The sequence below is a fragment of the Triticum aestivum genome, chromosome 7D, assembly GCF_018294505.1.
Source record: "Triticum aestivum cultivar Chinese Spring chromosome 7D, IWGSC CS RefSeq v2.1, whole genome shotgun sequence".
Taxonomy (NCBI): Eukaryota; Viridiplantae; Streptophyta; class Magnoliopsida; order Poales; family Poaceae; genus Triticum; species Triticum aestivum.
In genome coordinates, this window is record NC_057814.1 from 439,756,800 (window position 1) to 439,828,888 (window position 72,089).

Sequence of the window (72,089 nt, forward strand, 5' to 3'; positions counted from 1 at the left end):
AAAACCTTGACGGAGAGCAAGCCGTTCTCCATCAATTTGAACTAGAGAACGAGCCCCTCCGTCACGATGTGGACACAAGCGAAGGTCTTCCATCCGCGACAGAGATACATGATGTGGGGAGCGGGGAAGTCGACGATGACCCGCGTGTCGCCGTTCCCGCAGCCCCTCATGTGCAGCTTCAGGGTTTGCGGCGGGTCGAGCTCCATCTCCCGAGCAAATGGAGTGGGAAGACGAAGACGGCGACGCACCGGCCGGTGCAGCCTGATGAAGAATTCGCGAGGCTGGTCCCCAACGTGGCCCTCCATCGGGGGAAGGACTGCTGGTGGAGGCGAGGCCGATGCGCCGCCCCGTCCTCCTCTTCCCTGAGCGCCATGATGGCCTCGCCCTCGCCCCCTCCCCCTTCCTCTCATGGCCGGCTCCGCCGCCACAAGCTCTTGAGGAGGAGGGGCGCGCTGTCGAGCAGAAACCCTCGACGCCATCGTCGAAATGCCGCCGCGCCCTCCCGCCATGACAGAAGAAGGGAAGGAGCCAAGATGAAGAGAGATGGGCAATGAGAGATTGAGGAACGCCGCCCTCCCCCTCCCCTCCTTATAAAGGGGCGAGGTCAGAGCTCGGCCGCCCCGCTCAACCAATCCAGCCATGGGGAGGGGCGCACGAAATCAGGACCGACCCGCGGTCCCAATCAGCGGCGCCCGGCCCCCCACCCCAGCACAGAAACCCGCGCCTTCTACGTCCGCCGCCTGCCTTCCCCGATGCTTGGAGAACACGTGGCGAGCGGGCCAGAGCCCGGATGGCAAGTGGAACATCCATCCCACACCCCGTGATCAGGGGAGGACGTGGGAATCGTAATGGCCACGTTCCCAGTCCACTTAGTAAATGAGCCACGCCTCTGCAACTCCCTCATTTTTTAAAGAGGGAAACGCACACCACCTCTTTACTATTAGACCCGTGAGATAATGCAAGCAGGCCACGATCGCCCTACGCACGACCCCCATGTCACGCATTCAATGCGGGTGGTGGGGAAGCGTAGCGGACGAAACAGTTACTACGGTAAAAATCCGCCCCGCCTGCCCGTGCACCGTCTGGGCCTAGCCCAACAACACGTCGCGCTTATGTGTGGCCCAGGCCCGGGGGCTCCTGTCGGTGTACAAAAGTAGGGGCTCTCCTTTTGACCCCTTTACTTGTGCACGGGCAGTCAGAGCCGCGCGCCACGGCCACGCTTAGCAGGGCAGAGGAGGGAAGCCGGAGAGAAGCCGAAGCACAAGGCCAACAAAACGACGCCAAGAACAGCGACACAAAGAGCAGAGGGCCGAAGCAGGTTTCCCCCGACAAGGCCCTTGCCGGGGCGGCCTCAGCGGCCCCGGCAAGAGCCTTGCCGGGGCAGCTCGCCTAACACCAGCGGAGCGCACCACCCATGAGCCCACGGCTTCCAACGTAGTCAGCCACGTTAGGACAAGGGCTCGGGAGGCACCTCCTTGGTGGCATGCAGATCTTTGTCAAGATCATAAATACACAAGATCAGATGAGGACCAGAAGACGACGACCCTCGGCGAGACCCTTGCCGAGGAAAGCCACAAGACCCCCGGCAAGATCCTTGCCGGGGGCGACTACGGCGCCACGGCAAGGCCCTTGCCGGGACCCCGGCAAGACCCTCGCCGAGGACATAGATGGGGCCGCAGCCAGGCCCATACCTGCCAAGACTCCACTACCGTTTCCATGCAGCTGCCAGCCCAGCCAGCTGGGCAAGCGCCTTCGTGGCGACGAGCGGCTTCCGAGCCAAGTCAACAAGCACCTACGTGGTGGCATGCAGATCTTCGTGAAGACTCTACCACTGCGCCACCTCAGCTGCCTGCCTGCCTACATGGTGCCACATGCATCGCTGGCCTGGGCGTGTGTCGAAGCAAGGCGAAGCGGAGACGGACGGGACGGGTCTCGTTCCCGTCCCCGATAAAGCTAAGGGACACCTAAGCGATGCATTAAATGCGTCTTGTCCTGTAATACGGGCGATAAGCTCGCAGCACTGTAGACCTTTCCACCTCCTGTGTGCCACTGTGGCAGCCTCTTTTGACTATAAAAGGAGGCCCATGGCATACTGGAGAGGGATTCGGCTCTTTTGGACTACGCAGCCAACATAGCTAGTTTGAGAGCTCAAGAACTCTCTCAAATACACACCAAAGCAGGACAAGGGTATTACGCATCCTCGCGGCCTGAACCTGGGTATACGAATCGTGTTCTGACTCCTAAACCCGCTCTTCTCAAGACCCCGCGCCCCGCCAACCGTAGTAGGGATTCTTGTGATCCCATAGGTGTCGTTTCCCCGACAGGACCCGAAACCCCACGCGCCCGGGAGGAACCCCGTCTGGACGCGCGGCGGCTATGGGCTGCCCTAGGTCGGTTCGCCCGCCCTAGAGCCTCGAGGATCTCTGCCCTTCAACACGAAGAACGAACGAAGAACGAGAGAGAAAGAACCAGAGAGAGATGTAAAACTAGGGTAAAAAGTAGATGAGTTTTGCGATTGTGTGTCGTTGTTCAATCAGCCGTTACCCCTTAGGTATATAAGAGGCGGCTGGACTTCCCGTGCAAGGAAAAGGCTTGGATTCACGTCCAAAACCCTAGTCAAATTCGGATTGGTTTTGTCCGAACTTTCCAAAACTGTTCGGTTTAAACTGGCTGGACCTTGCGGGTAATCTTTGAGGTGGTAAACGACCTCAGATGGAAACGAGCCAAAAAGCAATCTTGACAGTTTCGACGAGGCGAACAACTTTCATGTTGAACATTTTGTGTTGAGGGTCAAATCGCTCGCACAAAATAGGCTATTATTCGTGCTACCCATCAGACGGGATGTCTGGTGGGGCGCGCCACTTTTGGCTCGTGATAGGGCTGTATTCGGATGGCTGTAACTTTTGCATAAGGACTTGGATTGGGATGATTTTTATACCAAAATCAACCGTTTCGACGAGGCGAAGAACTTTGCAGTTGTAACTGTTCCCATCCGATATCATCTTGATAGGGTTTTGTGCCATGGCAAAATCTGGTGTCAACACATGCCCCCCTGTTTTTCGGCAAAGCTTGCGTGCCGAAAAATAACCTGCAATACGTTGGTCTAAGGACGATGTCAACACTCCATCGTCCATTTATATGCGCTTAGGACGATAATTTCTATATCGTCCATGTTTATGCTTAGGGCGATAATTTTATATCGGCCATTAATTTTAACTTCTTGTTCACACCATACCTTGTAACCGATTACCACCAATCGGCTTTAAAGAGATGGGAATGAACCCGTTCCTTGTAGCACTAAGTAAATCAAACTCCGAGAGGTCACGCCCTGTTAAGCAAGTAACATCGGGATAATTCCAATCCACCGATGCTGTGACCCCTGGATAGTTAAGCTACAGTGAACCTCCGCTAATGATGCCACGTCACCTCGGTTACTGTTGATAAACTCGCGTTAGTTCGAAACCCAGTTCAAATTTTAAAATAAAAACAAACAACAAAATTTTTCAAACAATAAAACAAAAATGTTCGGATGGTGGCAAATATACCATACTAAATATTGGTGAAGAAACCACACTTCTGTAAAGTATTTAAGTGCACTGCATTAATTAAAACAGTAGCAAAATGATTATTTAAATACCTTTTATAATTAATAAAATATCAAACTAAGTTATTTGGGGACTAGACTTTTTGTTACTATGGACTTAGTTGAGATACTAATTTAGATGCTAAGTGTATATTTTTCTAAAACTAAAATAAAATGTAACTAAAATAAAACAGGAAATAATAAATAAAAAGAGAAAAACAAACAAATAGAAAAGGGGAAACCAACCCCCCTCGCTGGGCCATTCTGGCCCAACTGGGCCAACACAAGGCCCAGCCGGCCGACCCCCGCTCCCCTTAACCTCCTGGTCCTGTAACCCTAACCCCATCCACCCCCACTCTCCCCACATCGCCTCTCCCTCTCCCCCACCACCTCTCGATCCCATCTGGATCGGGGTGGGGTTCAACCGCGACACTGCCGCCCGCTGATAACCCACAAGTATAGGGGATCAATTGTAGCCTCTTTCGATAAGTAGGAGTGTCAAACCCAACTAGGAGCTAATGGTAGAACAAATATTCCCTCAAGTTCTATCGACCACCGGTACAACTCTACGCACGCTTAACGTTCGCTTTACCGGAAACAAGTATGAAACTAGAAGTACTTTGTAGGTGTTGTTGGATAGGTTTGCAAGATAATAAAGAGGCGTAAATAAAAACTAGGGGCTGTTTAAGATAAAGAAGCAACAAAGTAAATATAGCGAGTGTGGAAAAGTGGTGGTAGGAGTTGCGAAATTGTCCCTAAGCAATTGACTACTTTACTAGACCGATAGCAAGTATTATGTGGGAGAGGCCACTGCTAGCATGTCATCCCTTACTTGGAATTCTATGCACTTATGATTGGAACTATTAGCAAGCATCCGCAACTACTAACGTTCATTAAGGTAAAACCCAACCATAGCATTAAGATATATTGGTCTCCCTTCAGTCCCGTATGCATCAATTTCTATGCTAGGCTGAAGCTTCTGTCACCCTTGCCCTCCAATACATAGTCCTATCTACATACAACTAACCCTATGGTGTGATCCACGCGCGCGCTCATATGATGGGCACCAAAGGACAGCAACATAACCACAAGTAAATTAAATCAATCATAGCAATTCACCAACCACCGATAGGACAGCGAAAATCTACTCAGACATCATAGGATGGCAACACACCATTGGATAATAATATGAAGCATAAAGCACCATGTTCAAGTAGAGGGTACAGCGGGTTGCGGGAGAGTGGACCGCTGTAGATAGAGGGGGGAAGGTGATGGAGATGTTGGTGAAGATGGAGGAAGTGTTGGTGAAGATTGCGGTGATGATGATGGCCCCCGGCGGCGTTCCGGCGCCACCGGAAGCGAGGGGGAGAGAGCCCCCTCCTTCTTCTTCTTCCTTGACCTCCTCCCTAGATGGGAGAAGGGTTTCCCCTCTAGTCCATGGTCTCCATGGCGTGGGAGGGGCGAGAGCCCCTCCGAGACTGGATCTGTCTCTCTGTCTCTCTCTATTTCTGCATTCCCCCTCTGCTGCCCTTTCACCGTTTCGTATATATATGGAGATCCGTAACTCTGATTGGACTGAAACCTTCGCCGTGATTTTTTTCCAAAAGTTAGCTTTCTTGCGGCCGAAGAAGGGCATCAACCGCCTTATGGGTGGCCCACGAGGGTCAGGGGCGCGCCCAGGGGGGCAGGCGCGCCCCCTGCCTCGTGGCCACCTCGGGCACCGTCTCGCGTGGATTTTTCTTCCGGAATTCTCCAAATATTCCAAAAATATTCTCCGTCCGTTTTTATCCCGTTTGGATTCCGTTTGATATGGATATTCTGTGAAACAAAAACATGCAACAAACAGGAACTGGCACTGGGCACTGGATCAATATGTTAGTCCCAAAAATAGTATAAAAAGTTGCCAAAAAGTATATGAAGTTGTATAATATTGGCATGGAACAATAAAAAATTATAGATACGACGGAGACGTATCAGCGTCCCCAAGCTTAATTCCTACTCGTCCTCGAGTAGGTAAATGATAAAAAAGATAATTTTTGATGTGGCATGAATATTAAGACACGAGTGATTCAAGGCAATAGTCTATCATTTGACATAAAAACAATAATACTTCAAGCATACCAACCAAGCAATTATGTCTTATCGAAATAACATAGCCAAAGAAAGCTCATCCCTACAAAATCATATAGTCTGGCTATGCTCCATCTTCACCACACAAAGCATTCAAATCATGCACAACCCCGATGACAAGCCGAGCAATTAGTTCATACTTTTTAACGCGCTTCAGCCTTTTCAACCCTCACGCAATACATGAGCGCAAGCCATGGATATAGCACTATAGGTGGAATAGCATATGATGATGGGGATTATGTGGAGAAGACAAAAAAGGAGAAAGTCTCACATCGACGCGGCTAATCAATGGGCTATGGAGATGCCCATCAATTGATGTCAATGTGAGGAGTAGGGATTGCCATGCAACGGATGCACTAAGAGCTATAAGTGTATGAAAGCTCAAACTGGAAACTAAGTGGGTGTGCATCCAACTTGCTTGCTCATGAAGACCTAGGGCATTTGAGGAAGCCCATCGTCGGAATATACAAGCCAAGTTCTATAATGAAAATTCCCACTAGTATATGGAAGTGATAACTCAAGAGACTCTCTATATGAAGAACATGGTGCTACTCTGAAGCACAAGTGTGGTAAAAGGATAGTAACATTGCCCCTTCTCTCTTTTTCTCTCATTTTTTCTTCTTTTTTTATTTTTTTGGTGGGCTTCTTTGGCCTCTTTTTTTTATTTGGGCTTCTTTGGCCTCTTTTATTTTTCATAAAGTCCGGAGTCTCATCCCGACTTGTGGGGGAATCATAGTCTCCATCATCCTTTCCTCACTGGGGCAATGCTCTAATAATGATGATCATCACACTTTTATTTACTTACAACTCAGTATTACAACTCGATGTCTAGAACAAAGATATGACTCTATATGAATACCTCTGGCGGTGTACCGGGATGTGCAATGATCTAGCGTAGCAATGATATCAAAAAAGGACAAGCCATGAAAACATCATGCTAGCTATCTTACGATCATGCAAAGCAGTATGACAATAAATGCTCAAGTCATGTATATGAAGATGATGGAAGTTGCATGGCAATATATCTCGGAATGGCTATGGAAATGCCATGATAGGTAGGTATGGTGGCTGTTTTGAGGAAGAAATAATGAGGCTTATGTGTGACAGAGCGTATCATATCACGGGGTTTGGATGCACCGGCGAAGTTTGCACCAACTCTCAAGGTGAGAAAGGGCAATGCACGGTACCGAAGAGGCTAGCAATGATGGAAGGGTGAGAGTGCGTATAATCCATGGACTCACATTAGTCATAAAGAACTCATATACTTATTGCAAAAGTTTATTAGCCCTCGAAGCAAAGTACTACTACGCATGCCCCTAGGGGGATAGATTGGTAGGAAAATACCATCGCTCGTCCCCGACCACCACTCATAAGGAAAGCAATGAAAGAACACCTCATGCTCCGACTTCGTTACATAACGGTTCACCATACGTGCATGCTACGAGACATGAAAACCTCAACACAAGTATTCCTCAATTTCACAATTACTCAACTAGCACGACTCTAATATCACCACCTTTATATCGCAAAACTATTGCAAGGAATCAAACATATCATATTCAGTGATCTAGAAGTTTTATGTAGGATTTTATGACTAACCATGTGAATGACCAGTTCCTGTCATCTCTCTAAATAGCTATAAGTGAAGCAAGAGAGTTTAACTCTTTCTACAAAATATATGACCACACTCTAACAAATATAAGTGAAGCAAAAGAGCATTCTACAAATGGTGGTTTTCTATGTGAAGAGAAACAGGCAATCCAAACATCAAATGATATAAGTGAAGCACATGAAGCATTCTATAAAGCCATACTCAAAAGATATAAGTGAAGTGCAAAGAGCATTCTATAAATCAACCAAGGACTATCTCATACCAGCATGGTGCATAAAATAAAAATGAAAACTAAATGCAAAAGACGCTCCAAGATTTACACATATCGCATGAACGAAACGAATCCGAAAACATACCGATACTTGTTGAAGAAAGAGGGGATGCCTTCCGGGGCATCCCCAAGCTTAGACGCTTGAGTCTCCTTGAATATTTACTTGGGGTGCCTTGGGCATCCCCAAGCTTGAGCTCTTGCCTCTCTTCCTTCTTCTCGATCATCGAACACTTCATCCACACAAAACTTCAACAGAAAACTCGGTAAGATCCGTTAGTATAATAAAGCAAATCACTACTCTAAGTACTGTTCCAAACCAATTCATATTTTTTTTGCATTGTGTATACTGTAATATAACTTTTTCATGGCTTAATCCACTGATATAAATCGATAGTTTCATCAAAACAAGCAAACTATGCATCAAAAACAGAATCTGTCTAAAACAGAACAGTCTGTAATAATCTGAACATTCACCATACTTCTGATACTTGAAAAATTCTGCCAAAATTCGAAAAAATAAAAAATGTGTATAGAAAGACAGTGCAAAAATAATCAGAACTGTTTGACGTTCCAGTGAAAAATTAAAAATCTCGCACTACAGCCAAAGTTTCTGTCCTGCACCGCACAAACCAACAAGCATTGTAAACATCCTAAAGGCAAACCTTGGCACATTATTTTTATTTCTAAACTTTATAAAAGCACACAACAGAAATAAATGACTCTCTAAAACTTCTGGGTTGTCTCCCTGGCAGCGCTTTTCTTTAAAGCCATTAAGCTAGGCATATAGTGCTCAAGTAATGAATCCACCCGGATCCCAAGGTATATCAAAGCCAATTTTAATTAGCAATGATTTGGCATTTAGTAGTGAGCACATGGCAACATATATTATGCAACAACGAAGTCTAACTCTCTTCCTATGCATCGGCATGTCATAAAAGAACAATTCATGCACACCTAGTAAAGACCAATGCATAGTATAAACAATTTCTTGCAATTTTATCATGTTGGAAACATAGAGAGGTGGAGATATAGTTCCTCTCTCATAATAATTGTAAGTAGGAGCAGAAAGCACATGCATATTATATCTATCAAAATCATCATGTGTAATAGTAAAACGCAACCCATCAATATAATCCTTAATAAGGGTAAACTTCTCCGATATAGTGTAGTTGGGAGAATTCAAAAAGATAATAGGACTATCATACATGGGTGCAATAGCAAAAATTTCATGTTTAACATAAGGTACTATAGCAAGTTCATCTCCATAAGCATAATTCATATTGGCATCTTGGCCACAAGCATAGCAAGCATCATCAAAAAGGGATATTTCAAGAGAATCCATGGGATCATAATAGTCATCATAGCAATCATCCTTCGGTAAGCACGAAGGGAAATTAAACAATGTATGAGTTGAATAGTTACTCTCATTAGAAGGTGGGCACGGGTAGCTAATCCGCTCTTCCTCCTTTTGTTCTTCGCTCTCCTCATCATCTTTTTCATCAAATGAGCTCACAGTTTCATTAATTTCTTCTTCCATAGACTCCTGCAAAATATTAGTCTCTTCTTGGACAGCGGAGACTTTCTCAATAAATGCATCAATATAGGAATTGTATTCATAATTCTCATAGCAATATTTCAATATAGCAAAATTTGCAGGCCTATAAACATCATCATCAAAAGCTTCATACCTTTCAAACAAAGATTCAATTTCATAAGCACCCTTAAAAGCAACAAGTTCTTGTATTTGTTCCACATCATAGTAATCATATATACCATTAGCATAAGAAGCTAAGGTTTCATTATCATTAAATTTGCATGAGAAGGGGAGGTGTGGAGCCTTCATCCTAGAGCAACAAGTATAATCATAACTCAAGCATAGTTGCCTAGCATACCACTTCAATATATGAATTTGATCCCATAATAGTTTCCCTTTTTGAGTCAAGCGATAATCCCTAAAGTATTCACGTTGATCCAACGTTACACCCATTACATAGTTGATGGGGTTTTCTCAGGATTATTAAAGTAGTACATAATATCTTTCACATAACCAGCATCGAGGGTTTTAGGAGGTTCCCATCTCCATGAGTAGCAAGTACACCTAATTTTTTTGGTATTTCGTGTTCCATATCCATAACTAAAGATAAAGAACAACTAAGAACAGCAAATAAAAATTACTTAGTGATAAAGCAAACAAGCACACACGAGAATATTCACCCCACGCTATTGCTCCCCGGCAACGGCGCCAGAAAAAGGTCTTGATAACCCACAAGTATAGGGGATCAATTGTAGCCTCTTTCGATAAGTAGGAGTGTCGAACCCAACAAGGAGCTAAAGGTAGGACAAATATTCCCTCAAGTTCTATCGACCACCGATACAACTCTACGCACGCTTAACGTTCGCTTTACCGGAAACAAGTATGAAACTAGAAGTACTTTGTAGGTGTTGTTTGATAGGTTTGCAAGATAATAAAGAGCGCGTAAATAAAAAACTAGGGGCTGTTAAGATAAAGAAGCAACAAAGTAAATATAGCGAGTGTGGAAAAGTGGTGGTAGGAGTTGCGAAATTGTCCCTAAGCAATTGACTACTTTACTAGACCGATAGCAAGTATTATGTGGGAGAGGCCACTGCTAGCATGTCATCCCTTACTTGGAATTCTGTGCACTTATGATTGGAACTATTAGCAAGCATCCTCAACTACTAACGTTCATTAAGGTAAAACCCAACCATAGCATTAAGATATATTGGTCCCCCTTCAATCCCGTATGCATTAATTTCTATGCTAGGCTGAAGCTTCTGTCACCCTTGCCCTCCAATACATAGTCCTATCAACATACAGCTAACCCTATAGTGTGATCCACGCGCACACTCATAGGATGGGCACCAAAGGACAGCAACATAACCACAAGCAAATTAAATCAATCATAGCAATTCATCAACCACCGATAGGACAACGAAAATCTACTCAGACATCATAGGATGGCAACACATCATTGGATAATAATATGAAGCATAAAGCACCATGTTCAAGTAGAGGGTACAGCGGGTTGCAGGAGACTGGACCGCTGTAGATAGAGGGGGGAAGGTGATCGAGATGTTGGTGAAGATGGTGGAGGTGTTGGTGAAGATCGCGGTGATGATGATGGCCCCAGGCGGCGTTCCGGCGCCACCGGAAGCGAGGGGGAGAGAGCCCCCCTCCTTCTTCTTCTTCCTTGACCTCCTCCCTAGATGGGAGAAGGGTTTCCCCTCTGGTCCATGGCTCCATGGCGTGGGAGGGGCGAGAGCCCCTCCGAGATTGGATCTGTCTCTCTGTCTCTCTCTGTTTCTGCGTTCCCCCTCTGCTGCCCTTTCACCGTTTCGTATATATATGGAGATCCGTAACTCCGATTGGACTGAAACCTTCGCCGTGATTTTTTCTCTCCAAAAATTAGCTTTCTTGCGGCCGAAGAAGGGCATCAACCGCCTTACGGGTGGCCCACGAGGGTCAGGGGCGCGCCCAGGGTGGGGCAGGCGCACCCCCTGCCTCGTGGCCACCTCGGGCACCATCTCGCTTGGATTTTTCTTCCGGAATTCTCCAAATATTCCAAAAATATTTTCCGTCCGTTTTTATCCCGTTTGGATTCCGTTTGATATGGATATTCTGCGAAACAAAAACATGCAACAAACAGGAACTGGCACTGGGCACTGGATCAATGTGTTAGTCCCAAAAATAGTATAAAAAGTTGCGAAAAAGTATATGAAGTTGTATAATATTGGCAAGGAACAATAAAAAATTATACATACGACGGAGACGTATCACCCGCCGCCGCCCATGCCGTCGTCGCTCCGTCCTCGACTCCTCCTCGCTGGCTCCACCATCCCTCACCACCCCCTCCCCTGATCCAATCTGGATCGGGGCCCGATTCGGCCCCCGCCGCTCGACGCTGTCGCTGGAGGCCACCTCGCCGAACCACCTCCCCGCCGGATTGCCTCCCCTGCGCGCGTCGTCCCTGTCCCCCACCTCAAGCCCCGCTGCCATTGCCCTACATCTACCTCGTGAGGCCCCTTCTTCTTTCCCCCCTGTCTCGACGAGTTCGCACGTGCCCATCGTCACGCGCTCACCCCACCATGGTCGCGCCTCGACCGTGCCCGCCCCATGCGCTCCCCTGCACCCGTGTGCCCGCTGCGCGCGCGCCCGCGTGGCCGGCCGCCCGTAGTCACCGGTCGGCCTCCCTTGCTCGCCGCGCATTGCTGCTACCCCGCTCGCTGCCGCGCGCACCCGCCCTCACCTACGCAGCCCACGGCTCGCGCGCGCGCCCTTCACCATGGCCCACCGCTCCTGCGCTGAGCCCCCGCCGTCCCACTCCGGCCCCGACGCCCTCCCCCTCCTTCTCCGGCGACCGCCCGCACACTCGCTGCCTCGCCTCTGCTCTGCCCGCGCGGCTCCCTTCGCCTCCGCGCCACTCTGGCCGTCTGCCGGTGCCGTGGCCGCCGGCGCCCCGCGGTGCTGGGCGGCGCCCGTTGCGGCTGCGCCCACCCCTCGCCTGTGTGCCCGCAGCCGCCGCCCGACGCCCGTGACCCACCGCCCGTTAGCGCCCGTGGCCCTATGACATGTGGGGCCCCAACCCCCCAGAACGATTTTATAAAAAAAAGATAAAATAATAATAATAATAAATTTAATTAATTATTTAACTAAATTAATCATGTTTAGTTAACTTAATTAACTATTGTTAATTAATTAAACAGTAATTAGATTAGTTAAATCCTAATTAGAATAAACAAAGTATGACATGCGAGACCCACACGTCAGATTGACCTAGTCAATGCCCTGTTGACTGCTGACGTCATGCTGATGTCACGTCAGCATACACTATTCTGGATAATGTTAGAATTAAATAGATAAATAAATTCAGAAAATGATTAAAACTTTAGAAAAACATAGAAAATAAACCGTAGCTCAGATGAAAATGTTTTCTACATGAAAGTTGCTCAGAACGACGAGACGAATCCAGATACGCAGCCCGTTCGTCCGCCACACATCCCTAGCATAGCAAACACACAACTTTCCCCCTCCGGTTCATCTGTCCGAAAACGCGAAACACCGGGAATACTTTCCCGGATGTTTCCCCCCTTCGCCGGTATCACCTACTACCGCGTTAGGGCACACCTAGCACCGTTCATTGTCATGTCATGCATCGTCATGCATATGTTTGCTTTTATATTTATTGTTTCTTCCCCCTCTTCTCTCTCTAGACACCGAGACCGACGCCGCTGCTGCCCAGTACGACTACGGTGTTGACGACCCCTCCTTCTCGGCTGAGCTTCCAGGCAAGCCCCCCCTTTGATCACCAGATATCGCCTATTCCTTCTCTCTACTGCTTGCATTAGAGTAGTGTAGCATGTTATTGCTTTCAGTTAATCCTATTCTGCTGCATAGCCTGTCTTTGCTACTACTGTTGTTACCTTTACCTGCAATCCTAAATGCTTAGTATAGGATGCTAGTATTCCACCAGTGGCCCTACATTCTTGTCCGTCTGCTATGCTATACTATCGGGCTGTGATCACTCGGGAGGTGATCACGGGTATATACTATATACTTTATACATGATACATGTGGTGACTAAAGTCGGGTCGGCTCGTAGAGTACCCGCAAGTGATTCACGGATTGGGGGCTGAAAGGACATTTGTCCCGACGGCCCTCTGTGTGGATCTTTGTGGCGGAGCGACAGGGCGGGTTGAGACCACCTAGGTGAGAGGTGGGCCTGGCCCTGGTTGGCGTCCGTGGTTACTTCATAATAACACGCTTAACGAGATCTTGGTATTTGATCTGAGTTGGGTCGTTGACCTTATATGCACTAACCGCCACGTGGGACAAGATATGGGCAACCGGTGTCGTGGTATCAGCCGAAGCCTTCGTGACGTCAGCGACTGAGCAGCGCGCGCCGGATTGAACTGGAACGCCTGCTCTTGTATTAGGGAGGCTAGGTCTGTTTCCGGCGGCCCACGCAACGTGCAGGTGTGCAATGGGCGATGGGCCCAGACCCCTACGCGCATAGGATTTAGACCGGCGTGCTGACCTCTCTGTTGAGCCTAGGTAGGGCTGCGACGTGTTGATCTCCCGAGGCCGGACATGACCCAGGAAAGTGTGCCCGGCCAGAGGGATCGAGCGTGTCGGGTAATGTGGTGCACCCCTGCACGGAAGTTGATCTATTTGAATAGCCGTTTCGACGGTAACATGTGACCCGGAGTTGTACCTTGACCTTATGACAACTAGAACCAGATACTTAATAAAACACACCCTTCCAAGTGCCAGATATAACCCGGTGATCGCTCTCACACAGGGCGACGAGGGGAGGATCGCCGGGTAGGATTATGCTATGCGATGATACTTGGTGAACTTACCATCTACTCTCTTCTACATGCTGCAAGATGGAGGCTGCCAGAAGCGTAGTCTTCGACATGACTAGCTATCCCCCTCTTATTCTGGCATTCTGCAGTTCAGTCCACCGATATGGCCCCTTTACACATATACCCATGCATATGTAGTGTAGATCCTTGCTTGCGAGTACTTCGGATGAGTACTCACGGTTGCTTTGCTCCCCCTTTTCCTTTCTTCCTGGTTGTCGCAACCAGATGCTGGAGCCCAGGAGCCAGACGCCACCATCGACGATGACTCCTACTACACCGGAGGTGCCTACTACTACGTGCAGGCCACTGACGACGACCAGGAGTAGTTTAGCAGGATCCCAGGCAGGAGGCCTGCGCCTCTTTCGATCTGTATCCTAGTTTGTGTTAGCCATCTTATGGCAACTTGTTTAACTTATGTCTATACTCAGATATTGTTGCTTCCGCTGACTCGTCTATGATCGAGCACTTGTATTCGAGCCCTCGAGCCCCCTGGCTTGTATTATGATGCTTGTATGACTTATTCTATTTTTAGAGTTGTGTTGTGATATCTTCCCGTGAGTCCCTGATCTTGATCGTACACGTTTGCGTGTATGATTAGTGTACGATTGAATCGGGGGCGTCACAAGTTGGTATCAGAGCCGACTCCCTGTAGGAATCCCCCTTCCACACTGTAACATCCCCAGCATCACACTACAGTAATCTCCCCCTAATGAAGGTCATGTCATCATGATCATCATGCCAAAATGCCACTTGTCCAAAATCTACTTCAAATTCAAATTCAAATTGCATGTCAAATAATTGCTTCTTCTTTCATGCAAATAAAATAGTTCATCCTATGGCAATAATCCCTAGATATTTGTCATGTTGAAGCTTTGGAATTCCCAAATTGCCCCTGGGAATTTATTATCTGGTCCAGCAGTATTTAAGTTGTCCTTATCATTTTCTAAAATGCTTGGTCAACTCCTGATGGCCCCAAACTTCTTCTAGCAGTGCCCAATAATTGTTTAAAATTGTTTTGACCAGTGGCATATTTTTTTGCAAAGTCAATTGTGGCTAAAAGAAAATGCAAAAGCTACTAAAAAAGAAAAGAAAAGGCAAAACAACAACAAATGGAAACGTTCCCCCTCCCTGCTGGGCCTTGACCCAGATGGCCAACCGGCCCAACTGGCCAAGAGGCCACCAGGCCGGCCCACCCCCAGCTTACACCTAACCCCTCCCCCCCTGTGACCTAACTGCTGCACCCCACACCCCCCCCCCCACGATCCCCACTCTCCCTCGTTCCCTCCCTGCGCCGTCACCCATGACACACAGAGGAGGGGCGCCCCCTGTTTGGTCCCCGCCCCCCGCGCCCGAAGACCGCCATCGCTCCGCTGGGGCTGCAGCCAACCGGCGTCGAGCGCCGCCTCTCCCGACGCCCGTCCGCGCGTCGCCGTCGATCTAGAACTGGGACTCGGCCCCGAGGCCACCGCCGGTCGGAGTCCCCCTCGCCGGAGCCATGATGCTGCCGGACCGCGTCCTCGTCCCCTCCTCGCGCAGCTTCATCGAGCCACGCCGCCCCCGTTCATCTACAACGATGGTGAGGCCGTCGGCCTCGTCCTTCCCTTACCCCCTGCCGCACGCACGCGCTTGTGCTGGCCGCTACTGTTGCGCCAGCCCCGCACGGCACACGTCGCGCCCGCCCCGCCAGCCCGTGTCGCGCCTCCCGCTCACCCCCCCCCATCGCGCGCTGCTCGCTGCGCCCCTTGCGCACACACGCCGCCCTCCCGCGACCGGCCTATGCCTCGGCTCGCCGCTACAGGGCGCAGCTCCAGCCGACCGGCCTCTCCACGGCCGCGTCCGGGCTCGGCCTCTGACCGGGCAATCCCATGCCCGCGCCCGCTAAGCACCCCGCCCACTTTGGCCTTTGGCCCACTGACCAGTGGGGCCCGGCCCCCTGGTTATTTTAAAAATAAATAAATAGATTAATTAATTAACGAATTAATTAACCTAAGAAATATTGCTTAATTAGCTAATTAACTTGTAATTAACTTAATGTGTCAATGATAGCAGGGCCCCACCACTAATTGGGCTGATTTAAGCATTCTGTTAGAAAAATGACCCAATGACACCTGGGCCCCATAGCCCAGTTTTAACCAGTCAACCCAGTCAATGTTGACTGTTGACCCTGCTGACTCAGCACCGTACTGGTACCACTGTCATAAACACGGGCTAGAATAGCAGTAGGTGGCAAAAGTATATTCTGCTTTTAATTTGAATAATTGGAATTCTAGAAAATCAATTAAAACTTTAATAATTCTTAGAAAATAAACCGTAACTCGGATGAAAAAGTTTTATACATGAAAGTTGCTCAGAGCGACGAGACGAATCTGAATATGCAGTCCGTTCGCCCGCCACGCGTCCTTATCATAGCAAACGTCGAACCTTTCCCCTCTGGTTCATTTGTCTGACAGACGTCCGGAACCGGGAATACTTTCCCGGATGTTTCCCCCTTCGTCATTATCGCCTAGTGCCGCGTTAGAACACCTCTAGCACCGCTTATTGTCTTGTTATGCATATGTTTGCGTGTGTTTACTGTTTCTTCCCCCTCTTCTCTCCGGTAGGCCCCGAGACCGCTGTTGATGCCCTTGTGATCGGCTACGTCATCGACGACACTTCTACCCCCCCTTTTAACGGAGCTCCCTAGCAAGCCCCCCTTTGATCATCCCGATATCGCCCATTCCATTCTCTCATGCTTGCATTAGATTTTGCTACTGTATTTGATTGCTCCTATTCTGATGCATAGCCTGCTTTTGTACGTGCTATTGTTACCTACCTGCTTCTCCTAAACTGCTTAGTATATGTTGGTTAGTGATCCATCAGTGACCCCCACTTGTCCTTGTTGCCCTGCTTCATCATCGACGACTCGATCTACGTCATCGAAGACCAGGCCCAGACACCACACATCACTTTCCCCTTTGTTGCTCGACACTACTGGACTACTATCGAGTGCCGGGGGTGAGACCTCATTAGCACTTCTGATGTTACCCTATAGTGTAGCTATTCGGTCGTGGTCATCGTGGGTGATTCCGCCTTAACCACTTCCGATACGACTCTGTCGTGCAACCCCTCAAGTGTGAACTTCGAGGGTTGTTCCTCTTACGTTCACCTTGATGATTACATCGAGTGGAATTCACAGGGGGTGATTCCTCAGGTTTTCCTCTTGATGTTTGGACACACAGTTACTATGGTTACCGTGACTTAACAGTGAACCATGTTACTAAAGACGGGTCGGCCCTAAGGGGTACCCGCGCGAGCTTAATTGCGAGTGATGTGGAGATGGGTTGACCTAGAGGGTGCCCGCGAGATAATTACGAGGCATGGCCGGGCATTCCTAGCCCTTGCCGCAAGTCCTCGAGACGGGGCAACGGGGTCACATCTTTCGTGAGTCTCTGCTGGTTACCGCCGCGTTCCTAATCCACTACGATTTGGATATTTGATCCGAGGGGCCTCTGGCCTGATAGCACTAACCATCACGTGGGCATAGTATGGGCGTTCTGCGTCGTATGCATCAGCCGAAGCTTAATAGATGTCAGTGACTGAGCGACGTGCGCCGGGTTGGACTGCATAAGCACCTGCCTTGTTGAAGGAGGTAGCTAGGTCTGCTCACCGGCCGCGTACGCAATGTGCAGGAGTTCCCGGGGAGATGGCCCATGACCCCTGGGGGCATTGGTTTAGTCCGGCGTGCTGACCTCTCTATTAAGCCTAGGTCGGGTTACGGCGTATTGTTTGGCTGAGGCCGGGCATGACTCAGGAAAGTGTGTCCGGCCGGAGTTAATCGAGCGTGGTGGGTAAGTTGGTGCACCCCTGCAGGGAAGAAAACATCTATCGATAGCCTGTCCTATGGTAACGGACACTTGGAGTTGTATCCCGATCGATACAACTAGAACTGGATACTTGTGATGAGAACTGGATGGTGATGAGAATTGGATTGTGATGATAACTGGATAGTATGGCTGTGGGATTGCTTTCTCGCAGGGAGTCGAGAAAGGACCTCTGGCCGAGGTTGATAACACTTCTACTACTTTACTTTATGCCACTCTACTCCCTCCTGTTGCTGCAAGATGGTGGTTTCCAGAAGATGTTAGTCTTGGATAGGACTAGGTTCTCCCCCCTTATTCTGGCATTTCTGTAGCCCAGTCCACATATACAACCTTCCTTTGATAATGTTGCATAAGTAGTGTAGATCCTTGCTTGCGAGTACTTTGGATGAGTACTCACGGTTGCTTTGCTCCCCCTTTTCCCCCTTTCTTCTTCTTTCCGGTTGATGCAACCAGATGTCGGAGCCCAGGAGCCAGATGCCACCGTCGATGCCTACTACTACGTGGAGACCGCCAACGACCAGGAGTAGTTAGGAGGCTCCCAGGCAGGAGGCCTTGCCTTTTCGATCGATGTTGCTTTTGTGCTAGCCTTCTTAAGGCAAACTTGTCTAACTCATGTATGTACTCAGATATTGTTGCTTCTGCTGACTCTTGTGTATTCGAGCTTATGTATTCGAGCCCTCGAGGCCCCTGGCTTGTAATATAAAGCTTGTATTATTTTAATTTGTGTCTAGAGTTGTGTTGTGATATCTTCCCGTGAGTCCTTGATCTTGATCATACACATTTGCGTGTATGATTAGTGTACGATTGAATCGAGGGCGTTACAAGTTGGTATCAGAGCCGACTGCCTGTAGGTAGGCCCCCTTCCTACTCCTTGGCCGAAGTTGAGTCTAGAAAGCGAAAATCATTTTAGTAACTTGGTTGTGTGGCTTACGGGCCCACGTCGCCAATTGGGTGGTATTAGGATATTTTATTCCTCGTCTATACTCTGGGACTCTGATCTCTCTTCCATTCGGGTTAAAATATTTTGCTAACTCTAACATTAGGATCTCGTAACTACATCCTCCCGGAGAGCCCCTTATTACAGATGATCGCCTACTGCACCAGAAGATCCCGAAGATACCCTACGATGTTCTCTTGAGACTTTGTGTCCGTCGCTTTTGCAATTCCCTGGCACCGATATATCCTTATGGATAACTACGTACGCTTGCCATTCTTCAGTCATTCCCTATTGATATTGTTATTACAAGATGACCCGAAATACTCTCCGTTGCCCCGAGAATCCTTTGAGCTTACTGCCTTGCAGTTCTTTACCACATGAATACCCCTACGGATAATTCCTCGCACTTATCGAGTATTCGCTCATCCCTAGTTGTTCTTGTGTTTCACAAAATTCTTCGAAATACTATTCGATCTTCTAAAAATCCTTAGTAGCCAATTGCTCTTGTTCTTCCTTACCTGCTAGCATTTTGGTTAATTCCATATGTCTAGCAATATTCATTAAAATCCTTTGCGATTGTCATCCTTACCCTATCGATTCAACATGTGTGTGAATGCACGTAATCATCAGTTGATCCTTCTAAATTATCTTTCCGGCTCAGCGTCATTTTGAACATGAGCTGGTTCTCGACCAATCTATTTGTCATTGATTGTGCCCTAGGTCTATTCTACTTATCCATCCTTGATCAGAGCGTCTGCTTCTGATCCTTCATTTTGGAAATCATAATTCCTTTGTTATCTAAGCATCGAATTATTCAGATGTTCTAAAATCCGATGCCTCTGCATTATTTCTTCTTCTGATTGAATATCGATACTCACATCAGCTCCGTTGTGGATCACCAGATCCATTATTGGATTATCATCCGACAGTGTCCTTCATATTCAAAGAACCTCGTGAAGTTCTTTCCCAGATACATAATGCCTTTGGTAATTGTATCCTCTCCTTTTTTCAACCATGCTCTGCTTTCGAGCTTGTGTTGTTTACTTCTGAAGTTTGTGGAATAGGTTCCTAAGATACCCCTATGGGTTGAACCTATGGTTCCCATAATCCGTTTGAACCCGAGAGTTTTAACGAGTCTTACTCTTCTGGTGTTTAGCCAGATAACATTTCAACACTACAACTTCATCGAAAGTGAGAAGTAAATGAAATGATATGCATTGACGAAGTGGGAGTCGACCTTGAACTTTGTGTTCATGCCCATGGACCCGATGTATATTTTATCATGGAAGCTTCTCTTAAAATTAATTATCCCCATGGTATAGGATCATCTTATATCTGGAATTTGATCCTTTGCAACCGTGCTTCTGACCATGAGTGTTCCCCTTTGATCCCATTTCTCGAACAAGTTAAAGTACTTGCCTTCTGCAGATCAATACATCTCCGCAACCTCTATTTTGATCTTCCTTCAATTATTACCCTCCAGTATCTCGAGAATAACAAAGAACTGTGTTGCTTCCTATGAGTCTTCATCTGGCATTGCTCCTCAGCGATTCAGATTGCCCCGGGTTCCAAGTTATTAGTCACTCGAGAACATCGATAAGTGAATCGATTCCGCACTCTGATTCTATAACTCTAAGTAATTTTCATTGCTTACGAGTTTAATAATCCTTCAAGTCATTCCTAGCACGGTCAGCTATATCATTATCGTGCCCAAATTTTAACTGTGCTACCTGGTTCTTCTTCCCGAAGCACAATTTTTGACGATGAGCTAAGCTTACGTTGATCTTCCTTGTCATATCATTTTGCCTTGAATGACAAGCTTGATTTCAAGTTTGTGTCATACCAATGGTTCCAATAACCTTTCGCTTCATCATTCCTTTGACTTGACGTCATCGCCGATCGATTACATCTTCATGAAATCTCTTAACAAATGTGTCGTGGTCATCATCAACATTCTGATGCTCCTCCAGGATATCAATCGAATTCATGATGAGAAATACCATCCGTGCCCCTCGATGATTTGGGCTATCACCGACAACATTTTTTGCCTTCCCCCCAACACAATTTTGTTCATATCATTTTGGCATTACATCCTTTTGACCTGTCGATGGATTGCTGCTGAACCCATCGGCCACATCCTCATCTTTCAATGATGAAATTGTACGAACTATTCTAGCAGTTCCCGCGGGATCCTTTGTGAATTCAAAAGTCTGACTTTTACCTGATGACCATGTCAATGATATCCCGAAGCATGTTTGTGGTACTCCGATCGTCAACAAGAACATTGGCAGCGCACTGCGAAATGTTTCTTGATCGATTATCCATACCCTATTGTGTGGGTAATATCATGATTCTTCCCTCGCCCCCTTTATCTAAATGCTTTTGAACTTGCTGTCATATCATGTATATCCTGCTCCACTTCCCCTTGGGAAGGATATACTCCCAATTCTGGGGTGTAAACACATTTTCCTTTCCATTGGTCTGATTAATCCGATAATTTCATTTTCCTTTCCATTGGTTTGTTTAACCTTCTTGTGATCTATATGATATAAGCAGAAATAATTCCCTGCTTATAAAACACCCCCGATGTACAACCTTGTCAGTGGGACCCTGTTACTATTGTTGATGACATTCCAGTAACCACCGATGGACGTGAACCTTGCCGATTGGTCCGCCTCGTTCAACGAGCAGGAATATGGTTCTCTTCGTCCCTCACCCTTGGTACCAACGTGGTTGCCAACATAACTGACAAACTATCCTCTGACAAAGCTTGCTATCATAACCGCGTAAAATGTCACCGCTCTTTCTACTTTTAGCCCACATGGTTGGCCCATAACCCACGGTTCCACAGGATCGGAGCCTGACTCTCCTGTACAACCTTGATGCCGAAATATCTTATGCTCTTTGCTTTGTGTGTTATCACGAGCCACCCTCCGAGAGATGATCTATTCCCGATGCTCTGAACCCCTTCTCACAATCTGTTCAGGTATCGATCATTTGTCCATTCCCTTGAAACTTCTTATTGTACCTTCATATTTTGCTCTCAACGTTTTCTTAAATTTCAACTCGAGAGATACTTCTGTCACATTCCCTACGTTGTTCAACAGACAATTAACCCTATAAGGGACAGTTCACCCGAAGTTACTCTTTACTTCCCCACTTAAATCTCGGGACGAGATTTCTTGTAGTGGAGGAGATTTGTAACATCCCCAGCATCACACTACAGTAATCTCCCCCTAATGAAGGTCATGTCATCATGATCATCATGCCAAAATGCCACTTGTCCAAAATCTACTTCAAATTCAAATTCAAATTGCATGTCAAATAATTGCTTCTTCTTTCATGCAAATAAAATAGTTCATCCTATGGCAATAATCCCTAGATATTTGTCATGTTGAAGCCAACATTTTTGGAATTCCCAAATTGCCCCTGGGAATTTATTATCTGGTCCAGCAGTATTTAAGATGTCCTTATCATTTTCTAAAATGCTTGGACAACTCCTGATGGCCCCAAACTTCTTCTAGCAGTGCCCAATAATTGTTTAAAATTGTTTTGACCAGTGGCATATTTTTTTGCAAAGTCATTTGTGGCTAAAAGAAAATGCAAAAGCTACTAAAAAAGAAAAGAAAAGGCAAAACAAATATAAAAGGAAACGTTCCCCCTCCTTGCTGGGCCTTGACCCAGATGGCCAACCGGCCCAACTGGCCAAGAGGCCACCAGGCCGGCCCACCCCCGGCTTACACCTAACCCCTCCCCCCGTGACCTAACTGCTGCACCCCACACACCCCCCATGATCCCCACTCTCCCTCATTCCCTCCCTGCGCCGTCACCCACAACACACAAAGGAGGGGCGCCCCCTGTTCGATCCCCTCCACCCGGCACCCCCGCCCGAAGACTGCCATCGCTCCGTTGGGGCTACAGCCAACCGGCGTCGAGCGCCGCCTCTCCCGACGCCCGTCCGCGCGTCGCCGTCGATCTGGAACTGGGACTCGGCCCCGAGGCCACCACCGCTCGGAGTCCCCCCCGCCGGAGCCACGACGCTCCCGGACCGCGTCCTCGTCCCCTCCTCGCGCAGCTTCATCGAGCCACGCTGCCCTCGTTCATCTACAACGATGGTGAGGCCGTCGGCCTCGTCCTTCCCTTACCCCCTGTTGCACGCACGCGCCTGTGCTGCCCGCTACTGCTGCGCCAGCCCCGCACAACACTCGTCCGCCCGCCCCGCCGGCCCGTGTCGCGCCTCCCGCTCAAACCCACCATCGCGCGCTGCTCGCTGTGCCCCTTGCGCACACGTGCCGCCCTCCCGCGACCGGCCTCTGCCTCGGCTCGCCGCTGCAGGGCGCAGCTCCGGCCGGCCGGCCTCTCCATGGCCGCGCCCGTGCTCGGCCTCTGACCGGGCAACCCCATGCCCGCGCCCGCTAAGCACCCCGCCCAGTTTGGCCTTTGGCCCACTGACCAGTGGGGCCCGGCCCCTGGTTATTTAAAAATAAATAAATAAATTAATTAATTAATTAATTAACGAATTAATCAACCTAACAAATATTGCTTAATTAGCTAATTAACTTGTAATTAACTTAATGTGTCAATGATAGCAGGGCCCCACCACTAATTGGGCTGATTTAAGCAATCTGTTAGAAAAATGACCTAATGACACCCGGGCCCCACAGCCCAGTTTTGACCAGTCAACCCAGTCAATCTTGACTGTTGACCCTGCTGGCTCAGCACCGTACTGGTCCCACTGTCATACACACGGGCTAGAATAGTAGTAGGTGGCAAAAGTATATTCTGCTTTTAATTTGAATTATTGGAATTCTAGAAAATCAATTAAAGCTTTAATAATTCTTAGAAAATAAACCGTAACTCGGATGAAAAAGTTTTATACATGAAATTTTCTTAGAGCGACGAGACGAATATGAATACGCGGTGCGTTCACCCGCCACGCGTCCTTATCATAGAAAACGTCGAACCTTTCCCCTCCGGTTCATCTGTCTGGCAGACGTCCGGAACCGGGAATACTTTCCCAGATGTTTCCCCCTTCGTCATTATCGCCTAGTGCCGCGTTAGAACACCTCTAGCACCGCTTATTATCTTGTTATGCATATGTTTGCGTGTATTTACTGTTTCTTCCCCCTCTTCTCTCCGGTAGACCCCGAGACCGCTGCTGATGCCCCTGTGATCGGCTACGTCATCGACGACACTTCTACCCCCCTTTTCAAGGGAGATCCCAGGCAAGCCCCCCTTTGATCATCCCGATATCGCCCATTCCATTCTCTCATGCTTGCATTAGATTTTGCTACTGTATTTGATTACTCCTATTCTGATGCATAGCCTGCTTTTGTACCTGCTATTGTTACCTACCTGCTTCTCCTAAACTGCTTAGTATATGTTGGTTAGTGATCCATCAGTGACCCCCACTTGTCCTTGTTGCCCCTGCTTCATCATCGACAACTCGATCTATGTGATCGAAGAACAGGCCCCGACACCGCACATCACTTTCCCCTTAGTTGCTCGACACTACTGGACTACTATCGAGTGCCGGGGGTGAGACCTCATTAGCACTTCGGATGTTACCCTGTAGTAGCTCTCAGTCGTGGTCATCGTGGGTGATTCTGCCTTAACCACTTCCGATACGACTCTGTCGTGCAACCCCTCAAGTGTGAACTTTGAGGGTGGTTCCTCTTACGTTCACCTTGATGATTACATCGAGTGGAATTCATCGGGGGTGATTCCTCGGGTTTTCCCCTTCATGTTTGGACACACAGTTACTATGGTTACTATGACTTTACATTGAACCATGTTACTAAAGACGGGTCGGCCCTGAGGGGTACCTGCGCGAGCTTAATTGCGAGTGATGTGGAGACGGGTTGACCTGGAGGGTGCCCGCGAGATAATTACGAGGGGTGGCCGGGCATTCCTAGCCCTTGCCGCAAGTCCTCAAGACGGGGCAACGGGGTCACATCTTTTGTGAGTCTCTGCTTGTTACCGCGCGTTCCTAATCCACTACAATTTGGATATTTGATCCGAGGGGCCTCTGGCCTGATAGCACTAACCATCACGTGGGCATAGTATGGGCGTTCTGCGTCGTATGCATCAGCCGAAGCTTAATAGATGTCAGCGACTGAGCGGCGCGCGCCGGGTTGGACTGCGTAAGCACCTGCCTTGTTGAAGGAGGTAGCAAGGTCTGCTCACCGGCTGCGTACGCAACGTGCAGGAGTTCCCGGGGAGATGGCCCATGACCCCTGGGGGCATAGGTTTAGTCTGGTGTGCTGACCTCTCTATTAAGCCTAGGTCGGGTTGCGGCGTATTGTTTGGCCGAGGCCGGGCATGACCCAGGAAAGTGTGTCCGGCCGGAGTTAATCGAGCGTGGTGGGTAAGTTGGTGCACCCCTGCAGGGAAGAAAACATCTAGCGATAGCCTGTCCTACGATAACGGACACTTGGAGTTGTATCCCGATTGATACAACTAGAACTGGATACTTGTGATGAGAACTGGATGGTGATGAGAATTGGATTGTGATGATAACTGGATAGTATGGCTTTGGGATTGCTTTCTCGCAGGGAGTCGAGCCCTCGAGGCCCCTGGCTTGTAATATAAAGCTTGTATTATTTTAATTTGTGTCTAGAGTTGTGTTGTGATATCTTCCCGTGAGTCCTTGATCTTGATCGTACGCGCGTGTATGATTAGTGTACGATTGAATCGAGGGCGTCACACACACTCCTTGGCCAAAGTCGAGTCTAGACATTGCAAAACTTTTACTAACATGGATGTGCGGCTTACGGCCCCACGTCGCCATTGGGTGGTAGTAGGATATTTTACTCCTCGTCTATACTCTGGGATTCTGATCTCCCTTCTATTCGGGTTAAATGATTTTCTAAAATCTAACTTTAGGTTCTCGAAAATACTTCCTCCCGGAGAGCCCCTTCAGGCCAGATGATCGCCTGCTGCACCAGCAGATTCTGAAGACACTCTCTGATGCTTTCCCAAGACCCTTGTCCCCATCGCCATTGCGATCCCTACCAACGATAAATCTTTATGGATAACTACCTACTTTTGTTGTTCATACCTTCATCCCCAGTTGCCCTTGTTATTACAAGATGCCCTCAAATACTCTCCGATGTTCCAAGCATCCTTTATGCTTACTACCCCGCAGTTCCTTGCCGCATGAATACCCCTACGAATAATTCTTCACCCTTATCGAGGAACTGTTCATTACTAGTTGATCATATGATCCAAAAGGTACATTGATATACTATCTAGTCTTCCGGTAATTCTCTGCCAGCTGTTGTTGTGCAAATACTTGTCTGCTTGCGTTATGGTTGTGTTCCATATGTCTAGCAATATTCATTAGTATCCCTTGTCATCGTCATTTTCAGCCTGTGATTTGATATGTGGTGAATGCTCGCAATCCTCAGTCGAAATCCTAGAATTCATCCTTCCGAATCAGACGTCATGTTAAACATGAACTGGTTCTCGACCAACCGAATTTCCGTCGGTTGTACCCCTAAGTCTACTCAACTTATCCATCCTTAATCAAAGCGTTTGCTTCTGATCCCTTGATTTGGAAATCGCAATTCCTTTGCATTTGAGATTTGAATTAGTTAGTTATTCCCATAATCTGATGCCTTTGCATTCTTTCTTCCTCTGATTGAGTACCGATACTCACGTCAGCTCCGTTATGGACCGCCAAACCCATTGCTGGGTTGTTATCCGATGGTATCATTCATATTCAAATCTTATGAGTTCTTTCCCTGATACATAATGCCTTTGGTAAATTGTATCCTCTGCTTTGACAACCATGCTCTACTTTCGAGCTTGTGTTAATTACTCCCAAAAGTTTGTGGTATATGTTCCTAAGATGCCCCAATGGGTTGAACCAATGCCTTACCTAATCTATGTGAGCCCGAAAGATTTCACGGGCCATACTCGTCTGGTATTTCACCAGGTAAAACTTTGAACACTAATGCCATTATCGAAACGAGAAGTAAATGTAAGGTTATGCATTGAAGAAGTGGGAGTCGACCTTGAACTTTGTGTTCATGCCCATGGACATGATGTAGATCCTATCATGGAAACTTCTTGTAATAATAACTATTTCCTTGATAAATCTCATCTGGTATCTATGAATTGATCCTTTGCAACTGTGGTTCCGACCATGATTGTTCTCCTTTGATCTATTTCTCGGACAAGTTAAAGTACTTGCCTTCTACAGATCAGTACGCCTTCCCAACCTCTATTTTGTTCTACCTTCGAGTATTACCCCCTGGTATCTCGAGGATATCAACCCATTGCACTTCATCTTATGAATTTCTGATGAAGTAGTAGTACCTTTCCCCGTCATAGTCACTCCACGGGTTCTGGGTTGTCGTCAACCGAGAACACCGATTTGTGAATCGAATCAATACTGAGATTCAGTACTCCCAGTACTTTATTGTTGAGAAGTTTAATACTCCATCACGTCACTCCTAGCCTGATCGGCTATATCAGTATCGTGCTGATTTTAACGGTGTTACCTGGTCCTTAATCCCCGGAGCACCACTTTCGGCAATGAGCTAAGCTTACATCGATCTTCCTCGGCATATCATTTCGCCTTGGACAGCAAGCTTGATTTCAAGTTTGTACTGTACTAGTGGTTTCAATAACCTTTCGCTCCATCATTCATTTGATTTGATGTCATCGCCGATCGTTTACATCTTCATGAAATCTCGCGACAAATGTGTTGTGAACATCATCAACATTTTGAGCTCTTCCAAGATATCTATCGAATTCTTGATGATAAATACCACCCTTTGCTCTCGGTGATTTGTGTTATCATCGACCACTTTATTGCCTTCTTTCCAACACAAACTTGTTTGTGTTGTGGTTGTACCTTGAGTTCCTGGCTATCCAGCTTGTCTTATGTCCTACCTTGAAGTAATACCATCTTATATATCAAGAATGTTGTGATAATTTCACCACCTTTTAAGAATTCTTGGTACAAGTGATACATCCCGCCATCTACATTCATTTCTTGGTCCCCGTGTTGTTTCTACCCGGAATACCGACAATTGAACTATGATGTGTGAATTCGAAACCTCTAGCAGCCCCATTTGCTTTATAGTGAATGGTCTATAGTTTCATTCTTTGTGTATTGGTTATCAAATCACCATACTAACATTGATCATGCTACCTAAAGCCCATATTTCGGGTGCACCTTCCAACCAGTGTTTGCTCGTGGATGTTCTCCTCGAGCATACATCATTACATCATTTGATATGACAAATGTTATCTCCTTGTTCACATAATTGGGAAACTCCATCTTCTTGGAAATTTCGAGGAATTGTCGCTGAGTCCATCAGCCACCTCCTCACCTCTCCTTGATTTAATGATGAACTCTTGTTTCGGAACTCACTTCCATAGTTCAATTCCCGAGAATATTACAATGTCATCTTGACAATTTGTGTTGCACCTTTCTTCTCAGGCATCCTGAGTCTGAGTTATCCTAACACCAACCAGATCTGAACCTCGGTCAGATATGATGGTTGGAACATATTTTCAAGAGTTATATCATTGGTCGTTATACGACCCGGTAAGGTGGTGTCATGCCTAGTACACCTGGCCGGAGGACCTATTGTTATAGTTTCCTTGTTAGCAAGGCTATCCATTCTTCCATGAGGAAATTGCAAGACTTATTCTACAAGTTATTCCTGATGAATCCATTGAGTATCCAAAGTCCGACCTTTGCTTGAAGACCATGTCAATGCTATCTTGAAGCATGTCTGTGGTACTCCGATTTTCGACAAGAACATTTGAAGCCCAATGCTAAATGTTTTCTTGCTCAATTATCCAAACACCGTTGTATGGGTAATATCATGAAATTTCTCTCCCCTTACCTAAAGAGTTTTCTACATTATATCCTGTCATGGATATCATGCTCTGCTTGTCCTTGGGAAGGATATACCCTTGAAATATGTGTTTAAACACATTTTCCTTTCCATTGTTCTGCTTAAACCTGATAATCATATTTTCCTTTCCATTGTTTGGTTTAACCTTTCTTGTGATCTATATGATCTAAGCAGTAATATTCTCCTGCTTTTGTAAACACCTCGGTGTACAATTATATCAGAAAGACCCTGTTACTTTTGTTGATGACATTCCGGTAACCACCGATGGACGAGAACTTTGCCTACTGGTCCGCCTCGTTCAACGAGCAGGAAAATGGTTCTCTTCGTCCCTCGCCCTTGGTACCGATGTTGTTGCGGACATAACCGACAAACTATCTTCTGACATGCCTTGCTTACATGATCGTGCAAGGTGTCACCGCCCTTCCTAATTTTAACCCACATGGTGGGCCCATAACCCACAGTTCCATAGGATCGAAAACTGACTCTCCTGTACATCTTGTTGACAAAGTTATCCCTTGCTCTGGGTTTCGTAGGTAATTCGCGAGCCACCTTCCTAGTGATCTATTCTGGTATCAGACGCAATACTTATTCTTGTTGCTCTGAACCCCTTTTCACACTCCGTTTCAGGCAACGAGCGATTGCATGCTCGCTCGGAACTTCTCATGCGACCTTCATACTTTGCTCTCGATATATTATTAAGTTTCAATTTGAGAGTTACTTTCCGCCACCTCCCTCAATGTTATCTACCAAATAGACAACCTTGCAGAGGTCCGTTCTCCCAGAGACCCCCCTTATTCTTTTGTAAGTACGATGGAGTTCTCGAAGAAAGGACGACAACTTCATCATGATGCATTGATGTATAGGAATGAAGAAATCAATGCTATGGATCGACCTCTTCGAGAAGGGCAACCAAGACCGAGAAGATTCGTTAGAATTTCGTGACCACATCTTTCCCCCTTACTCCATCTCTTAAAATCTCGGGACGAGATTTCTTGTAGTGGAGGAGAATTGTGACGCCCGGATAGTTAAGCTACAGTGAACCTCCGCTAATGATGCCACGTCACCTCGGTTACTGTTGATAAACTCGCGTCAGTTCGAAACCCAGTTCAAATTTTAAAATAAAAACAAACAACAAAAGTTTTCAAACCATAAAACAAAAATGTTCGGATTGTGGCAAATATTCCATACTAAATATTGGTGAAGAAACCACACTTCTGTAAAGTATTTATTGCACTACATTAATTAAAATAGTAGCAAAAACGATTATTTAAATACCTTTTATAATTAATAAAATGTCAAACTAAGTTATTTGGGGACTAGACTTTTTGTTACTATGGACTTAGTTGAGATACTAATTTAGATGCTAAGTGTATATTTTACTAAAACTAAAATAAAATGTAACTAAAATAAAACAGGAAAGAATAAATAAAAAGAGAAAAACAAACAAACAAACAAATAGAAAAGGGGAAACCAACCCCCCTCGCTGGGCCATTCTGGCCCAACTGGGCCAACACAAGGCCCAGTCGGCCGACCCCAACTCCCCTTAACCTCCTGGTCCCATAACCCTAACCCCATCCACCCCCCACTCTCCCCACATCGCCTCTCCCTCTTCCCCACCTCTCGATCCCATCTGGATCGGGGTGCGGTTCAACCACGACGCCGCCGCCCGTCGCCGCCCATCCTGTCGTCGCTCCATCCTGGACTCCTCCTCGCTGGCTCGACCATCCCTCACCACCCCCTCCCCGACCCAATCTGGATCGGGGCCCGACTCGGCCCCCGCCGCTCGACACTGTCGCCGGAGGCCACCTCGCCGAACCGCCTCCCCGCCGGACTGCTTTCCCTGCATGCGTCATCCCCATCACCCACCTCAAGCCCCGCTGCCATTGCCCTACATCTACCTCGTGAGGCCCCCTTCTTTCCCCCTGTCTCGACGAGTTCGCATGCGCCCATCGTCACGCGCTCACCCCACCATGGTCGCGCCTCGACCTTGCCCGCCCCATGCGCTCCCCTGCACCCGTGTGCCCGCTGCGCGCGCGCCCGCGTGGCCGGGCCCCCGTAGTCACCGGTCGGCCTCCCCTGCTCGCCGCGCATTGCTGCTACCCCGCCCGCTCCCGCACGCACCCGCGGTCACCTACACAGCCCACAGCTCGCGCGCGCCCTTCACCGCGGCCCTCCGCTCCTGCCCTAAGCCCCCGCCGTCCCACTCCGGCCCCGACGCCCCCCGTCCTTCTCCGGCGACTGCCCGCACACCTGCGGCCTCGCCTCTACTCTGCCCGCGCGGCTCCCTTCGCCTTCGCGCCGCTCCGGCCGCCTGCCAGTGCCGTGGCCGCCGGCGCCCCGCGGTGCTGGGCGGCGCCTGTTGCGGGTGGGCCCACGACGCCCGCCCCTCGCCTGTGTGCCCGCAACCGCCGCCTGACGCCCGTGACCCACCGCCCGTTAGCGCCCGTGGCCCTATGACATGTGGGGCCCCAACCCCCCAGAACGATTTTATAAAAAAAATTATAATAATAATAATAATAAATTTAATTAATTAATTAACTATATTAATTAACTTAGTTAATCCTGTTTAGTTAACCTAATTAACTATTGTTAATTAATTAAATAGTAATTAGATTAGTTAAATCCTAATTAGAATAAACAGAGTATGACATGCGAGACCCACACGTCAGATTGACCCAGTCAACGCCATGTTGACTGCACACGTCATGCTGACGTCAGCATACACTATTCTGGATAATGTTAGAATTAAATAGATAAATAAATTCGAAAAATGATTAAAACTTTAGAAAAACATAGAAAATAAACCGTAGCTCAGATGAAAATGTTTTCTACATGAAAGTTGCTCAGAACGACGAGACGAATCCGGTTACGTAGCTCGTTCGTCCGCCACACATCCCTAGCATAGAAAACACGCAACTTTCCCCCTCCGGTTCATCTGTCCGAAAACGCGAAACACCGGGAATACTTTCCCGGATGTTTCCCCCTTCGCCGGTATCACCTACTGCCGCGTTAGGGCACACCTAGCACCGTTCATTGTCATGTCATGCATCGTCATGCATATGTTTGCTTTTATATTTATTGTTTCTTCCCCCTCTTCTCTCGCTAGACACCGAGACTGACGCCGCTGCTACCTAGTACGACTACGGTGTTGACGACCCCTCCTTCTCGGCTGAGCTTCCAGGCAAGCCCCCCTTTGATCACCAGATATCGCCTATTCCTTCTCTCTACTGCTTGCATTAGAGTAGTGTAGCATGTTACTGCTTTCAGTTAATCCTATTCTGCTGCATAGCCTGTCTTTGCTACTACTGTTGTTACCTTTACCTGCAATCCTAAATGCTTAGTATAGGATGCTAGTATTCCACCAGTGGCCCTACATTCTTGTCCGTCTGCTATGTTATACTATCGGGCTGTGATCACTCGGGAGGTGATCACGGGTATATACTATATACTTTATACATGATACATGTGGTGACTAAACTCGGGTCGGCTCGTAGAGTACCCGTGAGTGATTCACGGATTGGGGGCTGAAAGGACATTTGTCCCGACGGCCCTCTGTGTGAATCTTTGTGGCGGAGCGACTTGGCATGTTGAGACCACCTAGGTGAGAGGTGGGCCTGGCCCTGGTCGGCGTCCGTGGTTACTTCATAATAACACGCTTAACGAGATCTTGGTATTTGATCCGACTTGGGTCGTTGACCTTATACGCACTAACCGCCATGTGGGACAAGATATGGGCAACCGGCGTCGTGGTATCAGCCGAAGCCTTCGTGATGTCAGCGACTGAGCGGCACGCGCCAGATTGAACTCGAACGCCTGCTCTTGTATTAGGGAGGCTGGGTCTGCTTCCGGCCGCCCACGCAACATGCAGGTGTGCAATGGGCGATGGGCCCAGACCCCTGCGCGCATAGGATTTAGACCGGCGTGCTGATCTCTCTGTTGAGCCTAGGTAGGGCTACGACGTGTTGATCTCCCGAGGCCGGACATGACCCAGGAAAGTGTGCCCGAACAGAGGGATCGAGCGTGTCGGGTAATGTGGTGCACCCCTTCAGGGAAGTTGATCTATTCGAATAGCCGTGTCCACGGTAACAGGCGACCCGGAGTTGTACCTTGACCTTATGACAACTAGAACCGGATACTTAATAAAACACACCCTTCCAAGTGCCAGATATAACCCGGTGATCGCTCTCACACAGGGCGACGAGGGGAGGATCGCCGGGTAGGATTATGCTATGCGATGATACTTGGTGAACTTACCATCTACTCTCTTCTACATGCTGCAAGATGGAGGCTGCCAGAAGCGTAGTCTTCGACAGGACTAGCTATCCCCCTCTTATTCTGGCATTCTGCAGTTCAGTCCTCCGGTATGGCCCCTTTACACATATACCCATGCATATGTAGTGTAGATCCTTGCTTGCGAGTACTTCAGATGAGTACTCACGGTTGCTTTGCTCCCCCTTCTCCTTTCTTCCTGGTTGTCGCACCTCAGGCGGCCTGTCGTCTCGTGCTTGTAATACTCCTCCTCATAGTGATTGCGCTTTCGTGCGTCCGTGGTTTTCTCCCGCAAGGGTTTCCACGTAAAAGTCCGTGTCTCTCTGTCTCGTTTATTTCTCGTTATTATCTACCAAGAATGATCTTTGAGGTACAACGGCTTCAAGTGTTTCACCAGTTCTTTTGGCTTCTCGAAGATAGCATTCTTAGGACCAAAGTCTAGCTGGGCTACCTCCCCTTCTTCACCTGTAGCATGAAACTCGGCAGGTAAGTAATATACCATATTAATATCCATACCTTCCTGAACCGACGTAGATTCATAATCCACCATCTCATCTTCATCTCCCAATGTGTATATTGGGCTTAAAGTTTCCTCAACTGAAGGGGATGTTTCAGGTGGTGTGGACGATGTAATAGGGGTCACATCATCCTTTTTCGGTGGTGAAGGTATTGTTGCAGCTAATGTAGAAGCATATGTGTTTTGTTTTTGTTTAGACCTCCACACTTGTTTTGTGAGTACCATGGGCCGAATTTCACTGAACAATTCGTCCCTTTGCCTCTCCTCTTTATGCTATACGTTCTCGTGGTTCCTCATGTGTTGTAATCTCCTTTTCATGGTCTTAGTTAAGCCGGGAGGACACCACGTAGGTTGAGTATATTTGGGATCCCTTGGTTTGGCCTTGCTTGTGCTTGCCTCATGATCATTAATCATGGAACCCTGCTGAACAATAACAATATCACCATTAGAAGTAGCCAGATTACCAACAACCGGCTTTTCGATCTCATTTTGCTTGTCACATTCTACAATTTCCGCATTAGGTGACTTAACACGCCACACTTTTTTGTTGGCCTTGCTTGGAGAAATTTTTGTTGGCCGATTACACCATAACTCAAATGGCCTTGTGTGGGATAATAAAGCCTCTCGCGAGCAGGCCTTCTAGGTGCTGCCCGCCCCATATGAAAAGCATAAGGAGCCACTGGAGGCTGACCCCATCCTCCACTGAAGCCTCTCATGTAATATGGCACATAGGAGGGTTGTGACATCCATGGTGTTGGTGCCCATGACCCATATGGCCTTGCATAGCGTCGAAACTCTTGCTCCGGAGGCAATCCTGAACGCTTTGAATGTGATGGCCGATTAGAGGTAGAACCGGCTGCTTGACTTGCATATTTGGATAGCAACATATCAAAAGTTGGCCTGATTCGCTTGCGCTTAGCTTCACTCTTTTCCCACTTGCCAAGTTCTGAATTCTTGGGCTTGATAAATTTAACATGAGTATCTTCTTGTACTTGTGGTTGCCCCTCGAGTGCAGGAATTTTTATGGTGATCTTCAATACTTCCTTGCCATCGGGTTGCTTTTCAAGCACAACCTCTCATCCCAAGACTTTGTCGCCCTCCTTGCATTTCCTGGGTTCACCAATAACAACATTATCTGTTTTAGCAGATTCGGCTATGCTAGGCTGTCAGTGTGGAACGACACCTATGGGATCACAAGAATCCCTACTACGGTTACCGGGGCGCAGGGTTGCTAGAAGAGTAGGATTAGTAATCAGCACAAGGATCGTTTACCCAGGTTTGGGCCGCGGGGATGCGTAAAACCCTAGTCCTGCTTTGGTGGGTGTATTTTAGAGAGTTCTTGAGCTCTCAAACTAGCTATGGTGAATGCGTGGTTCGAAAGAGCTGAATCCTTCTCTAGTATGCCATGGGCCTCCTTTTATAGTCGAAAGGGGCTGCCACAGTGGCATACAGGATGTGGAAAGGCATACAGTATTGCGAGCTTATCGCTCGTATTACAGGACAAGATGCATTTAATGCGCGACTGAGGTGTCCCCTAGCTTTATCGGGGACAGGGGCGAGGCCCGTCCCGTCCGTCGCCGCTCCTCCTTGCTTCGACACGCGCCCCGGCCAGTGATGCATGCGGCGCCATGTAGGCAGGCAGGCAGCTGAGGTGGCGCGGCGGTGGAGCCTCCCCGAAGATCTGTATGCCGCCACGCAGGCGCTTGATGAGTTGGCCTGGGAGCTGCATGTTGCCACGCAGGTGCCCGCTCAGCTGGTTGAGCTGGCAGCTGCATGCGAACGGCGGTAGAGACTTGGTTGGTGCGGGCCTGGAAGTGGCCCTGCTGGCATCCTCGGCGAGGGCCTTGCCGGGTGGTTCGGCAAGGGTCTTGCCGTGGCGCGCTGTCGTCCCCGACAAGGATCTTCCTGGGGGTCTGGTGGCCTTCCTCGGCAAGGATCTTGCCGAGGATCGTCATCTTCTAATCCTCATCTGATCTTGAGTGTTCGTTGTCTTCACAAAGATATGCATGCCACCATGGAGGTGCCTCCCGAGCCCTGGCCCAACGTGGTTGATGGTGTTGGAAACTGTGGGCTCGAGGGTGGTGCGCTCCGCTGGTGTTGGACGGGCTGCCCCGGCAAGGGTCCTGCCGGGGCCGCTGAGGCTGCCCCGACAAGGGTCCTGCCGGGGGAACCCGCTTCGTCCCTCTGCTCTTTGTGGTCTTGGCCTTGGCGTTGCTCTGGCTGCCTCGGGCTTCGGTTTTACCTCGGTTCACCTCCCCTGCCTCGTCAAGTGCGGCCGTGGTGCGTGGCTCTGATTTCCCGTGCACAAGTAAAGGGGTCAAAAGGAGAGCCCCTACTTTTGTACACTGACAGGAGCCCCCGGGCCTGGGCCACACATAAGCGCGACACGTTGTTGGGCCAGGCCCAAAACGGTGCGCGGGCAGGCGGGGTGGTTTTTATCGTGGTAAAACTTTTCACGCGCCACGCTTCCCACGACCCGCATTGGATGCGTGACATGGAGGGGTGCATGTGACGTGGGCGGCATGTGTGGGGAGGTTTCCGCATGCATGCGTCACATCATGGTAAAGAGGCGGCTCGCGCCTTCCCCATAAAAAGAGGGAGGCTTGGAGGCGCGGCTCATTTACTGCGCGGGGCCAGGTCGCGGTCTTCAAGGCGTCCACACCCCATGATCACAGGGTGGGGAGAGGTCGCTTCACCCGTCCCCTTGATTCTGCATGTTCGCCACGCGTCCTCCATGCGCTTGGGGTGGCAAGCGGTGGATGCGGGAAACCGGACCGTCGCTGGTTGGGGCAGCGGGTCGGTCTCGATTCCTCGTGCCTCTGGTGATTGGATTGGCCGAGCGGGGCGGCCGAGCCCTGACCCCGCCCCTTTACAAGGAGGGGGAAGAGGGGATGGCATTCCGCACTCTTCTGTCATCCATCTCCTCCTGCTTCTGCTTCTTCCTTTCACTCGTCATGGAGAAAGGGAATCACGGTCCCTCAACGGTGGCGGCTAGGGTCGCCGCTCGACAGCGCGTCCCTCCTCCTCCTGAGCCCGCGGTGGTGGAGCCGGCCACGAGGGGAAGAGGGAGGGGGCGAGGCCGTGGGCGAGGTCGGGGCAGAGGTCGTGGTGCTCGAGGAAGAGGAGGACGGAGCAGCGCGCCGGCTTCGCCCCCGCAAGTGATGCCTTTTCCGATGGAAGGCCATGTTGGAGACCAGCCCCGCGAGTTCTTCATCAGGCTGCGCCGGCCTCCGCGTCGCTGTCTTCGTCTTCCCGCCCCGTTTGCTCGGGAGATGGAGCATGACCCGCCCCAATCCCTCAGATTGCACATGAGAGGCTGTGGGAATGGGGGCACGCGGGTCGACGTCGACTTCCCGGCTCCTCGGGTCATGTACCTCTGTCGTGGATGGAAGACGTTCGCTCGCATCCACAGCCTGACGGCGGGGCTCGTCCTCTACTTCAAATTAATGGAGGACGGCCTGCTCTCCGTCAAGGTCTTCGGAGACTTCGGGACTCGCCTGAAGTGCTGCGTGGAGAGCTCCTCCGACGAAGATTCCGACGATGGAAGATCTTCCTCGAGCGAAAGTGATGAGGAGGACAGCGGGGCAGATGACGAGGATGATTCCGACGAGGCGTCGGACGCCCCCCGCGCCTGGGCGGGTGCGGCAGCAGTAGTATCTGCACCTGGTCGCTCCTCCGGCAGAGTTTTGCCGGGGGAGGGGCCAGCTCCTTGAACTTCTCGGGGCTGTCTCCTTGGGTGGCTGGCGTCGGGAGGCTGTGGAAGAGGAAGAGGGCGGGCGGCAAGGCCGTCAACTCGGAGTACGCGGGCACCGACGCCTTCGTCGCGTATTGCCGGTCCTGCCGCCTCGTCTTCCAGCTCCTTTCCCGGCACCGTCATCACCGGCCCATCCATGGGCGGCCACCGAGGTGTTCTCTTGGTGCTTTCTGCTGCTCGTAGCTCTCCTAGGCGCCTCTTTTGCCCTTTTGACTCCTTGAACTGCCTCCTGAGGAGAGGGACAAGAAAGGGATTACGGGCATCTCCTCTCTTTCTTAATCTGTAAGCCTTCGGGCCTTGTTAAATTTAAAGCTTGTAATCCCCCTTGTTCATGTTTTTCATTTCGTATGAACTGTACCTATACGGGATGTTTTTAATGAAAAAGGGGTGTTTGCCGGGGGTTTTCGTTCGTGGATGGAACCCACGACAAGGAGTGAGTCCTTGTTACTATTTAAGATAAACATTTTCCGCCCGGCAATAGGCCTTGCCATCCCCTCACTTCGCTCGACCATTCTCATGCCCTTGGCAGAGGTAGGGATGAAGCGGGCTTAGGCTCCTCGTTCTATTTCCTTGCAGCCGCGACTACAACCAAATCCGGGCCCAGGAGATAATCCTTGGGTATAGAAAAGGGGAGCACGGTGGCCTAGAAATAGAACGAGGTTTCACATATCCCAGTTTCATAACGAAATGCATGACGGAGGATAAAAGACTTATCTGGATCTGCAGCCCCCGGCAACCTCATCTCGCCGCGGTTGGCTCCTTGTACTTGCAGCCCCGGGCAACTTTGGTTTGCCGGGGTTGGGACGCCGGTCCGTGCCCTTTCTTCCAAGTAGCTCAGCATAAGTGCTCATGTGCCCTACGAACCAAAAGAGGACAGAAAGGAAACAGAGAGACGCGCACTCGACCTCTAGGCTAGGGGTTAGTCGCCGCTAAGCACTATCAACCCTAACCAAGGAAGAGACTCGACCTAGCATGCATGCTATAACTTACGGCGCCAGCGCTTCATTTATTTATGCTCAGGGTCTGCGCCTGGCTTTGTACAAAGGGTTACATGCCTTGCCCACAAAGCTTGTACAAAAGGTGGCTTGCCAGGAGGCCCGGCAAGCCGCGCCTTATGGGTAAAACTTGCGAAGATGCTCGATGTTCCAGGAGTTGCTCACTGGGACAGCATCTTCGATCTCCAGGAGGACTGCGCCGGGCCTGGTGACTCGTATTACCTAATAAGGGCCTTCCCACTTTGGTGTCAACTTGTTGGAATTCTTGGCCGACTGAACGCGCCGAAGAACAAGGTCGCCTTCCCCAAAGCTTCGGGCATGAACCTTGCGGCTATGGTAGCGGCGCAAGGCTTGCTGGTAGCGTGCTGCTCTCACAGCCGCCCGAAGACGATCTTCCTCAAGGAGCATTGCGTCATCTTGCCGCAGTTGCTCTTGCTCAAGCTCATCATAAGCGAGCACTCGAGGTGACCCGTATATGAGTTCCGTGGGGAGAACTGCCTCCGGCCCATATACTAGGGCAAAGGGTGTCTGACCGGTGGCTCGATTTGGCGTCGTCCTGATCGACCAAAGAACTACCGGCAACTCATCAATCCAGCGCCTTCCACTCTTGTGCAGTTTGTCAAAGGTCTTCGATCTCAGGCCTCGCAACACTTCAGCATTTGCCCTCTCCGCTTGGCCGTTGCTCCGTGGGTGTGCCACGGAAGCAAAACAGACCTTGCTACCAAGGTCTTGAATGTACTACATGAAGGTGTGGCTCATGAACTGCGTGCCGTTGTCGGTGATAATCCTGCTTGGCACACCAAAACGGCAGTCCAGTCCCTTGAAAAACTTGACAGCTGACTGAGCAGTCACCTTTCTCACTGCTTCCAGTTTCGGCCACTTTATGAACTTGTCGATTGCAACATACAAGTACTCAAAGCCCCCGACAGCGCGGGGGAAAGGGCCCAGTATATCGAGCCCCCAGACCAAGAATGGCCAGGAGAGAGGGATTGTTTGAAGGCCTTGCGCTGGTTGATGAAGCTTCTTTGAATGGAACTGACATTCTTCACACTTGGTTACTAGTGCCGTTGCATCCTGGAGGGCGGTGGGCCAGAAGAAACCTTATCGGAATGCCTTGCCAGCGAGGGCCCTCGACCCTATGTGGGAGCCACATATGCCTCCATGTATCTCCGCCAACAGCTCCAGTCCTTCCTCCCGGGGATGCACTTCAATTTCACACCGTTCGGTCTCCTCCTGTACAGGATGTCATCGACGAACTGGTACAGGGCAGACCGACAGGCTACTTTTTCCGCTTCTTCCTGCTCCTCAGGAAGCTCCCCTGTTTGGAGGAATCAGACGGTATGCTGCGCCCACGCTGGAGCCTGGGGCTCGACGGCAAGGACCAAAGGCATTTCCTCTGTCATGGGGGCGGCTGTCTCTACGGCGTGGGCCTGACGCCCTGCCGGAGCCAGCTGCTCCTTGGCAGGCTCAGGGTCCACGGCAACATCCTTGCCGGCAGCCCCAGGGGGCTCGGCGGGAGAGTACTTGCCGGGGCCTGATTTCCTCCGCTTGTTCTGCTCTGTTGATGGTTCGACGGATGGCTGAGTTAACCGGAGCAAAAAGGTACCTGGTTCCACAGGTAGCTTGAATGCAGCACGCTTTGACAGGTAATCGGCGATGTCGTTCTCCACTCGGGGGACGTGCTCCGCTTGGAAACCGTCAAAGCGCTCCTCCAGCTTCCTCACCTCATGTACGTAAGCCTCCATCAATGGGCTCTGGTAATCCTTGTTGACCTGTCTAACAACAAGCTACGAGTCACCCCTGACGATGAGCCTTTTAACCCCGAGGTCTGCCATGATCCTGAGACCGGCAAGCAACCCGTCGTACTCAGCAGTGTTGTTGCTGGACATCTCCCTGGGAAAGTGCATCTGGACCACGTACTTGAGGTGCTCTCCGGTGGGTGCGACGAGCAGCACGCCAGCACCGGCGCCTTGCAGCGAGAAAGCCCCATCAAAGTACATGATCCAGTCGCGGTCTGCTTCCTTGCCGGGGAGAGCGGTCTCCTGGATTTCTTCGTCGGGCGTTGAGGTCCATTCTGCAATGAACTCCGCCAAGACTCTGCTCTGGACTGTCGAGGTACTTTCAAACTTCAAACCAAAACTTGACAACTCCAGGGCCCATTCCACAATCCTTCCGGTTGCATCTGGGTTATGTAGTATCCGTTGCAATGGGAGGCGGGTGACGATAGTGATTTCGTGGGCTTGGAAGTAATGACGCAGCTTCCTCGAGGCCATAAGGAGGCTGAAGAGAAATTTCTGCACACCGGAGTACCTCGACCTAGCCCCCTGCAAGAGAGAGCTGACAAAGTAAACCGGGTGCTGCATCATCTTCTTCTTCCGCACCACCTCACCTGACTGCGCAGGCACTGCCTTGGTGGCATCAGACTCTGTTGGGGGCCTTGCCTTGCCGGCATCAGGCCCTGCCAGGGGAATCTTTGGCTTGCCATCCGCAGGTTCTGCCATCGCCACTGCCTCCTCGTCGACCTCCCTCTGTGCCACTAGTGCGGCGCTGACCACTTGATTCGTCGCCACTAGATACAGCAACAACAACTCTTGTGGTTTAGGCGCAACCAGTATTGGCGTGGAGGAAAGGTATTTCTTCAGATCCCGCAACGCCGCCTCGGCTTCTGGGGTCCACTCCATTGGGCATGCCTTCTTCAAGATTTTGAAAAAGGGAAGGGCACACTCAGCGGACTTGGAGATGAATCGGCTCATGCCGGCGACGCAGCCGGTGAGCCGACGCACATCTTTGATCCGCTTGGGCGCCTCAATCTACTCAATGGCTTTGATTTTGTCTGGGTTTGCCTCGATCCCGCGCTGCGACACAAAGAATCCGAGAAGCTTGCCAGATGGAACGGCGAAGACACACTTCTCAGGGTTCAGCTTAAGGTTGATCTTGCGCAGGTTGGCGAATGTCTCTTCCAGATCTTGCACGAGAGTTGCCCCGTCCTTGGTTTTGACCACTATGTCATCCATGTATGCTTCCATATTTCTATGGAGCTGGGGTTCAAAACCAATTTGGACTGCTCTTGCAAACGTCGAGCCAGCACTCTTCAACCCGAAAGGCATCCGTAAAAAGCAATACGTACCACATGGGGTGATGAATGATGTCTTCTCTTCATCCTCTCTTGCCATGAACATTTGGTGGTAGCCTGAGTAGGCGTCGAGGAATGACAACAGATCACACCCGGCCGTGGAGTCAACAATCTGGTCGATGCGCGGCAACGGGAAGGGGTCCTTAGGACAAGCCTTATTGATATCTGTGTAGTCAATACACAGCCTCCACTTCCCATTTGCCTTGCGCACTACTACCGGATTGGCCAACCACGTCGGGTGGAGCACTCCTCTCACCAGCCCTGCCACTTCTAACTTCCTGATCTCCTCTGTAATGAACTCTTGCCTCTCCAGAGCCTGCTTTCTAACCTTCTGCTTGACGGGCCGCGCATGAGGGCAGACAGCTAGGTGGTGCTCAATCACCTCCCTGGGAACACCGGGGATGTCGGATGCTTGCCACGCAAACACGTCGACATTCGCCCGCAGGAAGGTGACGAGCGCGCCTTCCTATTTGCTGTCGAGGGTGGAGCCTATGGTGAAGGCCCCTCCCGTGCCATCCTCTCTGACGGACACTTTCTTGGTCTGCGGTGGCTCGGCTCCAGATTTCTTGCTCTTGTCGGTAGAGCTCTCTGGCACATCCTCAACGGTAGCGCCACACTCCGAGGAGGTGCACTTGCCGGAGTGGGCACGAGAGGTCTTGCCGGGCTTCTTCTTCCCTCTCGGGCCTTCAGCGGCCGGAGCAAGTGCCTTGACGGCAGCTACCACCACTGCTTCCCGGTAGAGTTGGTCGGCGCAAATCAGCGCGTCCTTCTTGTCGGAGGGGACGGAGATGATGGTCAACGGCCCGGGCATCTTTAGCATGTTGTAGGCGTAGTGTGACGCAACCATGAACTTGGCTAGTGCCGGGCGGCCGAGGATCCCGTTGTAGGGCAAGGGGATCTCGGCTACGTCGAAGATGATCCTCTCCGTCCTGTAGTTCAACTCTCCTCCAAACGTCACGGGCAGTGTGACCTTCCCCTTCGGTTGGCTCCTCCCCGGATTGACCCCTTGAAACGTGCCCATTTCCTCGAGGTCTCCATCAGGAATTTGCAGCCTTTTGATCATGACGGGCCAAGTTTAGGCCGGCCCCGCTGTCGACCAACATCTTGTTCACCTTGAGGTTGCGTATTGTTGGTGAGACCAACAATGGCAAACACCCGACCGCGGATCATCGTCTTCTTGTTTCTTGTCAAAGATGAGGGGCGTGCTGGACCACTTTAGTGGCTTCTGAGCGTCGAACGACGGCTCCGCTGCTGTAATCTCACGCACCCACTGCTTGAGCTGGAGGTGAGAAGTATGCAGCGAGGCGCCACCATCGACGCACATGGCCTCCGTAGCCTTCTGGAACTCTTGCTCACCAGACTCGTCGTCCTCATCGTGATCATCGTCTTCTTGTTTCTTGTCACGGCCCCGGGCGGGCCTCTCTTGTTGGTTGTCCTTGCCGCGGCGACCTCCTTGGCCGCCATGCTTCTTGCCAGATCCCTCGGCACCATCCTGGTCCTTCTCCTTGTCCCGCCTCTCGTACGCAGCTTTTTGCTTCTCAGCAAGAAGCTCGACTTGTCGGCAGTTTTGGAGGTCGTGGCCCTTGGTGCGGTGGATCTTGCAGTATTGCTTGCCGGAGCTTCCTGGCTTGTCGGTAGCTGCCAAGGCCCGACAGGCGGCGCACCCAGCAATCTCCTTGCCGGGGCCGTCTGTCTTGACCTTCTTGGCAGCGCCGGTGTCATCAGATCCTTCAACGGCAAGCACGGCCTTGCCCTTGCATTTCCTGTTGCGACGCCGGCCCTTCTTCGTCGGGGCGGCGGTGTCTTCGTCGGAGGAGTCGGTTTCTGCACCGGCGTCTTCGCCGGGGTACTTCCTGCCTTCTTCAGCCCGGGCGCACTTATTGGCCAGAACGTAGAGTTCAGCCACATCCTTAACCTTGGTCATCGTCAGCTCTTCGCGCATCTTGCGATTGCGCATGTTCTGATGGAACGCGCTGATCACAGCGGTGGGATGAACGTCAGGGATGTTATACTGCACCCGGGTGAACCTCTGGATGTACTTGCGTAGGGTTTCCCCTTCCTTCTCGGGGATGATATGTAAATTACTGGCCTGGCCATGAGTTTGGTGGCCTCCCGTGAAGGCGCCAATGAACTCATGGCACAGATCCGACCAAGAAGAAATGGAATCTGCCGACAAGTGCATCAACCAAGACATAACATTGGGCTTCAGCACCAGCGGGAAATAATTGGCAAGCACCTTGTCGTCGCGAGCTCCGGCAGCCTGCATCGTGATGGTGTAGATGCTGAGGAACTCGGACGGATGGGTCTTGCCAGTGTACTTCTCGCTGATGCCGGGCTTGAACGTGCGGTCGAACGGCCACTGGAACTGCCGCAGCTCGCGGGTAAAGGCCGGGCATCCCACCTCGTAAGGTAGGCCGCCGGAGCCCCCCGGTGCTGGGTGGTCCATAGCGGGTCCCGCCCGCTTGTCCGACTGGTGGCGTGTGTCGCGCCGGCGCTCGATGGTGGTCCGAGCGTCTTCGTGAGCTCGTTCCCGAAGAACTTGGCGCTGGTCGCGGAGGGTCCGCGGGTCGGACGACGCTATGGAGATGTTATCACAAGCGTCATCACGATGGGCCGACGCCCGCGGCGGCTCGTGAGGAGGGGGAGAGTGCACCGTGACCGCAGCACCCCCGGTCCTCCCAGCGCTGGCATGTGGTGGCTCAATGGAGCGCCGGCCCGAGGGTCCCGCCTGTCGCGGGTCGTCTTTGTTGGCAACGGCGACGAGGGTCCGGATGGTGGCCCTCCACTCATCGAACTTCTCCGCAGCAGGAGGGAAGTCGAGGAGCAGCTGCGCGCGCGCCAAAGCTTCTGCTGGCGTGGGTGGCGGCGACAGCTGCGTAGACCGTGGCGTGATTCGACTTCTAACCACGTTAGAAGGAGCTCCATCGCGACCCAGTGGCTGCGCGCCATTCTCGCCAGCACTTCGACGGGCATGCTGAACTCCTTCACCCCGCGGACAACGCACAGGGCTCTTCCCACGACGGTGCCCAGGGTCACCGGTGTGGTGACGCTGCTCGTCACGCACACCATGGGAAGAGCGCGCAGTGGTCGCCGGCATGGGCGTCTTGGAGGTCGCTGCGCCACCCGGGGGTGGCACAACGACACTCCTGGAGGGCCCCGCGCCGCCTGCGGGGGCCCAGCTCCATCTTTGGATCTGGCGACGTGCGGCCGGTCGTCTGGCGCGCGAACGACGCCGCTCGCTAGGCTCTGACTGCCAGGGCGATGATGGTGCTTGCGGACCGCGGCTCGGGTCCTGTCCGCGACCGGCCCGCTGCTCGCCCGCACTGGCATGGGCCGTTCGGCTCCCAATGAGCCAATCATCGTGGCTGTCTTCTTCTTGGGAGCCATGGCGACGAAGAACTGCTAGGCTAACTACTAGACGAGATTCTCACAATTGCGCCCCCTACTTGGCGCGCCAAAGATGTCAGTGTGGAACGACACCTATGGGATCACAAGAATCCCTACTACGGTTGCTGGGGCACAGGGTTGCAAGAAGAGCAAGATTAGTAATCAGCACAAGGATCGTTTACCCAGGTTCGGGCCGCGGGGATGCGTAAAACCCTAGTCCTGCTTTGGTGGGTGTATTTCAGAGAGTTCTTGAGCTCTCGAACTAGCTATGGTGAATGCGTGGTTCGAAAGAGCCGAATCCTTCTCCAGTATGCCATGGGCCTCCTTTTATAGTCGAAAGGGGCTGCCACAGTGGCATACAGGAGGTGGAAAGGCGTACAGTATTGCGAGCTTATCGCTCGTATTACAGGACAAGATGCATTTAATGCGCCGCTGAGGTGTCCCCTAGCTTTATCGGGGACGGGGGCGAGGCCCGGCCCGTCCCGTCCGTCACCGCTCCACCTTGCTTCGACACGCGCCCTGGCCAGTGATGCGTGCGGCGCCATGTAGGCAGGCAGGAAACTGAGGTGGCGCGGCGGTGGAGCCTCCACGAAGATCTGCATGCCGTCACGCAGGGGCTTGATGAGTTGGCCTGGGAGCTGGATGTTTCCACGCAGGTGCCCGCTTAGCTGGTTGAGCTGGCAGCTGCATGCGAACGACGGCGGAGACTTCGCTGGTGCGGGCTTGGAAGTGGCCCTGCTGGCATCCTCGGCGAGGGCCTTGCCGGGTGGCCCAGCAAGGGTCTTGCCGTGGCGCGCTGTCGTCCCCGGCAAGGATCTTGCCGGGGGTCTGGTGGCCTTCCTCGGCAAGGATCTTGCCGAGGATCGTCGTCTTCTAATCCTCATATGATCTTGAGTGTTCTTTGTCTTCACAAAGATCTGCATGCCACCATGGAGGTGCCTCCTGAGCCCTGGCGCAACGTGGTTGATGGTGTTGGAAACTGTGGGCTCAAGGGTGGTGCGCTCCGCTGGTGTTGGACGGGCCGCCCCGGCAAGGGTCTTTCCGGGGCCGCTGGGGCTGCCCCGGCAAGGGTCCTGCCGGGGGAACCCGCTTCGTCCCTCTGCTCTTTGTGTTCTTGGCCTTGGCGTTGCTCTGGCTGCCTCGGGCTTCGGTTTTACCTCGGTTCACCTCCCCTGCCTCGTCAAGTGCGGCCGTGGCGCGTGGCTCCGACTGCCCGTGCACAAGTAAAGGGGTCGAAAGGAGAGCCCCTACTTTTGTACACCGACATAGGCCAAATCAACATTTTCTTTCCCTCCAAGTCCATGTTGTTTATCGGGAATGGCTGTTTATCAACTTGCATCTCAGCAAAATTCAATCGTTCATCATTCTATCCGTCGTCAAAAAACATTGCAATCGTTAGTAGCATGAGAAAATGAATTATGGTACTTGCAATAAGCACGCTGTTTCAGCTCCTCAAACGGCGGTATGGTGTGTGATATTCTAATCATCTTATCTTGCAAGCGAGCATCAAATATTTTATCACACTTTGATATATCAAAATTAAACCTCATCTCCTCATCATGATTCTTGCGAGTTGGCTTAAGAGCATTGCACATATAGGGTTTGGCCTTTGAGGACCAAACAAATTCAGTAGTATAGACATCAACCTCAGCGTCCGAATTATCATCATTCTGTTCAACCATATGCATTCTAGGACGATCGGTTGTAGACCTATGGACCTCTTTACTTCGACTCTCTTGGGCCAAAGCTTTTTGTAGGACTTGATTAATGCTCAAAAACTCATAACTTTCTAGCCTCTCTTTAATGTGAGTTTTCAAACCATTAAGAACAAGATCCGCCAAGTCTCTCTCAGTTATCACTAAGCTATAACATCGGTTTTTTATATCTCTAAATCTCTTGACATAATCGGTGACCGATTCATCATGTTTCTGCCTAATCGATGTAAGATGTGACAACTTTAGCTCATTATCGTCGCTATAAAAGTGATCATGAAACTTTTGCTCTAATTGCGACCATAAGAGAATTGAGCCATGTGGTAAAGCAGCAAACCATGAAAATGCGGTACCAGTTAAAGATAATGGAAATAAACGCACTTTCAATTCTTCTATGGAACCTGCTTCACCCAACTGCGCTAGATACTGACTAACATGCTCCCAAGTTGTTTTCGTACCCTCACCACTAAATTTAACAAAATCAGGAACCTTATAACCTTGAGGGTAAGAAATTGCATCCAAGTGTTCAGAATAAGGCTTTTGGTACACATGACTCTTTACTTTCGGCTCGTTTCCGAAAGTTTCTAGAAACATCTTATGCAAATCCTCCCTTAATTTAGCTAAAATTGAATCCGAGGTAGATGAAGATGTTTGTGGCAATGACATAGGAGCAACCTGAGTACTAGCTATTGGTGCAACTTGTGGGATGGGTGCCGAACAATAATTCGGCGGAAGACCAAACATGCTTGCACCTATGGGTGGTGTGACAAAGTGATTCGGTGTTGACGACGAATTGGGCACACTCATAATAGGATTAGGATATGCAGGTGCAGCCACAAGCTAGTTGGTTTGACTAGGGTAAAAACTCAACGACATACTATATTGTTGTTGTATAGGAGGTGCCGATGAAATAGGTAAAGTTAGACTAGGGTTTTCAGATACACCAACAGTACCACTAGATGACGGAGGCATATTTTTCTTAGCATTAGTATTTGCCATAAAAGAATTATACGCATTACCCTTACTAACAAGACTTTCAATCACATCCACTTGCTCTACAGAAAAAACATTACTCACAGTGATTACATCTTGTTCGTCAATGAGGGGAGGAAAATTGACGTTTCCAACCGGAGTGATGTTGCCTTGCTAGTCCTTCTTGAAACTTGCAAGAAACGCCTCCAAATCCTCCTCCTCGTGCTTCTTCTTGAGCGCTTCAAAAGCCTCTTCATGCTACTTCTTGCGTGTTTCGTAGGCTTGGCGATGTTCCTTCGGTAGTTCATCAAGACTGGGCTTCATGATGTTATCGGCGTCAACTTCTGAGGGCTTGGGGAGATTAGACATGGTTGATGATGATTCTTGATCTTTCGTCCCCAGCGGAGTCGCCAAAAAGTGTGTTCGCACACGAACACATCACCGTGTACCTCCAACGCCGAGGGTGATGCACCGCAGCTCACGTCGAAGGACACCCGTCCGGAAGCGCGGTACGCAAGCAATCCGGCGGGTGCTTTTTAGGACCCGAAACCCCACGCGCCCGAAAAGGACCCAGTTTGGACGCGCGGCGGCTATGGGCTACCCTAGGTCAGTTCGCCCGCCCCTAGAGCCTCGAGGATCGCTGCCCTTCAACACGAAGAACGAACGAAGAACGAGAAAGAAAGAACCAGGGAGAGATGTAAAACTAGGGTAAAAAGTAGATGTGTTTTGCGATTGTGTGTTGTTGTTCAATCGGCCGTCACCCCTTAGGTATATAAGAGGCGGATGGACTTCCCATTCAAGGAAAAGGCTTGGATTCACATCCAAAACCCTAGTCAAATTCGGATTGGTTTTGTCCGAACTTTCCAAAACTGTTCGGTTTAAACTGGCTGGATCTTGCGGGTAATTTTTGAGGTGGTAAACGACCTCGGTTGGAAATGATACCAAAAGAAATCTTGACTGTTTCGACGAGGCGAACAACTTTCATGTTGAATGTTTTCTTATCAGAGGTCATCTTTAGGGTCAAATCGCTCGTGCAAACAGGCTATTATTCGCGCTACCCATCAGACAGGGTGTCTGGTGGGGCGCGCCACTTTTGGCTCGTGATAGGGCTGTATTCGGATGGCTGTAACTTTTGCATACGAACTCGGATTGGACGATTTTTATATCAAAATCAGCCGTTTCGATGAGGCGAAGAACTTTGCAGTTGTAACTTTTCCCATCCGATGTCATCTTGGTATGGTTTTGTGCCATGCCAAAATCTGGTGTCAACAGCAACCCAATGAATAAAATTTATTTTTGCTTTTTGCTTTCTGTTCTTGAGTGTTTGCACAATTATGCTACTGTTATGATTGTGTTTTTTGTGTTTTATTTAGTGTTTGTGCCAAGCAAAGCCTTTAGGATCTTCTTGGGTGATAGTTGTTTGATCTTGCTGAAAAAACGGAAACTTTCGTGCCCAGAAAAACAATTGCTAAAAATCACAGGAGCGTGATAAAATACCCATTCTTTTTGCAGAAGATTAATATAAAAATTGCTCATGTGGTCCTATTTTCTCAGAATTTTTGGAGTTATAGAAGTATTCTAAATATCCAGATTACTACAAACTGTTCTGTTTTTGACATATTCTGTTTTCTTTGCGTTGTGTGCTTGTTTTGATGATTCTATGGTTTTCTTTGATGAGTTTTTGCCATAGAAAAGTTGGAATACAGTAGATATAATGCAAGAATAAAATATGAATTGGTTTAATACAGTACTTATAGTAGTGATTTGCTTTGTTATACTAACGGATCTCACGAAGGTTTTCTTGAGTTTTGTGTGATTGAAGTTTTTAAGTTTTGGGTTATCTTACGATGGATGAAGGAATAAGGAGTAAGAAGAGCCTAATCTTGGGGATGGCCATGGAATCCCAAGCTATTATCCAAATAGAAGCAAGCAACTAAGCTTGGGGATGCCCCAAGTGGCATCGCCTCTTTCTTCTAACGACCATCGGTTTTTTAGTCGAAACTATACTTTTATTCGTCACATACTATGAGTTTTGCTTGGAGCGTCTTGTATGATATGAGTCTTTGTTTGTTTTGCTTTTTGTTTTGAGTCATGAATCCTTGCTGGACACACCAATTTTAGAGAGCCAAAATTATGCCATGATTTGTTAGAATTGCTCTCTATGCTTCACTTAAATTTTTATGAGCTATGGATTTGCTCTAGTGCTTCACTTATATCTTTTTGAGCACGGTGTGCTTAGTTGGATCGGTGACTTGTTGGATGATATTCATCATGAGATAGTTATAACCTAGGGCGATACAACACTAGCTCCAGTTCATCAATATAATGTAGGCATGTATTCCGTAAATAGTCATACGTGCTTATGGAAAGAACTTGCATGTCATCTTTTGTCCTTCCCTCCCGTGGCAGCGGGGTCCATATTGGAAACTAAGGGATATTAAGGCCCCCTTTTAATAGAGAACCGGAACAAAGCATTAACACATAGTGAATACATGAAATCCTCAAACTACGGTCATCACCGGGAGTGGTCCCGACTATTGTCACTCCGGGGTTGCCGGATCATAACACGTAGTAGGTGACTATAACTTGCAAGATCAGATCTACAACATGGATATAATGATGATAACATAAATGGTTCGGATCTAAGTTCATGGCACCCAGGCCCAAAGTGACAAGCATTAAGCATAGCAAAGTCATAGCAACATCAATCTTAGAACATAGTGGATACTAGGGATCAAGCCCTAACAAAACTAACTCGATTACATGATAAATCTCATCCAACTCCTCACCGACCAGGGAGCCTACGAAGGAATTACTCACTCCCGGTGGGGAGCATCATGGAATTGGCGATGGAGAAGGGTTGGTGATGATGAAGAACGAGACCCCCCTCTCCGGAGCCCCAAACGGACTCCAGATCTGGCCTCCCGATGAAGAACAGGAGGTGACGGCGGCTCCGCCTCGTGGATCGCGATAATTCTTTCTCCTTGATTTTTTTCTGGAATAATGTGATTTTATAGCGTCGGTTTCAGGGTCAGCGGGGGCACCAGGTGGGGACAACCCACCTGGGCGCGCTAAGAGAGGGGTGCGCGCCCTGGTGGGTTTTGCCCACCCAGGTGCCCCTCTCCGGTAGGTCTTGGCTCCAGAAATTCTTATTTATTGTATAAAAATTCCTCGCAAAGTTTTGTTCCATTTCGAGAACTTTTATTTCTGCACAAAAACAACACCATGGTAGTTCTACTAAAAACAACGCCATTCCGGGGTTAGTTTCATTCAAATCATGCAAATTAGAGTCCAAAACAAGAGGAAAAGCGTTAGGAAAAGTAGATATGTTGGAGACGTATCAGGCCATGAGATTAGTGAGCAGGCAGACTGGGGAGGACGAGTTCTTCGCATGCACCCCAGAGTTCGAACCTCTCAAGGTTCTGCGGAACCCGAAGTCTGACAGCTCCCAACAAGCAAAAGAAGAACGAGAAATCTTTTTGGGTTTTCTTTTAATATTACAACTAAGCAAGCATAGAAAGTAAACTAACTACAACTATTTTTTATTTTTATTAGGGTTTTTCAAACACACAAGAATAAAGCGGGGAAAAGAAATAAACTAACATGGATAATACAATAAAAAAGTATTAACACCGACAACTGAAATGAGTGTGTGAACATGAATGTAATGTCGGTGAGAAATACGTACTCCCCCAAGCTTAGGCTTTTGGCCTAAGTTTGTCTAGGCCCATGGATCAAAGTAGCCCTCTCCGGTGTACCGAGGAGGATCCTGGGGGTTCCACTGGTTAGCGAGCTCCTGTGGTTCCCACTGATAAACAGACTCCTGATATGGATCAGGTGATGGCTTTGGCTTAGGAGCTGGGGAACGCGTCCCCTCCCAGTATGCATGAATGTCTGAGGGCAAAACGAAGTACCTGCCTGAATGAATATCGAACAAAGTAGGTGCAGGCAAGGTAATAATCTGAAAAGTATCCTCGCAAAATATCAAGTTATAAATGAGTCTCTTCTCCTCATCATAGCGAATAAACTTATGTGCTACCATGGTTTCATAATCTAAGTATATAGTGGGTAGCAGTTTCTCCTCTTTTTCATGGTGCCTAATGGGTATCTCAAAGCGTCTAGTAAGGCGAGAGGCGAAGATACCTCCGAAAATAGGGCCCTTTGTACGGTTTAAACTCATCCGTTTAGCAACCATAGCGCCTAAACTAAAAGTTTTATCACGAAGTAAAGCATGGAGCAAAATGGCAAGGTCAGGAGCACTAAGGCCTCCACTCTCCCCATGACCAATTAAACATCTCCGAGCAAATAATGAGTAGTAGCGCAAAACAGGAAAATGTAAACTAGCCACTCTCTCTTCCGACACCCTTCTCCTTTCCCCTACAGTGACTTCAACAATAAAATCTTCCACATCTCTAGGACGTGGTTCCACGACGCTACCCTCATAAGGTAATTTACTGTGACGCCCAGATAATTAAGCTACAGTAATCCCCCGCTAATGGTGCCATGTCATCACATTACTGTTGCTAATCCTCACTTGATCCAAATCATGATTCAAATTCAAATTCAAATTAAAGCCCAAAATTCAAGTTTCTCAAACATGCAAAATAAAATGTTCAAAGTGTGGCAAATATTCCATAACTAATTATGGTGGTGACCCAACACTTTTGTAAAGTACTTAAATGCCCTTTTGTGAATAAAACAGTGGCTTAGAAAATTAATTAAATGCCTTTTACAATTTCTAAAATAGCAAACTACTTTAAGTAAAGTCCAAACTTTTTGTGGCACTGTATATAATTGCATCTCTAATTGCGGGCCAAGTCTCATTTTTCTTAAAGGTCATTTGCTATTTGAAAATGAATTATAACAGAAACTATAAAAGAAAAATTATGGCAGAAAAGAAAAGGAGGAGGACCTAAGCTACTGGGCTTGTTAGCCCACCTAACTAAAGACCGGCCCATCCTCACCGAACCCTCCTCTCTCCCCTGTTCATGCGACCAGGTCGCTACAGGGGCTTGGTCACCCCGGACCACCTCGTCGGTGCCGACGCAGGGAGGGGATAAGGGCGCCACGCCCCGACCCTCGATCCCACCTCTCCCCACTTGCCTCCTCGCCTCCCAGATTCACCACTCCCCTCGCTCTCTCCGCCTCTCCCCTCCTCCAGATCCGCCTCTCGCCAACGCGCCCATTGCCGCCACCGCTCGCCATGGACACGACCCTCGTGCCCTCCGCGCGGCCTCCTGTGCCCATCCGCCTCGCTGCAGACCGCCTCGTCCCGTGGTGCAACCCGTTGGAGACGTGGAGCCCTGCAACACCAAAACACCATCGTCGTCCTCCTCGGACCACGACAAGCCCCGTCTGCTTCTTCCTCTTCGCCTGGTGCTGTCCTCTGGAGACGGGGCGCACAGCAGCGACGGGATCGAGATCGTCCTCGTCTTCGAACACCGTCTCTTCTCCGACGAACCCCGCCACCGTCTGCTGCTACAAAGTTGTCACCAGCCTTTCTTGAGCCACCCGATGAGCTCCGTTTCCCCTCTTTTCTTTTGTTGCTCGTCTTCGAGCCCGCCAGCAGCTATTGTCCCTGCGCCCACGCACCCCCAAGCACCGCGTGCTGCTGCCCCGTGCCTGCGGCTCACCAGCCACGCCGGCCTCGCTCGCCCCACACTCCGTCACTAGCCGTGCCCGCCTCCGGCCGAACACGAAGGCCTGTACCCGCCACCGACCGCTCCACCCGTCGCCCCCCATGCACGCCCCTCCTGCCGTTGTGCCGCAACCGCGCACCTCGCTGCGTCACCGTCTCCACCCGCTGCTACTGCTCCACCACCGGGCCGCGCCCGCCTCCCCTCGCGTGTAGCTGCAGCTGCAGGTACTGTTGCCGCCACTACCTGCACCCACCGCAACCGCAACCACCTATGGCCGCGCACCCGCCGCCAGCGCTCACCGCGACCGCTGCCGCTCGCGCGCCTGCACAGCCTCGCCGTCCGCCGCTCGCGCTGTTGCTCGTCGCTGCACCGCACTGCAGCCCATCCCGGTCGACCTGCCTCCCTGCAGCTGCCCCTGCATGTGCCCCGCTCGCCGCCGCTACCGCCCGCCGGCGCTGGCACCGCGCCGGTGCCCAGGCATGCATGTGCCCCGTTCGGGTGGGCACCCATGCCCACGCCCCTGCGCCCATTACGCCCGCCGCCCGATTGGTCCGATGGGTCACTGCCAGCGGGGCCCCATGCCCCCTTTTCAAAATAATAATAATAATAAATAAATAAACTAAAAAGTTAATTAACTTAATTAACTCAGGATTAATTAGCCTAATCACTAGATTAGTTGAAACTGAATTAGTTACTAGACACTGTCAATGACAAGGGGACCCACCCCTGTTGACCAGTCAAACATTGACTGGTCAACTAGGACCCCCTAGCCCACCTCTCAGCCACTGGGTGCACTCTTGTGTACCCTGTGCTGGGTGCACCTAGCAATTTCCCTTTTATTTTCAAATTAAAATCAATTCAGGAAATTGTTTAAATCTTTGAAAATTAATAGAGAATAATGCGTAACTCGGATGAAAAAGTTTTCTACATGAAAGTTGCTCAGAACGACGAGACAAATTCAGATATGCAGTCTGTTCGTCTACCACACGTACCTAGCATAGCGAATATGCAACCGTCCCCCTCCGTTTCACCTATCCGAAAATGCCAAACTTCGGGAAAGCTTTCCCGGATGTTTTCCCCCTTCATCGGTATCGTGTAGCATCGCGTTAGAACACCCCTAGTACCGCTTATTGTCATGTCATGCACTTGTTTGCTCTGTATTTACTATTTATTCCCCCTCTTCTCTCCGGTAGACCCCGAGACTGATGCTGCCACTGTGATCGACTACGTCGACGACGACCCTTCTTCCCTTTCAACGGAGCTTCCAGGCAAGCCTCCCCTTTGATCATCCAGATATCGCCCATTCCATTCTCTCATGCTTGCATTAGATTTTGCTACTGTTATTGTTTGCTCCTATTCCGATGCATAGCCTGCTTTTGTTACCTACCTTCTTATCCTAAACTGCTTAGTATAGGTTGGTTATTGATCCATCAGTGACCCCCACCTTGTCCTTGTTGCCCCTGCTTCATCATCGACGACTCGATCAACGTGACCGACGACCAGAGCCCGACACCCCACATCCCATCACACCCCTTTTGTTGCTCGACTCTGCAGAGTTACCATCGAGTGCCGATGGTGGTACCTCATAACGCACTCCTGATGATAACTCTGTAGTGTAGCTATTCGGTCGTGGTCATCTAGGGTGATTCCTCCTTGACCACTGCTGATACGGCTCTGTCGTGCAACCCCTCAAGTGTGAACCTCGAGGGTGGTTCCTCTTACGTTCACCTTGATGATTACATCGAGTGGAATTCACCGAGGGTGATTCCTCGGGTTTTCCCCTTGATGTTTGGACACACGGTTACCTTGACTTTACTTGAGACCATTGTTGAAGTCGGGTCGGCCCTGAGGGGTACTCGCGAGTTGATGTGAAAGTCGTGCGGGCCCGTTGAGCACCCGCGAGTTTTCTACGTGGCACGGTCGGGCAGTCTGGGCCCTTGTCGTAAGTCCATGAGACGGGGTGACGGGGTCACATTATCGTGAGTCTCTGCTCGTCTCCGCGAGCCCCCAATGCACTAATAGGTTTGGGTATTTGTTCTGAGATGGCCTCTGGCCTTTATGCACTAACCACCACACGAGAATAGTTATGGGCCTCGACGTCGCAGTATCAGTCGAAGCTTTGTCAGACTTCTAGTTCAGCATTGCCGCACGGGCAGATCATGCTGGCCATCCGAGGCGGTGCCGGTATCCACCCTGCTCGCAATGACCCGGAGTGCAACGGGCGATGGGCCCAAGACCCCGAGGCACTTAGGATGTAGACCGGTGGGGACCTCTTTGCTGAGCCTAGGTAGGGTTGCGACGTGTTAATCTTCCGAGGCCGGGCATTGACCCCAGAAAGGTGTGTCCGGCCAGAGTGATCGAGCATGTTGGGTAACGTGGTGCACCCCTGTAGGGAATTTATATATTCGAATACCGTGTCCACGGTAATGGACGTTCGGACTTGTATCCTGATCTATTACAACTAGAACTGGTTACTTGAGACATGTGATGGATATGTGGCTCCGGGATTGCTTTCTCGTAGGGAGTCAAGGAAGGATCTCTGGGTGTTAATGCTACAACATGTTTGTTAAATATAAACTGCTATTCTTTACTCTTCTACATGCTGCAAGATGCTTGGAGCTGCTTGAAGATGGTAGTCTTCGATAGGCTAGGCCTTCCCCTCTATTCTGGCATTCTGCAGTTTAGTCCACAGATACAACCCTTCCATTTGATACCAATGCATACTTAGTATAGATCTGATGCTTGCGAGTACTTTGGATAAGTACTCATGGTTGCTTTGCTACACCTTTTCCCCTTTCTTTCTTCTTTCCGGTTGTTGCAACCAGATGGTGGATCCCTGGAGCCAGATGCCACCGCCGACGGATACTACTACATGGAGGCCGCCGAAGACCAGGAGTAATTAGGAAGTCCCAGGCAGGAGGCCTTGCCTCTTCGATCGTTGTTGCTTTTGTGATAGCCTTCTTAAGGCATCCTTGTTTAACTTATGTATGTACTCAGATATTGTTGCTTCCGCCGACTCTTGTGCTTCGAGCTTCTGTATTCGAGCCCTCGAGGCCCCTGGCTTGTAATACGAAGCTTGTATTATTTTATTTGTGTCTAGAGTTGTGTTGTGATATCTTCCCGTGAGTCCCTGATCTTGATCGTACACATTTGCATGTATGATTAGTGTACGGTCGAATCGGGGGCATCGCACCGCCCGTATGTAGGTACATGGCCGTATTTACTTTCTTGCACCCTGGATGTACATACGTGTACATGCTACGTCCGTGACTCTACTACGACACGTGCCCTTCCTTACTCGTCCACGGTTCATCCCTGCAGCCTGCAGACAGACCGATCGACCAGTATGTACGTACACGTTCGCGACCAGAATGACAATGCTACGTACGCTTCGACTAGGTGGGTCCCGACTGTCAGGGAAGATAAGGAGGCACTTCCTTGCATGCGAAGATGTAGCTGGTGGGTCCCAGCAGTCAGGGGGCGAATCATTTTTTTGCCCGTAATATGGACGCACTTCCTTGCGTGCGAAGATGTAGCTGGTCGGTCCCAGCAGTCAGGGTGGAAACATTTTTTTTCACGAAATACGGTGGCCCGTCCAATGGGTCCCTGCTGTCAGGTGGAGGAATCATTATTTTGCGCGTAATAAGGTTGCACTTCCTTGTTGCTGCCGTGGACCCAGCTGTCAGCCTCTCCACGTACAGTACCCTTCTGATGAAAGTCGTTCGTTGACCACGTGGACCATGCCGCGCCGAGAGCACCAGGGCGGTGGACGACGGTGAGGCCTAGGAAGGGGACGACGCGGAGCCGGGGAAGACGCGGCAGTGGATGCCCACGTGGAGAGGAGTACGAGGGTTTACTGGTTCGGCTGCGGTGTGAGGCTGCCGTCGCCGCAGAATAACAGGGGTGTGGGTGAGTAGAGGGATGGCCTGGCCAGCGGTGGGAGTAGTAGGGGCGGTGAGGCCTCCGCGGTAGCACAGCCGGCCATGGGAGGCAGGAGCACGCGGCACGACCGACGCTGGTTTGGGCGGCTGGAGCAAGAAGACCAGAGGTTGAAGAAGCACTACGGCCGTTGGATGGATATCGTATGGTCAGTGGAGCTAGAATCGTTCATATTGACTTAGTAGGCCCACAAGTCAGCCTCCCACTATGGTGGTTCCCAGCTAGCAGGGGAGTATTCTTTTTTTTTGTGCATTGACCACGCCGCGTCGAGCGCATCCAAGGCGGTGGATGACGGCGAGGCCCCGGATAGCAACGAGCCGGAGATGGGAAGACGCGGGAGTGGAGTCGCACACGGAGAGGTGTACGAGGGTTAACTGGTTCTGGTGCAGTGTGGTTCGGCAGTCGGTGGAGAAGAACATGAGGTGTGGAGGGGTGGAGGGATGGCCTGGCCGGCGGTGGGGTAGCGCTTCACAGCGAAGCGTGCTAAGCAGAGCTGCTAGCAGCAGGAGGCAGGAGCAGGTGGTCCCGGTGGCGCTGGAGGAACAAGACGAGAGATTGAAGATGGATGCCGATCGTTGGATGTAAATCCAACGGCTAACTATGTTAGAATCATTTGTTGACTAAGTTGACAATGACTTGCGTTGGCTTCGACCTATTGGCCCACATTTCAGCCTCCAAAAATGTGGCACATATTCAACCCTTTTTTCAGAATTTACAGTCAATTTGATCTTTTTTTTAGAATTATAGTCCATTTGCTGGGCTAGATGAACAAATAATGTAGCGTCCATGCGGCCCATTTTTTTCCTAAAAAATTACAGGTCATTTGCACTTTCTCGAAATACACGATTTTGCTGGGCTTATTCTAATTATAATGTTGGGTTGGGCGCAGCAATGTTATCAAAAGATAAACAGGGGCTGAGCATTTTTTTATAAATATATTTAAATAATAAGTTTTTTATTATTACATTGGTCCTTAAATCTTACCAAGCTTTTGTACACAATCACCAGGATTTTCGTTGCCTTAATGTAAAAAAATCCAGGATTTTATTGTTAAAAAATATTTTTATAACTTAATAAGATGTGGGATATTGTTTTCTTATATATGTAAGTATCTGTTAAATATATGATGACAATAACAATAATATATAATAACATATAAACTAATCTAAATATATATAATATAGTTAGAAGGGAAACATAAGTTGGACGAGGCGTTCCTATTCTTACATAGAAAAATAGAACAGACCTCTGCGTTTTCTTCAAAAAAATACATAAGTTGGGCTGCCGATGTTTCAAGAAAAATAAAACCTCGGATGGGAGGTTCATAGGCCGGTTTATACAGGACGGCCCTCAAGAAAATACAAACCGGCATGTCATGTGCTGCGCATGTTAAAAAGAAAGCCTAGACGGGGCAGCCCACAACCCAGCTGATACTTGCTGCCCCAGTGATAATAAATGATACCTGCCAGCTCCCCGGCTTCGTTGTAAATTTATCTCCTTTAGTAACTACATTGAAGCACCTAAAAAAAGTAATTATGTTGACAAACCTATGGGCCCCAACGTTAGTATAGCATTAGGAGGAAGTATTTTTTCAATGAGGCACTTGCTTGCGTACGGCCATAGACCTGGTGGGTCCCGACTGTCCGCCTCTCCACGTACAGTCCTCTCCAGATTCCTCTCGTTTGTTCAGCATGTTCACAACGGCAGACAGCGGCGCCGCGGCGAGCGCACAAAGGCGCAGGACGAGATGGGACCACCGGAAGCAGTGCCTTATTTGTACTGAAACTACTGAACTAGCCAAGTGGCCAAGTGACACTACCCAACCGCTGTTATGCCCGGGTTCGATTCTACTTGATGCAGGGAAAATATCTCCAAATTTTTTGCCTCTGCCATTATTGACATGTGGGTCCCCATTGTCATCTACGCACACCACGTCCAACACTTGCCAAAACTTCGTCCCTCGTTTTCTCTGTTTTTCGCACACTCGACATTGTGTGGGCTTTTTGAAAATAGCATATCTTTTTGACTGTGCATCATATGAAGATGTGCTATGCATGAATGTTGATCAGTGTGATGTTAACTGGCCGATAGTTCCATTTTCGACCATAAATAAAACTACCAACATGATATTATCCCTGTTTGAAAAGGCTGTGTTAATATAAATGCTCTACCTCTGAAAGTTGCAGTTTCTTATCTAAAACTGAACTTGCAGTTTCTATCTGAAACTGAAACTTGCAGTTTCTTCTCTAAAAATCACATTGTCTGCACTTTTATACTCCTATGAAACTACATTTTTAAGTGCTAAAAATAGATCTCTAGAATGCATAAAATACTTCATATGCTCAATACCGCAAATCTGAAATTCAAAAGACATTCATATCTGAAAGTACTCTCAAAATACACAACACAAAACACAATTCACAACCTGCAAATACTGAAAACCCTAAGCTCCTCTTGACAATTCAAAACCTGCCCGACTATTGGGCTGGGGGGGCAGTCCCCTCCTATTCCTCGACGGCAGGCAACCGCCCCGTGAGACGATGTGAATGGCCAGGGAGAGGATGGCGGGGAAGCGTCGTCAGGCCAACTGCTTTTCCCCTCTTGCAGTTGGGTTCGGTCAACGAAGACACCACCGGCTCGCTCTGGCACGGCACACTCACAAACGGCACCATGTAGATGCTCGATCCTTCAATCTCTGGTGGATGCTCCATCTGGGATCGATCCTCCCACCACCGCTGCCTCACGATCGGATTCGGTGAATCTGTTTGCTCCATGGCCCAGAGGAGCAGCTCTATGTACTCCGGTGCGACTCCCTTCGGGAGTATCGCCACCGTTTCGCTCTGTTGCAGATATTTGGCCATGGATGTTGCCGTCGCCGCTAGTTGGTCCTTGTTGTCAAACCAAGACTGTATCTCCAACATCCTAGCTAGCTTCACAGGGTCGCCGTCTGCGATCCTCACGTATCGGTTGTACTCCTCCATCGATCTAATTCTCCACGGCACCTTCACTCGCCGGTGGTGGTTTTTGAATGGAACAGGAGAGGAGCGGCACTGGTTTTGGATTAGAACGGGAGAGGAGCGGCGCTGGTTTTGGATTAGAACGGGGAGGAGCGGCGCTGGTTTTGGATTGGAACAGGAGAGGAGGGGCGGTGGTTTTGAAATGGAAGAGGAGAGGAGCGACGCTGGATTTAGATTGGAACAGGAGAGGAGCGGCAGTGGTTTAAGAGGAGAGGGCGGCGCTGGTCTTGGAAGTATTTTTTTGTTTTGCGTATTTTGGGTCAAAGTTTGACCACATACTGTATTTGACAAGCAAAATGTGAATGCATGTCACCAAAAATTGTATTGTTTGGTTCGTCTCTGAATGTACTTTAAAATTATATTATTTTTGCAACGTATAACATATATTTTATTTGTGAAAATCATGGTCAATTATGACCCAGAATAAAAGGGAGACTAGTTAATGTGGGGTCGCTTTCTTAATTGAAGGGTAAATTGATTTTGATTTTGATCCAGTCATAGCGCGCCTGCCCTCTCGTCCAATCCTAAATCGCTGCCGCATGCTCCTCTCCTTCTTCTCCATTGCAAGACCACCATCTCTCCTCCCATCTTCCAAAGCTAGCACCGGACCTCTTAGAAGGACATCTATGGAGAGGATGCAGCAGCAAATCGGGCAGATTGCCGGAGGCGACCAGGAAAAGTTAACCAGGTTGAAGGAGATCCTTACTTGGTTTGACAATGAGTGGGAGATTTCGAGGATGGTAAGGGCCATGTGGCAATGTATGCGAAAGAGCGAGACGACGGCGATGAGGGCGGCGATGTACTCCTCAGTGGCAGTCATGCCGCAGTCCTTCGAGTTCATCGAGTATCTCCTCTGGGCGATGGATCATACAGATTCGGCTGAGGCGAAAGTCAGGTGGAGGTGTGATCTCTCTCTGACTATAGCGCCAGAAAAGGTCCTATCTGCTAGGACTACGTCGGTATTTCCCTAAAGAGGAAGGGATGATGTAGCACAGTGAAGGTAGGTATTTCCCTCAGTGAAGAAACCAAGGTTATCGAACCAGTAGGAGAACCAAGCAACACAACATAAACAACACCTGCACACAAATAACAACACCTCGCAACCCGACGTGTTAAAGGGGTTGTCAATCCCTTTCGGGTAACGATGCCAGAAAATTGTAGTAGATTGAAATAATAGATCGCAGATAAAATAAAGTGCAGCAAAGTATTTTTGTATTTTTGGTTTAATAGATCTGAATAAAAATGCAAAGGAAAAGTAGATCGCAAGCAAATATATGAGAAAGAAGACCCGGGGGCCGTAGGTTTCACTAGTGGCTTCTCTCGAGAAAGATAGCAAACGGCGGGTAAACAAATTACTGTTGGGCAATTGATAGAACCTCAAATAATTATGACGATATCCAGGAAATGATCATTACATAGGCATCACGTCCAAGATTAGTAGACCGACTGCATCTACTACTATTACTCCACTAATCGATTGCTATCCAGCATACATCTAGTGTATTAAGTTCATGGAAAAACGTAGTAATGCAATAAGAACGATGACATGATGTAGACAAGATCCCTTTATCTATTGCGTAGATATAAATCTCGTCTTTTGATCCTAAGTAGCAACGATACATACGTGTCGGTTCCCTTTCTGTCACTGGGATCAAGCACCGTAAGATCGAACCCACTACCGGGCACCTCTTCCCGTTGCGAGATAAATAGATCAAGTTGGCCAAACAAAACCCAAATATCAGAGAAGAAATACGAGGCTATAAGAGATCATGCATATAAGAGATCAAAGAAACTCAAATAACTTTCATGGATATAAAAAGATATGACTGATCATAAACTCAAAGTTCATCAGATCCCAACAAACACACCGCAAAAGAGTTACATAATATGGATCTCCAAGAGACCATTGTATTGAGAATTCAGTGAGAGAGAGAAAGCCATCTAGCTACTAACTACGGACCCGAAGGTCTACAAAGAACTACTCACGCATCATCGGAGAGGCACCAATGGAGGTGGTGAACCCCATCCGAGATGGTGTCTAGATTGGATCTGGTGGTTCTGGACTCTGCGGCGGCTAGATGAATATTTCGTCGATGCTTCTAGGGTTCTGGTATTTTTGGGGTATTTATAGAGCAAAGAGGCGGTCCGGGGGGCACCCGAGGTGGGAACAACCCACCAGGGCACGCCTGGGCCTCCTGGCGCGCTCTGGTGAGTTGTCCCCTCCTCGGGAGTCCCCCCATGTGCAACCAGGGCCCAACTTCTTTTTTTGGTCCATAAAAAATCATCGTGAAGTTTCGTTGCATTTGGACTCCGTCTGATATTGATTTGCTGCGATGTAAAAAACATGGATAAAACGGCAACTGGCACTTGGCACTATGTCAATAGATTAGTACCAAAAAATGATATAAAATTATTATAAAACATCCAAGATTGATAATAAAACAGCATGGAACAATCAAAAATTATAGATACGTTGGAGATGTATCAGCATCCCCTAGCTTAACTCCTACTCGTCCTCGAGTAGGTAAGTGATAAAAACAAAAAATTTGATGTGGAGTGCTGTTCATCATGTCATATCATATTCTTTTCTTTATAGCATGTACATTTGGATTTTTATGTGATTCAAAGCAATAGTATAGTTTTGACATAATAATTTAGATACTCAAGCATATCAACAAGCAACCATTTCTTTCAAAATATCAATGCTAAAATAAGTTATCCCTAGCCCATCATGCTCAAACATTGATCCATTCATGAAACACACTCGAATATTAACTACACCCAACACTTAAGTACGATCACATTGCCTCCTAATTGGTGCTTTTATAAGAGAAGATGGAGACTCAAATTCAAAATAAAAATTGCATAAAGTAAAAGAAAGGCCCTTCGCAGAGGGAAGTAGGGATTTGTAGAGGTGCCAGAGCTCAAAGCAAAAAAAAAATAGAGATAAAAACATTTTGGTAGGTGTATCCATCCCACCAACGAAAATGACTCAGAGTTACGAACACCATGCTAGATATGCCATAGGCGGTTCCCAAACAAAAAATAAATTTTATTCCTTTTTCCACCGTTCTTTCACTTTCCATGGCTAACCGTATCCACGGGTGCCCTCCATACCAACACTTTCCAAGGAATTTATTATTTGACAGCATAAAGTAAATTCATTTTTGCATTTCGGGACTGGGCATCCCTAAAACCTTTGCCTTACTCTCGTGCAATGACAATTGAATAAACACTCATCTTGAGAATAACACATCCAGCATGGAAAATATTAGCCACCCGTTACCGTTTCGCGAGCGAAACAAACACACAAAATAGAAGTTTATTTTGAAAATTAGAGATGGCACATGCAAATTTGCTTAGAACGGCAAAATAATACCGCATATAGGTAGATATAGTGGACTCATGTGGCAAAACTGGTCTAAAGGATTTTGGATGCACAAGTAGAGGTCATACTTGGTGCAAAATGAAGGCTAGCAAAAAGATTGAGAAGCGACCAACCAAGAAACGAATAATCTCATAAGCAAGCATTAAGCATAATTAACACCGAATAATGCACCACAAGTAGGATATAATTTTCATTGCATGATTATTGACTTTCGTGCATGCATAGGGAATCACAAACCTTAACACCCATATTCTTACTAGAGCACAATTACTCATCAACATAACTCACATATCACATCATCATATCTCAAAACTATTACTAAGAATCAAGTTTTATTTTTTCCAATGATCTTCATGACATTTTTTACTTTATCCTTCTTGGATATCTATCACTTTGGGACTAATTTTCATGTGTTGCTTTTCATAAGCTCAAACAAATATAAGTGAAGATCATGAGCATAACAAGTTTTATTTCTCTCAAAATAATTTAAGTGAAGCAAGAGAGAATTTCTTCAAAATTTACTAATTCTCAAATAAATCTAAGTGAAGCAAGAGAGCATTTCTTCAAAAATACTAAGCACACCGTGCTCAAAAAGATATAAGTGAAGCACTAGAGCAAGTCCTAGCTCATAAAAGATTTAAGTGAAGCACAGAGAGCAATTCTAACAAGTCATGAAATAATTTTGGATCTCTCAAATAGGTGTGTCCAGCAAGGATTGATGACTTAAAACACAAGATAAAACAAGCAAAGACACATATCATACAAGACCCTCCAAGCAAAACACATATCATGTGATGAATAAAAATATAGCCTCGAGTAAAACACCGATAGTTGTTGGAAGAAAGAGGGGATGCCACTCGGGGGCATCCCCAAGCTTAGTTGGTTGCTTATTCTTGGATAATAGCTTTGGATGTCGGGGCATCCCCAAGCTTAGGCTCTTACATCCTTCCTTCATCCATCGTAAGATAACCCAAAACTTGAAAACTTCAATCACACAAAACTCAACAAAACCTTCGTGAGATCCGTTAGTGTAAGAAAAATAAGTCACTACTATAAGTGTTGTATCAAACCAATTCATATTTTGTTTTTGTATTATATCTACTGTATTCCAACTTTTCTATGGCACAAACTCATCAAAGCAAACCATAGAGCCATCGAAATAAGCACACAACACAAAGAAAACAGAATCTGTCAAAACAGAATGGTCTGTAGGAATCCGACTTTTGCGAATACTTCTGGAACTCGAAAATTCTACCAAATTAGGATGACCAGGGTAATCTGTATATTAATCTTCTGCAAAAAGAATCAGAGCAAAAGCTCTTTTCTGTGATTTATGAAAATTATTTTCGTGAGCGCAAAGTTTCTGTCTTTTTCAGCAAGATCAAACAACTATCACCCAAGAAGATCCTAAAGGCTTTACTTGGCAGAAACACTAATTAAAACATGAAAAACACAATCATAACAGTAGCATGATTATGCTAACACTCAAGAACAGAAATCAAAAATAAAAAAGAAAATTTATTCATTGGGTTGCCTCCCAACAAGCGCTATAGTTTTACGCCCTTAGCTAGGCGTAAGGCAAGGATCTAAGTTTTGTCATATTTGGTTCGAGATCCATAAGATGCCCTCATGATTGATTCATAAGGTGGCCTGATTTTTGTTCTAGGAAAGTGTTCCATGCCTTTCCTTAAAGGAAATTTGAACTTAGTATTGCCTTCTTTCATATCAATCACGGCACGATAGTGCATAAAAACGGTCTACCAAGGATAATTGGACAAGACGGATTGCAATCAATATCAAGAACAATAAAATCTATGGGCACATAATTCCTATTTGCAAGAATAAGAACATCATTAATTCTTCCCATAGGCTTTTTAATAGTAGAATCCGCCAAGTGCAAATTTAAGGAACATTCTTCAAGATTGGTAAGACCAAGCACATCACATAAAGATTTCGGAATTGTAGAAACACTAGCACCCAAGTCACACAAAGCAAAACACTCATAATTTTTAATCTTGACTTTGATAGTAGGTTCCATTCATCATGCAATTTTCTAGGAATGGATACTTCTAATTCCAATTTTTCTTCAATAGCTTTCATCATAGCATCAGCAATATGTTTAGTAAAAGCTTTGTTTTGTTCATAAGCATGGGGGGAATTTAGCATGGATTGCAACAAAGAAATACAATCAATCAAAGAGCAACTATCATAATTAAAGTCTTTGTAATAAAAAAGAGTGGGTGCATCACTAACTAAAGTTTTGACCTCTCCAAACCCACTTTCATCAATTTTCTCAACAAGATTTTCACCCTCCGAAATATTGGGACACCTTCTACTTAAAGTTGAATCTTCTCCAGTCCCTTTTTCATCATTCTTAACTTTACTAAACAAGGAATCAATAGAAGAAACACCAATCATTTTAAGATCTTCATCACTTTTATCTTCTAACGAGAGTGGTTTGGCAGCCATTTGATTTACAAAGGTAGCTTGTGCATCGGATATTTTTCCCAACAAACTTTCAGCAAAAGCATACATAGATTGGAGATTGCAAACTTCTCTACTAATATCATCAAGTTGTTTTGTGATAGCATCTAGCACGACGGAGTGCTCCCTAAGTTCTTCAGTGAAATACTTATTATGCTCAAATTGTGTAGTCATATATTCCTCAGTACTTTTCTCAATTTCAAGCAAAATATTTGGGTAAGGAACATCATAATATTTTCTTTCAGGCATCATGACTATGCAAACAAGAAAGCACACAAAAACAGATCCGGCAAGAAAACGGCGAACGAAAAAAGAGAGGCGAATAAAACGGCAAATTTTTGTGAAGTGGGGGAGAGGAAAACGAGAGGCAAATGGCAAATATTGTAAATTGCGAGGAGATGAGATTTGTGATTAGGAACCTGGTTATGTTGAAGATCCTCCCCGGCAACGGCGCCAGAAATTCCTTTTGATCGCTCTCTGACTATAGCGCCAGAAAAGCTCCTGTCTGCTAGCACTACGTCGGTATTTCCCCAAAGAGGAAGGGATGATGTAGCACGGCGAAGGTAGGTATTTCCCTTAGTGAAGAAACCAAGGTTATCGAACCATTAGGAGAACCAAGCAACACAACGTAAACAACACCTGCACACAAATAACAACACCTCGCAGCCCGACGTGTTAAAGGGGTTGTCATTCCCTTTTGGGTAACGATGCCAGAAAATTGTAGTAGATTGAAATAATAGATCGCAGATAAAATAAAGTGCAGAAAAGTATTTTTGGTTTAATAGATCTGAATAAAAATGCAAAGGAAAAGTAGATCGCAAGCAAATATACGAGAAAGAAGACCCGGGGGCCCTAGGTTTCACTACTGGCTTCTCTCGAGAAAGATAGCAAACGGCGGGTAAACAAATTACTGTTGGGCAATTGATAGAACCTCAAATAATTATGACGATATCTAGGCAATGATCATTACATAGGCATCACGTCCAAGATCAGTAGACCGACTCCTGCCTGCATCTACTACTATTTACTCCACACATCGACCGCTATCCAGCATGCATCTAGTGTATTAAGTTCATGGAAAAATGGAGTAATGCAAGAAGAACGATGACATGATGTAGACAAGAGCCGTTTATCTATTTCATAGATATAGATCTCGTCTTTTTATCCTTAGTAGCAACGATACATACGTGTCGGTTCCCTTTCTGTCACTGGGATCTAGCACCGTAAGATCGAACCCACTACCGAGCACCTCTTCCCATTGCAAGATAAATAGATCAAGTTGGACAAACAAAACCCAAATATCAGAGAAGAAATACGAGGCTATAACAGATCATGCATATAAGAGATCAAAGAAACTCAAATAACTTTCATGGATATAAAAAGATATGACTGATCATAAACTCAAATTTCATCGGATCCCAACAAACACACCGCAAAAGAGTTACATCATATGGATCTCCAAGAGACCATTGTATTGAGAATTCAGCGAGAGAGAGAGAGAAAGCCATCTAGCTACTAACTACGGACCCGAAGGTCTACAAAGAACTGCTCACGCATCATTGGAGAGGCACCAATGGAGGTGGTGAACCCCATCCGAGATGGTGTCTACATTGGATCTGGTGGTTCTGGACTCTGCGGCGGCTGGATGAATATTTCGTCGACGCTTCTAGGGTTCTGGTATTTTTGGGGTATTTATAGAGCAAAGAGGCGGTCCGGGGGGCACCCGAGGTGGGCACAACCCACCAGGGCGCGCCTGGGCTTCCTGGCGTGCCCTGGTGGTTTGTCGCCTCCTCGGGACTCCCCCCCAGGTGCAACCAGGGACCAACCTCTTTCTTGGTCCATAAAAAATCATTGTGAAGTTTCGTTGTATTTGGACTCCGTCTGATATTGATTTCCTGCGATGTAAAAAACATGGAAAAAACAACAACTGGCACTTGGCACTATGTCAATAGGTTAGTACCAAAAATGATATAAAATGATTATAAAACATCCAAGATTGATAATAAAACAGCATGGAACAATCAAAAATTATAGATACGTTGGACACGTATCAAGCTGGTGGGCGTACAGGTCAAAGGTCGAGCATCCAGAGGATAACGAATCGATCGAGTACGGTGTGCCGTTTGTGAGGGTGCAAAGCCAGTCGGAGCCACAGGAGTATTCGTTCTCCCACCGCAAGAGGAGGCCAAATGGCGCGACGTCGCTTCCTCGCCATTCTCCACAGTTCCCTTGACGCTCGCCTCATTTCAACGGCGGCGGTAGGATTTAAGGTAAGCTTTGCACTATCCTAATCTTCCATCTGCTCATGCTTACAATCAGTGTGACAGCTAATGAAAATCATGCTTACAATCAGTCTCCGAGTACTACGTCAATCACCCTAAAATAGCTCTGGACCTTTGGGTCAAAGTTGTGACATTGTGTACAAATAAAGAAAAATAGACTGGTGCTTCTTTCAGAAAAGAGTACTCCCTAGAAAATTGCCAATATAAGCTACTAGTATTTGGTTAGAGGATTTTCTGCCGAGAAAGATCTGTCCACAGTGAGTGCCACACATCCCACTGGTGGTGGATGCGAATGCATGCATGGAGCATGGTTGGTGTCGGTAATTTTTACTTGGCACACCTTGCACTCTGCATATATGCCGGTTCCATCCGTACATTTGTGCAGTTCCACCAGAATGCAGCTGCATAACCCTGTTTGCATAGATAATGAAAAAACATGATTATATTATAGTGGCACTAGTTGATGAAACATACACTAATAAATAGAAGAAAATATTGCGATAGTATCATAGTATGCCATGCTGCGAGGACGAGATGGGCCCTGCGACGCCTCATACGGTAGGCCTCATACTGGAAATTGACCCAAGTCTCCCCGATGCACCTTCTGCCAGTGATGAACATCAGTGTACAGCGGTAGTACAAGGATGGGCCTGGAGACATTCCAATCTCAATTTTTGTGCAGATCAACTAAAATTAAGCACCCCAGTTTGCAGAAACGCTTAAACATTAACAATGGGACTAGTTGATGAAACATATACTAACAAAGAGAAGCACTTTCTTTATCTACATTGGAAATGAAATGATAGAGAGGACACTCGCTCTATTTTAACTGTATTATTACTTCATTTTATCAGTGGCACTAGGGTCGAGCAGGTGGCAAACGAGGTGTACTGTGCATCGCAAGGATGGAGGCCGGGGGTGCTTAGACTGGGATGCTGAAGCTGGCTCTTTCAGTCCCTATCTTCCCCCCTGATGTTTCTGTGGTAGCATTTGGGTTGTAATCCAAACTTGGCCGAGCTGGTGATGCATCCCCCTACCTGCCTAGCTTATGTGGCGAACTTGTCTCATGCTAGTACTCGGTCCGTTCTAGTAGTAGTTGCATAACTGCCCGTTTACACTGAGATGTTGTCGGATAATGGTTCTCTATGGTTGGGTTTCTTTAATGAAATCGGAGGAAACTCCCTCTTTCGATATATATAAAAAATCAGTGGCACTAGCGGTGCCAAAAACATTTCCTCAAATTAATAGTGCCACTAGATTAAGGTGCAAAATAATAACATTACTGCTTTATCATGGCAGTGCTAAAACAGTAGCACAAGAGCAGACTCAACATGCAGGATCTTTGGCAAACGGTCGGACCAAAAAGGAACATACCTCCTGATGGGAACCATATCTGCAGTCAACGCCATCGTAGAAGGGATGACACCGGTCACCAACATGGATGATTCAATTCATGGGACCTTTTGGTGCAGTTCACCTAAAATGAAGCAATGTCCCATGAGCTAGTAGCTTCTTCTTCATTTTTTTAAGAAAAGGGCTCCAGCCCCGGTTCCATTTCCATCAGAAAACGAAACCCACAGAGCTTCTGCTTCATTATTTGCAATAAAATTGAGCAACATTATGGTTGGTTGTGAAGCTCGTGGAATGTTCAACTATAATTTGGATATCATTTGTGCAGTTCAACTAAGATCAAGCGTGAAATGTATATCTCTGTTTTCACAAAAAAGGTGGAGAGGAGGGTGACTAACAAGTGATGAAACATACATCAAATGAAAAGAAGCATGTTCCTTATCTGAATGGCAATCCTACAAGGACAATAGCAATTTCTAAAGCAGCAGCATTGCTAGATATTAGTGTGGGCATTAGGATTAACTATGATAACCGTTAAATACGACATTACTTTAATGGTGCCATTGCTTCATTTTACCAGCAACATTACATTAACAGCTGCTACAGAGTTGGTATTTGGGCACGGGAGAGTAGGCAGACCAAGACAGTTGCATTTCTAACGAAAAGAAGCAACTTATCTTAATGGGAAATTTAGCAGGACATGAAAAAAGTGTCATTGATTCATATTACTGGAGGCATTACATTGAAAACAACATTGGTTTAATGTGTCCTTAGTTTTAACAGTGCGACTGCTACATTTTACCAGTGGCATTACATAAGAGTGGCTTGGGGCAACAAACATCAGAACAGGATATCTGGGGGTCCCATTTTTGTTCGGTATAGCCACCTTATACCGTGTGAGGCTAGCAAATCTAGTGCTGGACATACTCTGTTGACTTGTCCCCGAGTCTCACTTTCTTTCCTTTTTCAACCAATAGATCGGGTTTATACTGAGTTTGTACGGCGTTTCCCTTTATTTCCCTATTAGACCAAGAGACCAGTTGGATAGCCAGTCTCTGCTACTTTTTGCCCCCATTATTTCCTCTTTCGACCAAGTCCTAGATTCAGGTAACAAATCTTCCCCCACCCCACCCCCTTTCTTCCTTGTTTGAACCAAGTAGTACTAGATTCGAGTGCATGAACTAGTTTTACCTCTTAACAGTAAAAATTTAGGTGGCTTTCGAACAGCCGATCGATCCTATCTACGAGGGGCCCTGAGAAATAGTAAAAGATACAAATGCAGCGACGTCAGGAGCTCGGGAAGTAGAGCAAGGCTGGTTTCAAAGGAAGTTATACCTGAGGGTCGCCGGGATGTCGCTAGGTGGGCAACAGGAGGCCAGATCTGCCCACACTACGGCAGCGAGGAAGAAGGGGTCAGAGGCCCTCCCTAGCCAGCAGTGCGTGCGAGAGAACGACAAGGCACGCTGATCGGGACACGCCGGCAGTGAGCCGTCGCCGAGGACGACCGCGTGAACGCTGCACCTTCTCACCTTCCCCGGTGGAGAGGATCCGGCTGGATCTGTGACCAGCGGTGAGCAGAGAGAGTGTGTGGCCACCACTGTCGTGTTTAGATCTGGAGAGGACGAGACAGTGTGAAGAGAACAACACTAGCAAGCAAGCGCGGAGGCTCCTGCCTATATAGTGGAGTAGTTTTCTTTTGTCTACCGGAGCCGGCTTGACCTCGTCAATGACTGTCGAGAAGTCTTCATGCACGTGCCCCGGAGGTGCAGTTGTCGTCATTTTGATCTGAAGCACCGGATTATAACATATAACACGAAAAAATGCCACATGACAAGAAACCATAACCTCACTGCCCCAAGGAGACAACATGAATCCCGGCGGACAAACTAGACGAAGATCAAAGCAAAAATTAAACATAAACTCGTAGAAAAGGGGTCCATCGATAGATGTCCTAATTAACATAGCCGGCTTGACCTAGATGGCAGTCGGGTAGTCTTCGTGCATGTGCCCCCAATGACCAGTGCCTTGGAGGAACTCAGTTGTCGCCGTTTAACCCTCGTAGTGACCTGAAGCACATGACACCTAATATTGCGAGATGACAAGAAACCTTTTTTTAGATTTCTCATCAGAACTACAGCCCTGTACAACACAGCCTGCACGATATGTAGACGATAGCCAATCCAGTCGTGTCTGCTGGAGACTGGTCACATGCATGGACGAACTGATCTTCCATGTCATGCAGGGATCATCCAGGCACCAACGTCTGTACAACACTTCTCTAGTACTATCGCTCGTCTCTCTCTTCTATTAACTCACCCAACTTGCGGGGCCGGGGAGTGTACCTATGGTCGGTTCTCAATTGCGGTCCCACATGTGTGTGCAAACGCAATATGACGCGCGTTCCATTCGGAGAGCGGCGTGCCAGACCTACAAACCGCCTGGGGTGCAAAGCGAACGTGACGGGCGTGCTGTATACTCCGTACATGTGTACCGCCATTTTCTTGAGGCTTTGCTCCATGATGCAATCCATGGATACAAAATTATACTATACTATTTAAAAGTCGAGGGCGGGGCAGTTCCGCCTAGTCGGTTCGAC